We start from the raw sequence: 72089 nt of genomic DNA on the forward strand, positions 1-72089 counted from the left end.
TTGTCACCCGTCGATCAAAGAAAATCGGGGGAAGAACCGGGAGGGTATGGCTTGAATGTGATCGTGGTGGTGAGCACCAGACTACAGCAACACTTAGAAAAGCTGGAAGCAAAAAAACCGGTTGCCCGTTTTACCTGCTGGCTGTCCGAAACCACCCGTATGAAACCTGGGAGATAAAAGACGGAACAATTGAATAAAACCACGAACTTTGTGAGGACCTGTCAGCCTACGCGTTTGTGCGAAGGTTTACTCCAAGCGAAATGAAACTGGTCGAGCAGCTGACAGCTCAAAACATGGAGCCGCGCAAAATATTTCAAACGATAAGGAAACAGGACCCCGACAGGTTTCATGTTCAGAAAGACGTTCAAAACGTTGTAGTGAAGATTAGAGCCGAACAAAGACAAGGATTGACTCCCATGCAGTCACTAGAAAACGTGCTGATAAACAACGACTTTATTTACGAGACACGGGAGGAACCTGGAACAGAGATCGTAACAGAGATCTTCTTTCTTCATCGGGACTCGAGAGTCATGTGGCGTGCATTCCCCCACGTCATGCTGATCGATGCGACGTACAAGACAAACATATACAATATGCCCTTTATCCAGATTGTTGGTATGACGCCTACCAACAAATCGTTTATTATCGCGCATGCCGTTGTTAGTAAAGAACGAGGTGATAACTTTGTGTGGGTGCTTGAGAGGGTTAAGTCAATGTTGGATGAATGTATGGAGCCACGTGTGATTTTAACGGATAGAGACCTAGCCCTTATGGGCGCGTGTGCTAAAGTATTTCCAGACGCCTCCAGGCTTCTTTGCAGGTGGCACATACAACAGAATGTTATGAAGCACTGCAAGGGTGCCTTCACAGACGAAGACTGGAAGAAATTTTTGTCATTCTGGGGAACATTGATTGAGTCTCCATCCATACCCATCTACGAGTACCACTTGCGCAACATGCGAAAGCGACTTGTGGAGTGCAAACGTTCTAGTAAGTTTTTCTAATAACATACGACTCACCTATGCAAATTTTATTAAATTATTTTTACTTTTTAGGAGTCTTCAAGTACGTGTACGATAACTGGCTAAAAGACTATAAGGAGATGTTCGTCTTTGCGTGGACTGATAAGAGGCGCAACTTTGGTAATCGTACCACAAACAGAGTTGAGAGCCAACACGCCAACTTAAAGAGATACGTCCTAGATAGGAGCTCGCTGGACCGTGTAATTGGTTGTGTCCGGGATATAGTTGAGACACAGTTCGGTGAAATAAGGAAGACTTTTCGAGAAAGCATCGAAAAAACAATGAAACACCACAAACACCCAGATGTATCAACACCTACTTGGAAAAGTATCCCATACAGCCCTTGATTTGTTGCATGGAGAGGCAATTAGGAAGCTAGATGTCTTGGAGCGCTTTCATTCATCATGTGGTTACCAAATGTGGCACAGCTGTGGGTTGCCCTGTGCTTGTAGGATAGAAAAGTACATGCGTGAAGGTAATAATTATTAAACGTACCACACTTGTGTGATATATTTCCTTTTTTCATTTTACTTAAACAATGTTGTTTTTAACCGTGCAGAGCGTCCGATTCAACTCGAAGACATAGACGTCTTCTGGCGGAAACTTAACTTCCAAAGTTGTAAATTGATAGACGATGACGTTGACGTGGTCGAAGAGCTAAATATTGTTAGACAACAATTAGAGTCGCACCCCCCAGCTCAGCAAAAAAGCATGATGTCAAAGATTAAAGCGGTGTTGACTCCAACGAAATCTACCAAGAAACCACCGGTTGTCCAACAAAATACTCGTGGCCGACCAACAACAAAGCAGGTACAACAAAGGTTGGACGAGGCCTCTCGTATAGATGAAGAATTGAGGAGAAGCTCCTTCGGTGATGCAAACACGTGCTTTAAAGGTTCATGACAAAGTAAGTACGATAAACCTCGCCACAGCTCGTACGTTCCGTCACAGGCCTCTCAACAGTCGGTTATAAGGTCCCAAAAACCCAAAGCGAGCCTAAGCCGTTTAAAGAGTTCTAAGAAGAAAAAGACACGAGATGATCACGGTTTTCCTTTAATCAATGGGGACGAGTACGTGGGAATCATCGAACGGTTTAAGTCTGCCATTCCGCCAGTGTTCCATCCGTACGTCTCGTACATACGAGATGTGATGCCGAACGGTCATTGTGGGTTTCGGTCTGTGGCTGTGGGCTTAGGTATGGATCAGAGTTCATGGGGGCTCATTCGAAGGGACCTTGTCCAAGAAATGGATCAGAACGTATCGATCTAGTTCCCAATATTTGAAGCATGGGATCAAGGTTATTTTTACACGCATCGTCACGGCCTAATTTGGGATTCTGTGGCCGGTTGTGGGGAGGATCACTGGATGGACTTCCCCTTAGCAGGACTTTTATTGCACAAACGTACGGTATCGGGGTGCACCTATTAACGACAACCATGGGTGCGAGTTCCACTTACTTACCGATACTAAGTCCTCCGGCTAATCAACAACCATTATTCATAACGCTTACACATGTTAACGAGAACCACTTAATACATGTCAAGCTGGAAGGGGATTATCCTATGCCACCAGCACACGGGCTATGGTTGACCCACCAAAGACCCCATACGGAACAATGGGAAGATATGTACTTGCCACGTCTAGAATGGTATACATCGATAATGAATCCTCCGCCAAGATCAAACCCCAGTCTTAATTACATAGATAGTTATACGGAAGAATGATTTTTGTAATTAATAGTATTTTTTGTAATTAATAGTATTTTTTTGTAATTAATAGTATTTTTGTAATTAATAGTATTTTTTGTAATAAATAGTATTTTTTTGTAATTAATAGTATTTTTTGTAATTAATAGTATTTTTTTGTAATTAATAGTATTTTTTGTAATTAATAGTATTTTTTTTGTATTAATTCCTATAATTTTCTACAATTTCTTTAATTTTTATTATAATTTCTATCATTATTCTATAATTAGAATTCTTTAAAACAGGTTAATAAAATTTTTATAAAAAAAAATACAAATATACGACTCGTATAGAGCTAGACGGGTCATATATGATTGACCAAAAGACCATTTAGCCCCTGATATGCCCCCAATCTAGGCTTATTTCAGGGGCTAAAAAGTCTTTCTACTTTCACCAGACGCCTCGTATAGAGCTATACGGGTCGTTTATTTGAGCGGGTTTTTGAAAATTTGAATTTTGAATATTTGAATATCAAAATTTGAATTTTTTAAAAAAGGACGATTCGTATAGACCTGTACATGTAGTCTACTAGGGCGGCAACAATTCTTTTTTTTTAAAGTTGAATTTTGAAAATATTTTATGTTAATTACTAATATACCCCTGAAAGTCCCCAGTATAGCCCTTTAACAGGGGCTTAAAGGTAATTTAACAACCTAGACGACTCGTATAGGTCTGTACGACCCATACAACTGAGGCGGCAACTTTTACACTTTTTCCTTTTTTAATTATTAAAAAATGTTTATTAAATGACCATTTTGCCCCTGTAAAGCCCCCAGTATAGGCATTATTCAGGGGCAAAATGGTAATTAACCACTCCAGAAATATCTTTTTGGTTTGGTTAATTACCATTTTGCCCCTGAATAATGCCTATACTGTGGGCTATACAGGGGCAAAATAATCATTTAATAAAAAGGCTAGACGACTCGTATAGGTCTGTACGAGTCGTCTATGCCTCGTATAAGACTGGGGGGCCTAGACGACCCTGGTTATCACCCCCAAACAAAAAAAAACACACATATACGGAGCACACACTGCTATACGCCTCGTACGTATTTCGACCGTATTTTTGAAGATTTGAAGCATCACTGGTACGTATTTCATCCCGTAGTTTAGTATTTTTGCCTTGTTTTTGTCTTTAGACCGTAGGTTTGCCCTGAAATTTGGTTTTTGTTGGGTTTTGGGGGTTTGAATCAAATGTTGAAGACGAAGCAGGTAGAACAGGACGCCGAGTATAGCCCTATACGAGGGCTATACGAGGCTCTGAAATTTATTTTTTTTAATAATGTTATTATTATTGTTATTTTTGTTCTTTTTATTATTATTATTATTATTAATATTGTTTATTCATTATTATTATTAATTATTATTATTATTATTATTATTATTATTATTATTATTATTATTATTATTATTATTATTATTATTATTATTATTATTGTTGTTGTTATTAATATTATCATTATTATTATTATTATTATTATTATTATTATTATTATTATTATTATTATTATTATTATTATTGTTATTATTATTATTTTTAATATTATTATTATTATTAATATTATTATTATTGTTAATATTATTATTATTATTTATTAATTATTATTTGAGTTAATTACATAGTTAGTCCCTGTGGTTTGCACAAAATAACATACTTAGGTACTAATAGTTTAAAATCACCTTCTAGGGTATTAACTTTTCATTTTGTAACTTTTGGAGGTATTAACTTCTAGGGTATTAACATAGTTAGTCCCTGTGGTTTGCATAAAATAACATACTTAGGTACTAATAGAATGTGATTTTAAACCTAAAAATAATGTTAATACCTCCAAATGTTACAAAATGAAAAGTTAATACCCTAGAATGTGATTTTAAACTATTAGTACCTAAGTATGTTACTTTGTGCAAACCACAAGGACTAACTATGTAATTAACTCTTATTATTTTTATAAATATTATTATTATTTATTAATTATTATTATTATTATTAATAATATTATTATTATTAATGTTATTATTATTAGTGTTATTATTATTATTTATTTATTTATTATTATTGTTATTATTATTGTTGTTAATATTATTATTATTATTAATTTTTATTGTTATTAATATTATCATTATTAATATTCTTATTATTTTTATTATTATTGTTATTATTATTATTATTATTATTATTATTATTATTGTTATTATTATTATTATTATTATTGTTAATATTATTATTATTATTTATTAATTATTATTATTATAAATATTATTATTATTTATTAATTATTATTATTATTATTATTATTAATGTTATTATTATTATTGTTGTTATTATTTATTTATTTATTTATTTATTATTGTTTTTATACGTATTCGGTATTTATTTGCAGATTGATTATAGAGGACGATCTGATTCAGGTCGATGACATTCACGTAGAGACGGTTCAGCAGGGTCCACGATGGAGACGACGGCCGCCTGTGGATTCGTTGCAGGGGCATCCGTATCTAGAGTTTCCCGACGGCACCGATGCCGCCCGTCATTGCCAGAAGCTTAGGAGGATGCACATTGGATCACATGCAGGGATCGACTGGGATGCGATAGATGGGATTGCTGAGACGCCGAGAGTGCGTCGGTTTATACCTGTCGATTCGCCGTGGCATCGTCTTTTTGATTTGGCGCACACGCCGACCTACAGGGAGCTGCTGGTCGAGTTCCTTTCGTCATTCACATTTCACCCTCCTGGGGTCCCAGTGCCGCTTCCGGACCCAGGTGCTCCCCCTCCGCCTGAGGTTTCTTTCAGGCTTGCTGGCGTTATGCGTTCGATGACACTAGCAGAGTTTGCGGTGCATTGTGGTTTATACATGCAGGGGGAGATCGAGACTGAGGTTTACACAGCAGGGCTAGTGGTGGTTGACAAACCCACTCTTGTAGGGTTTTGGCAGGTGATTGCGGGGGAGAATCATTGGGAGCACAACAAGTCGAAAGGGAGGGTGTCGTTTGTTAGGGACCCACTGTACAGGTATGTACGTTTATTATGGCAATTATTGTGATTATATGCATTGTTTATTAATCTCTGCTTCTGTATTTCACTAACACTATCTGCAGGTATCTGCGCCATTTGCTCGCTACTTCTATTTCAGCGCGCGGCTACAGCCGTGAGTGGTGTACGACCACATATCTTTTTTTTCCTTTATTGTTTGTGCTATAGGAGGCCGTGCGCGCTAGCACACGGTCTAGCCCAGTACTACGCCTCCGCCCATCACCGGCAGGAGCGCGGATTTTTGTATGGCGGGGCGTACGTGACCGTCATTGCCCGTTCATTGGGCCTCGTACTACACCAGGACCCACATCTACGTACGCCGGCAATCATGTCGACGCGGATGGGTTTTCAGTCGCTGTGGGGGATGAAGGTAATCAAGAGGTTCCCCGTTGGCCCGCGGTTTAAAAACCGCGATGGGGGCGTATGGACAGAGGAGCCCCTACCAGAGCATTTCGAGGCCGTTTATCCTCCTCCAGATCCTGCTGATGCAGTGCCCGTGGAGGACCCTCCGGAGGATGTAGACGGTGCAGCGGTGCCACAGCCACCGCCACCTCCCGGTGCGCCTCAGTTTCCACATCACGTTATTCCAGGTCATGCCCCAGGAGCTGCGCTACATCCGGATGTACGAGCCGAGCTTGATAGGCTCACCGATTTGGTAGGTTGGCTGGTACGGGCCGAGCAGGATAGATGAGAGAGAGAGGGATTACCCCCGATACCGCTTCCACCGGCTTGAGCACCACATCAGCAGCAGCCGCAGCAGCAGCATCAGGATTCAGATTCGGATTCGGATTTGGATTTGGATGCATAGACCTGTTGTTGTTTTTATTTTGATTATGGATGTACAAACTTATCTTATATATTTTTGTTATGGATGTAGTCATCTTATATATGTCATATTTTATGTTTGTTTTCAGTTATTCGGTTACTTAATGATTATTGTCTTAAATTGAGATAATACGGAAACAAAATATGTTTTGAATATAATACGGAAACAATATATCCCCTGAATATAATACGAAAACAATATTTGAACGAGATGAAATTTTAATGGGAAGAATAATATTTAAAAAAGTAAAATGTTAAAAACATTATAATATTTAATCGATATAATATAGTGTAAAAAACAATAACTTTTTTTAAAATAGGTGATTTTTAAAAAACAATAACTTTTTATAGTGTAAAAAACAAAAAAAAAAAACAAAACTTTTTTTAAAACCAAAAAAATTTTCAACCAAAAAACACATCTTCAAAAACTATCCAAAAAACCATACCAAAACCCACCAAAACAACCCTTATTTCAGCCAAAAATACACCCAAGCTTAAGACGCCTCGTATAGGGGTGTACTATTCGTATAGGGTTTCTTAAACTTTGTGCCTGACACCCTCTGAGACCCCCCTTGAATTCAGTGCTTAGACGCCTTGTATAGCCCTATACGAGACGTCTAGGACACAAAAAGTGTGAAAATAGGCTGGGAGGGTGTCCAAATAGTTTGAGCCTAAAAATATCTATGTTTTACTTATAGAAAAGTTAACATTTTAAGGTATGTCATAGTGTGTATATTCACTGAAAAAGATATATATATCGAATAATGAAAACTCTTGTGGATAATTATAAGAGAACTTAATATAATCATGAATGAGAGTTATGATAAACGTAATCGATCAAGCCCAAAATTCTTAATCTTGGCCAAACTGTTATCCAATTGTCAAGACCAAAATTTATAATCTTGGCCTTCTGTTCTAAATTTTCCAGGTTTGCTAATATTTGTTAGTGCTCTATCAGAAAGCATAAAACACAGCATCAAAAAAAATTTATACTAGTGTAAAACTTTTTGGTTTTTTCCTCAAAATTGGTTGTTTTTTAAATACCAACGGCTTTGATGTTTTTCTCTTGTCTAAGCGTTTGATCTATTAGTTTGGATTTGATATATATATAATATATGTTTGTTAGAATGTGTTATACAAATAAGATTTATTGTAATTATCTTATTACACACCATAAGGGTATACGCAGAGCCGGTCCAATGGGCTATTGAACCTAGTTTCAGGCTTAGGGCCACCAGTTTTCTAATAGATTTTCTTTATATTAGACCTATTTTAGCAGATCAAGCCCAAATCTCTAATCATAAACCTAATAACGCAATGGCTCTTGATTTTTATTATTTTATAGTGATACAGCGATACTTTGATTATTGTGTGTGTGTAACGATATCATCGTTATACTGATTTCATCAATCTCAGCCTCTTGATTTTGATTATTTTATAGTGATACACTGATATTGGCCCTAATTTGGTATTGCAGTTGCACTTGGAAGACAGTGGGACTTGGTTAAACGATTTCATCTTGTGGCTGACTTGGAACTTGGAAGATAGTGGCTTGGAACTAAGTTTTGCCATTTTGCTCAGGTTAGATATCCTCATTATTTATTTGCTGATTTTAACTTGTTATTTAAGAAAGTAGGGCTTGTTTTTTTATTCAGTTTGTTATTTAGGCCTTTAGGTCTTATTTGCTCATTTAATTTGTTGTTTAGAGCTCGTCGTTAATCTCTTAAATAGATTTAGACTTTAGCAATGTCAAATCGAATCGCAGATTTTGAATCTGGTTATGCAAAAAAAGGGGGGGGGGGGTTCCACTTCTTAGTTCGCTTAGGGTCTCCAAAAACGTAGGAACGGCTCTGGGTATACGGAGTGGGTGCGGTTTCATGCGGTAAACTTAGTTTACCAATTGGGAACACCACCGCCAACATAAGTTTACCATTCAAAGGTTTACCAATTCGGTGATGGGTTGCCGAAGCGGTGAAGGGAGGGAAGGAGAGAGAGGGGGTGTGTGTGGTGGGGTCTATGTCATCTCAACCAATGACACATTTTTCCTTTTTTTTTAAATAGTTTACCAATTCATGAAGTGTCTAACCATTGCCAACACTTTTGAGCATAGTTTACCACTTTGACATGGCCCACTCTCATTGATTGATTTTGAAGTTTACCACTTTCAAATGTCTAACCACTCCCTACACCCTAATGCAAAACACATCAACCAATTAGTTGTAACAAGGATTATTTCGGAGTTTGTGCTAAATCTACCCCGTCTCACAAATTTGGATAAGGGGCCCACAATTAACAAAATACAAAATATTTTCTTCTCACATGGGAAGATTGGGGGGGGGGGTATGTTCAGAAGAGAAAATATGTAATTGGTTTTAAAGATTAGATAAATATGTAATAAGCTCCCTTAGTAAGGAGATATATGTAAAAAACTCTTTCATGTTTATTGTGAATCATGATGATGTGGAGTTGATCCAAAGACTTGACAAACTCTTATTTGAATAAGTTGGAAAAGGCAAAACGAGGCAGAAATCACCCACATTTTAAAAGGGCACAACTTGGGCTACGCTTGGAGTTACAAGGCCCATGACCAATAGACGAAATGGTCTTGACGAGCAGGGTCATGTGGCAAACTGCTAAAGGCAGTTTGACCTAACTCTTTCCCTATTAAAAGCTCCGATTTCATCAATCAAGATGTGTCCCCAATTTCATCAATCTTCCATACTTTACATGTTTAGTCTAAAACGCATAAATTAATAAGTAACATAGCATACGCATATATTTATGATTTTAATTTCATTTCTGTTAAGTTAATTTGGAATTTCAAAAATTTGACAAACCTGCCAAATTTAGAAAACCCATATAGTAAAGCATCTCTTGTAATGTTTTTCTCATTCAGTTGCAATCCAATTTCTTTAAGAATACGTGCTTGTGCTCCCGCTCTGCGTCACAAGTGAATCTAGAATGTCCATGGATAGCGCTCTATATTATGAAGAAAATTCTAGTTATAAGTTATAAGTTTTAAGTTTTGAATTTTAAAACTTGGCCAGATACAGTTGCACTGGACATAACAACCACATACGAATATATAGCCGATTACGATATTCATCCTTCAGTGTTTGTGGAATTTTTATCCGAGCTCGCGGATGACCATTGAAACGGACATGGATGAGAATAATGGGCTACATCCATTATTTAAATACAAACTTAAAAATCATTTATACATACATTGTGTGAGTGATAGTTTTACCATCGGATTTATCTGATGATAACTAATAGTTATTTTTTCTGCTTCTTTTTATTTCATGGAATCTATAGGTAATTATGAACGGATAGTGGTACACCCTTGCCTGCCTCCGGTAGGTCGTTAAAAATGCGTAATAAATTAATCGACCTAGTCGGATAAACCTGGTAGGTCGTTAAAAATGAGTAATAAATTAATCGACCTAGTCGGATAAGCATGCACGATGCAGCATGAATCCGGTTTCAGTTGGTAATGGTTTGGATTGTTACGGTATTGTACAATACCAGCACTCAGTGTAGCAACCGAAAGAAAATCTAAAGAAATAAAGAGATATATACCCAAAAGGATGACGACACGTGTTTTACAAAGAAAATAGGTCGAAAACCATATAAACGAATGCCAATATTGTGTCGATGTTGGTAAATGTTCATTCATAATAAAATTTATATCACAACGTCGAGAAAAAAAATAGACACACTTGCGTATTCAGATCTTTAAAACTTTAAAAGAATCCAAAATCAAATCTAAAACGTTGTGGCTAAACTCTTATGGTTCGTGTAGATAGTGCACTTAGTCCCATACAAGTAGTGTCGCCACATCTTAAGTGCAAAAATTACGACTTCAAGCTCTAAGTCATGCGTAGTATGATTCTTTTCATGTATTTTAAGTTGTGGACAGGCATAGGCAATCACTTTATTCCTTTGCATCTGCACACATCCTAAACCTTTGCGAGATGCGTCGCAATAAACTACAAAATCCTCATTTCCCTCCAGCAAGGTAAGAATCGGGGCATTGCATAACTTATGCTTCAACAACTGACTTAGGAATTGACGAATTTCTGTAGGCGACCTCGGTCCTTGCCAATTCTTAAAGTACAAAAGTTTTGTTGTCAAGTTATAAAAAGTGAAACTATACTATTGGTAATATTAAATTTATAAATTAGAAAAATATTTTGTTCCAAACTTTAGAAAAAAGAAACTTTTGTAGTGAATTTAAGAAAAGAAAAGTTTACTAATTATTACACAAATTCCAAAATTATGATGTGACAACCCGCAATTTCAGGTTAATACTTTAACCTAACCATAGTTAGTTTAGACATACATTCATAGCACTACATCTAACTAGGGTTAGTTAAATGAGTCTACATTGGTAATTCGGGGAGTTACTGGAACACACAAGTGAACTCTCGAACGTTGGTGACTAACACGAATAATAATTATAAACGGATAGTTTATACGAAACTTATTCGTTGCATGACAAATACGTGGATTATATGTTTTAATTGCAAACTGCAAGATGTTATGTGCTTTTGTGTAAAAGTTATATAGTTAAGGGTGTTATATGGTTAATATGGAAATTACAATAAAACTACTGCAACCCTAAACTCCCCATAATCTCAATCTCAATCATACGGCAGTTAGTTCTCTAATCATTCTGGGCGACAAAGCTCACACACACAATCATCAAACCTCTGGTCTTCAATCCATCAAGAACAAACACTACATCGAATCTAAGGTAAGTGTTTTATGGTATACGTTGGTATCTTTGTCCTCTTGATTCCATGCAAAACCCTAGATATCCAAACAATTGATCTGTGATTAGTTGATCATGCCTGAATAATGTGTAATTGTTGGTGAATGAATGTGTAATTGTTTATCATATATTAGAGATGCTATTGATATATTAGAACTGCTAATTTGTTGATTTGTTGCGTAGCATTGTTGAGATTAGGGTTTATCGTAGAACTGTAACTGTTACATTGAAAAACTGTGATTTTTGCTTATTTTGTGTTGTTGTGCATTTGTTAATCCGAGGTTAATTGTTAGTCTGGGAATAACTTTGGTCCGACTTTGTGAAGTTACAAAGTCCGTGTTACTGGAACATGTCCGAGTTACACAAGGATCCGAGTTTACTTATATTCCGAGTTTTAGAAGGTATAAAGGATCTGAATTTATGTATGTTCCAAGTTTTTAAGGAATCCGAGTTTATTTTAAACAAGGTTGTCCGAGTTTCTTGATTAAGGAATCCGATTTTGTTTAATAGTTCCGAATTTACACATGGGGTCCGAGTTTGGTACATGGAGTCCGAGTTTCGCACATGGGGTTCGAGTTTTATGTACAATGTTTGTCCGAGTTTAATTGTATATATAATGCTTGTCCGAGTTTATTTATATATATAATGTTTCTCTGAGTGTATTTATATATATATATGATGGTTGTCCAAGTTTCAAATGTTGGTTCCAATTTATATGGATTCAAATGTGGTTATCCGAGTTTCAAATGTTGGTTTCCGAGTTATATGGATTCAAATGTGGGTTCCGAGTTTAAATGTTGGTTTCTGATATATATGTGGGTTCAAAGACATGTCCGAGTTTTACATATATAATTATGAGTTTATTGATTAACAATATGTCTGAGTATATCAACATGAATATGCCCGATTTTCTCAAAACCACACTACATGTCACCAACTAGAAAAGTCCACTGTATGTTACTGAATATTAAACTTGTTAATCTGATCAGATCAAACACTTGGTTGCTTGGACACTTAGGGTATTGCATAACCCTACATGTATACATACTTACACATTATGGTACATTAGGTCGCGTGTAACGGACCTAACACTCTATTAACGCGTAGAAGCACGCTAACACACACCGAGCAAACTAAGGTGAGTTCACCACTCTTCCACAAGCATGCGTCGCGGGGGGGGGGGGGGCAAACCATTATTCCTAGGTGGAATACTTGTTAATAAATGTTGTAGTTTAATTTCGATGTCAGTGGATAAACTCAATCTCTATCATGTAAGTCTCTACTTATTACTGAGCTAGTTGTCGTGGGAGGCAACGGGGTATTAGTTAGTAGCGCTATTAGGTTTGACTAACCTCACACCGTACTCGGGGAGTCGGTCGTGAACTAAGGACCTTAATCATTTTGGATCAATGTTGATAGACGTTGATGAGGGCACAAAAATCATAGTTAGTCATATCGGTACCGAGTTAAATATTCCATGACATGTCTTTAAAGCTAAACATTTACATGATTTACGTTGAACAAAACTGTGAACTCGCCAACTTTATGTTGACACTCTTCTGCATGCTTTGCAGGTCGTTAGTACATCGATGCACAGGAACTTGCAGTCTGAGGAGCTTGAAGTGTTATGGGGCGTGCTACTTGATGAGCACATTTAATATTATGCTTTTTAAAACGATATGGTTTTGATTGTCTGAAACAGTTACTTTTGCTTCCGCTGAATTCATACTTTTGTTTGAAACGTTTATCTTGGAATACACTATTCATGTTGGACATGATGATTGTTTTTAATATTGTTTACTATTAGTTCGACATGATTAGTGGCTAGATCCTGATACGTCACATGTCTCGCGGTAAATCCCGCTTGTGGTAATTTGGGGGTGTGACATATAATCTATCTATACTATATAAAAAAGTAAACCTATGAGGGACACATGTCGTATTACTACGCATTCTCATAATTGTTTTCCCTCCCTTTTTATCTCTAATTTAGTTAATTTCTTTTAGATTTATAAATTATTTATATATTTTCTAACTCATAAGTGATAAGTCATAATTATAGATAAGTTTTATTTTTTATTTTAAGTATTTTTATGTTTAAATATTATTTATATATTTCCTAAGTGATAAATGATATGCCATAATTATAGATAGGTTTTTTTACGTATTCTTTAGGTTTAAATATTATTTATATTTCTAACTATATTCATTTAATTACTTTACAAATTTCATAATATTATTAATATATTTAAGGTTACGTTTTTCTTTTGTATTCCAACTAAAGAAAATTCAATTCATTATTATTATTATTATTATTATTATTATTATTATTATTATTATTATTATTATTAATTATGTGGTTCTACAATCAAGATGTTACACAAATAAAACTACATCAAAGATAACCGGTTTATTGCCTAGTGTTATCATGGCTTATGATAAATGTGTTCCTACAAATAGTTATTAATAAGAATAGAAAATAAAAGAAATAGTTAAGAAATGAAATATTAAAGTATATAAATTAAATTTTTCCTCCTAGATACTGATTTAACCGGGTTTATAACACAGGTTCAAACTCTAGATATATAATAAAACTAATTAAGTTATATCTTCATCAAACAAAAAAAAATATATATTTCAAACTTTATGGTTTTACATTATTTTCAAAAGTTATTTTAATAACTTATTATAAAAAAACACAAATTAACCTTAATAGTTATTACTAAGGGTGTTCACCATTCAATTTAAAATCGTGAAACCGATCAAAATGGTCATCGGTTTGATTTCATGGTCGGGTTTGTTATTAACTTTCAGTTTATGTATTAAGTTTACTAATATATTACTTTCGGATTCAAGTTTAATATTTTAATTAAAAATATCAATAATATCTTATCACAAAAACGTTTTATAATTATTAAGTATATTTATTTTGGAATATTAGATTTTAATAATCTCAACTATTTGTAGTTGGCCGCCAACAGTCCCAACCTCAAAAATAACCACTGGTAGTCCCAACTATTGACATATTGACCCCCAATGGACCCTGACTAACAGAATCCTAACGTCATTAGTCTATAGTCGCCGGAAAACCGTTTTTGTCTAGAAAAAGGTTTCTAAAGATTCGATCTAAGGTTACAAAGAGGTTTGGGACGAAAATGTTGAGTTTTCGGCCACAAAGTTGAGTTTTTCGGCGAAAAAGGAGTTTTCCGACGACTTTAATAATTGGGGCATTTACTAGAAAAATGTTCAGAAAGGTCCATAATAAGGTACAAAGAGTTTCGGGACGAAAATGTTGAATTTTCCTGCCAAAAAATGTTTTTCCTGCAACCGGAGACTAACGGCATTAGGGTTCTGTTAGTCAGGGTCCATTGGAGGCCAATATGTTAAAAGTTAGGTCTGCCAGTGGTTATTTTTAAAGTTGAGACTGTTGGCGGCCAACAACGAATAGTTGGGAGTATTAAAATCCAATATTCCATTTATTTTATTCAACCCGTGATACACAAGGTTCTAACCTAGTAGAGTAGAGTAGAGTAGCGTAGGGTATGGTAGAGTAGAGTAGAATATAGAATAGTATAATATAATAGTTAGGGTAAATTACACTTTTCGTCATTTAGGTTTGTACTCACTACAAGAAATTTGGTTCTTTACCAACACAAAGTATATGTGGGAAAAAGCATATAATGCGTTGTTAGCTTTCTTTACCTACACATAAAATAAGTGTAATGATGTGTAGGCTCATGACTGTGGATATAAGTCATTATCCACACATATGTTATATGTAGGCATATAGCAAGCTATACCTACACATATATGTGTGGCTAAAAGCCATTTATATGTGTGGTTAAAAGTACAACAATTTGTTTAGAAGACATCTGACGTGGAATCCGACGTGGCAGCTGACGTGGCAATTGACATGGCATCCGACGTGGCAGTTGACGTGGCATGAATATATGTGTGGGTAAAAATAATCTTATGTGTAGATAAAAGTAATATTATGTGTAGGTAAATGTTAAAGATGTGTAGGAATTGATCTTAATTTGTGTTGAAAAAAAAAAGTTGATGTGTTAGTAAATATATTTTAAAGTGTAGACATTAACCACACTATATGTAGATAAAAATGTTCAATATGTACAAACAAATACCAAAGCATTATGGAAACATACGTGAACAAATTAAGATTCTTAATTAAACTAATAAACATTAATCTTACAAACAACTAAATAAAAGTACTAGTTGTAGAAATTTAAATACTAAAACAAACAAAACAAAACTAGAAGAGAGGTAAAAACATAATCAAGGTATAACTTATGTCATTATACCATTAATATGCCCGTCCACCGGACGGATACAGAACTAGAAAAGCGAGGTTGTTAGCAATTCCAACTAAATACTTGATTTTATCATCTAAAGGATGACTTCCGCCCTTTAATTGAATCTTCTTAACATCATATTGTCTTCCATCCAACTTATTCTTGCATAAAACGACATCTCCAAGTCCACCATGGCCTGCAAAAGGCATCAAAACAGAGTAATGCTTTTATATGGTATATGGTGTTAAACTCATAAGTATATAAGCAAAATATGTATTTCAGCATATTGCATATATAGCATAATACGCACTCACCAATAGGTTGAAGCTCCTCATAATCATATTTAAATACTGAGAACTTAATGTAGGTGATGTATTTTGTCCTTTGATATCACAGGTAGTTTTCCAAAAATGGAATATCTTTAAGGCTACCTATTTGGTGACATTGAAGGAAGTGGTTCCTTTACGTTACATTAAAATGATGAAAAATCCAACAAACGAACTAAAAAGAACTAACCATACGATTTCCAAAAGGCTTGGCTAAATCTTTTGTCAAAAGCAATGATAAATCCATTACTAAATCTGCCACCCGGTCTGAAACAATATAAGAACTCAAATGAATTATATATAACCATTTCATTTAAGAAAAAAGAAAAAAAAGCTTTAGAGTTGGTAATTTACAACCACTTTTTTTATAAATGGGTCAATACAGGTTTATGCTTTATCATTAGCACCCCAAACGGGTCAGAAATAACTAAAAAGGACATGTGCAGAACAATTAAAAAACTGCCTTAATGCCAAAAATCCTCATAATTTTTTTTTTTCAAAACGAAATTATTATTACTGAAATTATACAATTTTTGTGGTCATAAATGGCACTAATTGTTTATTAATAATCAGAAATTTAGGACGAAAAGTGTTTAATGTCAACCCTACTCATTAGATGATTCAGAAAACACAAAAAAAAAACGTTTACCCTTTACAGCTTGCTAAATTTGTCACCTTTAAAAGTATTGTCCACAATATAACTATCACAGTTATCGTCATCCATAAAGCGACCAGTGTTGCTGAATCCCCATCGACTTCCAGTTGAATCAAAATATGAAGAACCACCTGATCACATGGAAATGAACGTTGCCGAATCTTTATACAAAGAAACTTACGAGATGGTATCAAGATGAAGCAAACAAGTTTCTACAATAAAATAAAAGAAACCCCGCACATGACAGTTGGGAGGGCTATTATATGCAAACTTGTTGTACGACAAATCACTGCAAGAAAATTCGCCTTGTTAATCATCAGTTTATTTAACAACCAAATAAGGGGACTTATCCGAGTTGCAATTTTTACATTCGCAATGCACATATAACATGGAATGCAAAACTATCAAAAGATCCAAGTATTGGTCATTTTACATTCGATAAACTCACATATCATCTCCAAAAGTGAGCATCCAATCAGACACTTTTCCAGATAGCAAGTTTCCAGTAAGATAGCTAAAAGTTCATAATATTTTCCACTAAGATGTGTGTGGGTTAACAATAAATTACAGTGAAATACTTACATGGAGTCGGTGCGGTTTAGTTCAGCGAACCCTATAGGAATGGATCCATTAAGCTTGTTAAAGCGGAAGTCTCTGAGAGAACAATAGAATTAATGATGGTATGAAGTTTTGTGAATTTGTAATTTATAGAACTAAAAAAAATTGAATAGTCTTTTCTTAACACAGCTGTAACAAGAGAAGAAACCAATAACACTCAATTATAAAGAAGTGAATCAACTTACAGGTTCTTGAAACGTGTTGTACTACTAAAGGGTGGAATGGGGGTGTCTCGTCCTCTCAAGTCACTGATTCTCCTGCATTTCTTGACTCAGCCAATACATATATTTGACCAATGTTGCAACCAAAATAAAGAATATATAAAGAAAATTACTAACAAGTCTGTTAGGCTTTCCAATAGAGTAATGTTATAAGGTATTGGCCCCTCCAGTCCACTGGCCTGAATCCTTCTATTATTCAAAAGCTTCAATTAAATATATACAACTATAAAATGAAACAATAAAAAAATGCCTTACAAGGATTCGAGACTTATCCATTGTCCGATGAACTCAAGGATCTTCCCAGAGAAGTTGTTACCACCAATCCGACTGCTCAAGAAAACAGAAAAAAAACAGTCAATTTACAGGATTGATGATCACAATCCACATCTGATAAACCGTAGAAACACTAAATTTAGCAACACACACTACCTTACACGAAATAATTAACCAAATCAAAAGTTAAAACACCAGCTTCCACATATTTAGACATACAAACCCTAGAAACCATGAAAAGCTCACCAATATCCGAGTAGCCAAAGTATTCGAAGGACCACGATTCGCGAGTGCTTCCAGAGCCACTTCAGCCGCTAAATGTTCCGCCTGCTGGAGCATCGTGTAGTAGTTAGGGCTCTCATATGTCTCGGTATTAAGCGTCGTGCAGTAGAGAAAAACGCTCTGTCTTGAAGAATATCCAACCGGAGATCACCAATCGAAACCTATCCGTCTCACTCTAAAATTTCTGTAACAAATGGTCAGAATAGTCATTACACGGACCGATCTAACAACCAATGGAACATGTAAGAGAAGGACTTACCGGAGCTTCATCAGAGAAACCCTAGCCGCCATCGCCGGAGGCGACAGCTAGGGTTTTCTATCATCGTCTTTCTCCTCGATTCAACCATTGAAGGTGTTGCCGTGGTCACTAATGACCACCATCATCACCACCGTATGCAAAGATTACCAGAGTTGTGTTCTCTCTTCCTACCTACTGCAAGAAAGATTGAGGGGGTGAGGAGAACAATAGATATTTTAGTTTGAAAATGCTTTAGGGTTTTCAAATGAAAAGACAGAATGATGTATGGGGAAGTGGGGATGAGCGGGAAGTGAAAAAATTGGAACAACATTTGGCCGCTCAAAACAGAATGATGTATGGGGAAGTGGGGATGAGCGCGAAGTGAAAAAATTGGAACAACATTTGGCCGCTCAAAATTGGTCAGCTGGTACTACCCTTTGAAGTTGAGTGCATAAAGACTTGTACAATGTTCTTTAACGGCTTGTAAATATTGAAAAAGTGGTAAATGGCCATCTCTTCGAATATGCATTATATATATAGTATAGATTACGGAGGGATATATGTAATATATATAGGTTAGGACAATGTTTTAAAATCCGGTTTTTTTAATCATACCGGATTAGCACAAAAATGGTTTAACCGGTTGAACCGGGTTGTGTCGGGCGGTTCAATCGGGTTGACTAGTTAATTGTATTATTTAATAAATTACAACATTAACTTAAAAAATAATCCAAAATTTGATTAAAATGGAAATCTGGAACGAACGATGGGGTGATGGAAGTCTGGAACAAGTCACGAATGATGTAGTGATGAAGCAAGTTTTGAAATTTTGATCGATGGAGATAAAATACTAAATGTTGTTAGGTTAAAGCTAAAAGTAAACATGGAGATGGGACGATAAAAAGTAAAATCCTAACCCAAAAACAGACTTGAGACGGTACCTGTATAACGGTTCAAACCGGTATACCGGACTTTACCGGCGGTACAAAGTCTATGCCGTTTCTTCTACTTACCGGGGCGTTTCGGACCGGATTTACATCCGAAAACGGTAATACCAGTATAACCGGTCGATATTTACCAGTTTTTAAAACATTGGGCTAGGGAGGGAAAATATGTAATTGATTTTAAGGATTGGGTAAATATATAATAAGTGACTTTAATAAGGCGATATATGTAAATGGCCCTATTTTTTATGTGTCCAATATCTACACATATTGTACATTTCTAAATATGTGTAGGTATTTTTTGCCACGTCATCTTAAAAAAGATTTAATTATTTATTTTATACGTATTCAATATCTACACATATTGTACATTTTTAAATATGTGTAGATATTTGTTTTGTCACATCATCTAAAAATATATATTTACTTACTTTATAGGTATGTAATATCTACATATATTGTACATTTTTACTCATGTGTAGGTATTTAATTTGCCACGTCATTTTCAAAAATAAAAAAAGTATATATTAACTTAGTTTATCTACATATTTTTTTTTAAATTCTTATGTGTTGGTAAACATAATCATTTACCTACATACATATTAGTTTTGTTACATATGTGTAGATAATTTAGCTTCACATGACGAAAATTAGCTACATGTGTAGGCAATTTTGGGGGGGAAATTTTCCTACCAACACCAAGTGTGGCTAAAATGTATTACCAACACATATTAAGTGTTAATTATTATGAAAATATATTATCAACTATTACACACACATATACAAACATGTGTAGGAAAATACCCACACATTTACATGTGTAGGTAAATTATGTGTGGGTAAACACCCCAATTTCTTGTAGTGACTAGATTGCAATGGATAACCTTTAACTTCAATAATTACAGTTACAATCCTTTAATTGCAAAACCTGTTACGCTCTATGTCCTTTAGCACTAACCAGATTAAAATTTTCAGTTAACTTTATTTACTCAAGGTATTCTGGTTAATTCATCTTTTATTTAAATGTTTAATAAACAAAATTGCATATACACACTTTATCTTCCCCAATTTCCTAACCCTAAAACCCTAACAACCACATCTCCCCCCCCCCCCCCTCTCCTCTTTAGTTTTCTCTTCCTTCGAATCCCTCTCTCTCTCTCTAGAATCTGCCAGGGCATTATACTTTGACTATTGACCCGTATAAAGATGGATTATCAGACACCAAAGAAAAAGGTACGGTATTGAAGAAATAACCAAGAGGTTAGATCCACGCAGTTTTGGATCCAGTCTGGGATCGAGTAATGTTAGATCCGAGCAGTTTTGGATCAGAGTCTGGGATCGAGCCAGTCAAGAAGCTACTCTCGAGCAGTTTTTTATTCTTATTGTGAGTCTCGTAGATTTGATTAGGGTTTCTTGATTTCTAAATTAATTTGATTTTCTTGTTTATTAGGGTTTGGAGTTGTAAGTCGCAACATCTTTGATTGAATTTGTACCTGATACAATGAGTTTTGTGGTTGATTTTACTATTCATTTTATTAAAAAGAAGAGAAAAATGCTCGGATAGTCCCTGTGGTTTCGTCTTTTTTCACCTTTAGTTCCTAACTTTTTAAAAATTACCTCAATAGTCCCCAACTTTTCATTTTTTGTTCCCGGATAGTCCCTGGGTCTAACTTCAGTTTATTTTCTCTGTTAAGTGGGTGTGAAATGACCAATTTACCCTTTCCTTAAGAAGAGCAAACCACAGGGACTAGATCAGAAACATTATCAACTTTCACCATTAAAACCCTTCTTCCTCTTCTATGTGTTTTCTCCGGCGAACAACACCCACTTCACCTCACCCTATTTCACCTCCGATTACCCCATCATTAATCACCGCCGGCGACCACCTCTCCATTGTCAAACCTCCGATCGATCACCACCATGGTAACTCCGATGAGCGGCGGGAGCGGGGCGGCAAAACTACTTCAAATTAAAACCTCTGTTTCTTTTACATATAAAACTCTTATTAAAAACCAACCTATGTGGATTGCAACGATCAGTCGATCATGGAGCTGAGTTTGTGGAAGCATATGTTGACAGTACACTCTCACTAGTGGTTAAAGTCAATCATTTTGAATGTGGAGGAGTAGCAGTGGTAGTGTCATTATCCCACAAGATCGCAGATGCTTTTACATATAACAACAATAATAATAACAATCCCCTGTTTCTTTTACATATAAAACTCTTATTAAAACCTCTGTTTTTTTTTTTCAGTTTCAGGTCAAGAACTACTTCAAATCTCAACACCCCATCAAGATTCACACACACTAGGAGTGTTTGTGAACCAGGAGAACCTAAACGACGTCGCAATCTAGTGTGGATTTGGGTGTTTTCGGAGCAAGAAGAATGTTACCTGATGGTGATTACTCTGTTCCGTCCGATGCGGCTGCCGTCCCACTCCCGCCACTCATCGGAGTTACCATGGTGGTGATCGATCGGAGGTTTGACAGTGGAGAGGTGGTCGTCAGCGGTGATTAATGATGGGGTAATCGGAGGTGAAATAGGGTGAGGTGAAGTGGGTCTTGTTCGCCGGAGAAAACACAGAGAAGAGGAAGAAGGGTTTTAATGGTGAAAGATGATAATGTTTCTGATCTAGTCCCTGTGGTTTGCCTTTTTGAGGAAAGGGTAAATTGGTCATTTTACACCCACTTAACAGAGAAAACAAACTGAAGTCAGACCCAGGGACTATCCGGGAACAAAAAATGAAAAGTTGGGGACTATTGAGGTAATTTTAGAAAGTTAGGGACTAAAGGTGAAAAAAGGCGAAATCACAGGGACTATTCGAGCATTTTTCTCTAAAAAGAATCCAATAACTTATCTAACACTGTGTTCCCGGGTCTCATTTAACAGAGGGAGGAGAAGGAAAATGAATAAAGAGAGAAAAGGAAGGAAAAGATGTGATTTTTTTCGTGTTTCCGTGTTTAATGAAAAGTAAAGCAAAAGAGAAGAAATCAATCGTTTTATGTGTTCCCGAGTTAGGAGGAAAAAGAAAATAAATGAACAATTTTACCATTATACCTTTTAAACATAAAACATTTTAATTAGATATGAGGGTAATTTAGTAATTAATAAGATTTTCTCTCCTAATCTCTCCGATTTGGAGGATAAATATATGTACAAATTTTCTTCCCTTTCCCTCCTTTTCCCTCCCCTTCTATTCTTAAAAAATCTCAATAACATGGTTTTTTCATATTTTCATCTCTTTTCTTTCCCCTCTATTAAATGAGACTCAGAACACAGTGTAAAGCACGAACTTCTATAAAGCAATATCATTTAGTTTCACTGTTATAGAAGGAAATTCTAGGCATCATACTATCTTCTCTTTACAACTTTATTACTATTAAATTACACTGCTTCAATTTGCTCGAATCTGTCTTGTGGGTTTCATTTTATATGATGTAACTATTAGAGCATTCATATCCATTCCACTAAATTGTGTGAGTGGGGTTTTTATAATATGAAGAGTGTAAAAAGTGGTTATGAGTAGAGGAGAGAGAAAATGTTACTGTTCATCTGTATATTTGAAAAAACACTGTTCACCCCCTATAATTTTTTAATATATTTTGAAAGTGGTTGTGAGTGAAAGAGAGAGAAAAGATAATGATAAAGGTATAAAAATATATTATTTAACTAAAAAGGAGAGAGAAAATGTAGTGTATTTTAATGTAATTTAGGGTGAAAAAAATGATGGAATGGATGTGAATGCTCTTAGGCCCGAGGTTGTAGCATGGCGCCACCCGGCCACCTCACCATTTTTAGCGCTCCGGGGCGCCAATCTCCATACTGCCGCTGCTAAAGGGGGGGGGGGGGTAGGGCTGTAAACGAACCGAACGAACACGAACAAGGAACAAGGCCTTGTTCGTGTACGTTCGTTAAGGGAATAAATGTGTTCACGAACGGTTCGTGAACACTTACCGAACGAGAGTTTATGTTCGTGTTCGTTCATTAAGGAAATGAGCGTGTTCACGAACACAAATGAACACAAATAATTTGGTGAACGCGATGAAGGATAATGGTGGATGGCCCAGAGAGTAGCACTGGAACTTGAATCCTTTATTGTGGAATGGAGGTCGATCGTATACGTCGATGTAAATAATGAGAAAGGAAAAGGAAATGGTGCATAAACAAGGTGAAATAAGGTTTCCTAGTTTAATTGTTAGGGTATTAAAATAAATAAAAGTTTAATAAAATAAAAAGTATAGATAAAATATATGAAACTACAAAAATCTTTAATTAAAACACAAACATACGAACATAAACGAAAACAAATGAACGAGTGTTCACGAACACGTTCACGAACACCTTACTGAACGTTCACGAACACAATTGAACGAACGAGACATATGTTCATGTTCGTTCATTTAACTAATCGAACGAAATTTCTTGTTTATGTTCGTTCGTTTATTAAACGAACGAACATAAACGAACTTCCCGCCGAACGGTTCACGAACTGTTCGCTGAACGTTCGGTTCGTTTACAACCCTAGGGGGGCATGGTTCTTCCGCCACCACGTTAACGAGCAACATTGAGGAGATCGAGGGAAGGTTGGTCAAAATAACCGATATTTTGTAGGTTTCTTGGCTGATTTGCAGGTTTTTTTGGAGGTTTCTTGGCTTGAGTTGCAGGTTCCGTGGTTGTTTTTTGAGAGAAGGTAGGTGGTGAGGTGTGAAAGATATGAGGGAGAAGACACTTGTCTTTCTTTTGCAGGTTTTAATGGGTTTTTAAAAAGGGATTTTTAAAAGGTTTTGACTTTTTTTAATGGGCTTTTCTTTTGGTGTAATTTTTAAAGGCTTTTTAAAAATGTTTTGTGGAATATTATAAGACTCTTGTATATTATTTAGTGGCATATAAATTAAAAACATATAAAATATAAATGCAAAAATAATTAGGAATGATGATGGGGACTTTATACGACACCCTGCAAGTTAAAGGAAAGGGCTTTAAAGCCCCCTGTGTGACGTGACATTGACGTGGCGCTGAGGTGGCGTGATAAAGCCCCTAGGGGCTTTATACCACACCCTCCAACCTTAATTCAATCACAGATGGTACGTTCTCAGTTAGTGGTGGTGGGTGGTTGATGGTGATGGTAGATGGAGAGAGGGTAGGAATTTTTTTAATTTCTTTTCTTTTATTGTATTAGGATGGGAAAGACAATAACACCGTCATACACAAGTCACATGTTATACATAACTGAAAATTTTAATTGAGTTAGTGTTAAAGGATTTACGGTGTAATGTTTTTATCAAAAAAAAGGACTATGATTGTAATTATTGAAGTTAAAGGGTATCCATTGCAATCCGGTAGAAACATAAACGACGAAAAGTGTAATTTACCCTAATAATTATGGTTGCAATTCCATTAGTGTAACCTGAAAACCAATCCATTCACTTTGTAAAGGATGACGTTGTATATATTTTTTTACAGAAACAATTTTGCAGTGTAGACATGGCATGGAATAGCTTGTTTATGTGGTGTTCTTTTTAGTTGGATTGGCGAGTCAAAAGTGAAAAACCCATGTGACACATGATGATCTTGTAAGTTGTCAGTGGCCATTGGTTGAATTAGTGGGTATGCTATGCAACGTTTAACTTTGTCAAAGTTTCGATCCTTAAACGCTTATGATTCTTATCTTGTAAGTTGTCTCTAGCAAAACCCGTGTAGTTGGACTGAGAATCTATACATGAATGCTCTTGTGACCGAAGCCTTGCCACAGTGAGGGACATTATGTTCTCCTTGTGATTGAACTTCATGTGAATGTTTTGAGATGTAGGAAAAGTAACAGTGAATGCAAACAGATAGAGGGAAGGAGTGGTAGCTGAATGCTTGGTCCGGTAGTCTCCTCATGTTTAGGCCAACCCTTTGTAGTTTCTTTATCTCTGAGGGTTGCCTCTCTCAGAACTAGTGACACATGGACCAGATTTGTTCTGATGTCCAAAGCTTCAACGCAGCAGGTCGCCCTTAGATACTATTCTTACTCTTCTCCTTTGCTAGCTTGTCCGGACTTGTTCCAAGATCACGGACTTAAGACTAAATAAATGCTGCCATGTGACGCCACATAGAGCCCCTTTTTTTCACCCCAAAAGGTGTGTGACGCCACATAGACCCCCTTAATTGGAAATTTAGACACCTGAATTGAAGCGCCGTTTTCATCGTTTGGAGCACTGTTTCGAGGTAAGTTTTACATTAGTGGACTCGTATCGTCGTTCTGATCAAAAGCCGTAAAAAAACTATTTGTAATTTGGAAAAAAACGTAACTCCGTTAAGTTTTTTAACGGGGGACTGGTGTAGGAAAAATAGGTGAAAGGTGGGACTGGTGGAGGGAATATTTAAAGGTAAGACTATCAATGGTCAATGACTTCTAGTTGCGATTATTACAGGTCAATTCCCCTATTTAATATTAAAAAAACAAAAAAACAGAACCTTAAACTTGCTCACGACATGATTCGCACTCTCCCCACCGCCCCTACCCCTCAAACGGGCCACACTGTGGCGGTATACCACACACTATGATAACACATAGCCAAGAGAGGGGGTTACCCCATCATAAGTTGTGAGTTTGGAAATTTAAAAAAAAAAAATCCAAATTATTGAAGAAGAAAAAATGTAGTAACCAAAAAGTGTGTAAAATCACAATTAAAGAAAAGTTGGGTTGCCAGATTTAAAAATTGCATTCTTGTAACAAAGTAGACAAAAAGGCCCATCAGCTTTTCTTGTTTAAAAGAGTCAAAACCAATCACAGTCAAACACTCGTACACAAAACACAAACACATACACTCGATCCATCCCCCCTTCACACCAACCATGTCTTCCCTATCCCTCCTCTCCCGTCCGCCCTTCTCCTCCACCCTCCTCCGCCACCACCACCACCGCAACCCCACCACCACCACCCCTCGCTTCCTCACCATCAAAGCCTTCTCTGCCCAAACCCCAATCCAACCCCTCACCCAAGACGATTTAAAAAAACTCGCAGCCGACAAGGCCGTAGAATACGTCAAATCCGGCATGGTCCTCGGTCTTGGCACCGGCTCCACCGCCGCCTTTGTCGTCGCCAAAATCGGTGAGCTTTACGCCTCAGGCGAACTCAAAGACATTGTAGGCGTACCCACTTCAAAAAGAACCCAAGAACAAGCCGCATCCCTCGGCATCCCCTTATCCGTCCTCGACGATCACCCGAAGCTCGACCTCGCTATCGATGGAGCCGACGAAGTTGACCCGGATTTGAATTTGGTCAAGGGCAGAGGTGGCGCTCTGCTCCGGGAGAAGATGGTGGAGGCTGCGTCCGATAAGTTCGTTGTGGTTGTCGATGATTCGAAGCTTGTTTCGGGCTTGGGTGGAAGCGGATTGGCAATGCCGGTTGAGGTTGTGCAGTTTTGTTGGAAGTATAATTTGATCAGGCTGCAAGAGTTGTTTAAGCAAGAAGGGTGTGATGCTAAGTTGAGGTTGGATGATAATGGGAAGCCTTATGTTACTGATAATATGAATTATATTGTGGATTTGTATTTCAAGACTCCGATTAAGGACGCTTGGGCTGCGGGTAAAGAGATTTCCGCGTTTGAAGGAGTGGTGGAACATGGGTTGTTTTTGGATATGACCACCGCATGTATCATTGCCGGAAAAGATGGAGTTAGTGTCAAGAGCAAGTAAGAGATTTGTATGTTTAAAACTTCAAATAACCCATGATGTAACTTGATATCATGATTCATGAAACAATGTATGATGATTACAGATTGAAATGTTTGTTTGTTTGATTCGGTTTTAGTTTTCGGAAACAGCTTCTTTGTTTTCGATCAGTTTGATGAAGTTTGCAACGATTGTTTTTCCTTCGGTTGTTATAATGCTCTCCGGATGGAACTGCACACCCTGTATAAGATTATACAATATTAAGATTTTGTTATAATGATAATTAATCATAATAAGAAGAATAATGAATGGTACCTGCAAATGGGGATACAGTTTGTGACGAGCGGCCATGATGAGTCCATCCTCGGTCCATGCTGTGATTTCAAGTGCGTCGCTAGGAAAGCTTTCTTTTTCAATCACAAGGCTGTGATATCTACCGACAGTGAAGGGGCTGCGAATAATATGCAAAAAAGTAAGATTTAGAAGGTTGCGACTTGCGACCATACTTCCAACCCATATACTTGTAAACGGGTCGATTCAATTTATGGTATATTTGTAACTGTTCAACTTGTTTTGACCTGTTACCCAACCTATGTATTTTCGTACCTCTTAACGAAAACAATAGTGTTGAGGCAAGAAAAGCCTTAACGGCCATTTGTTGCTTTGTATTTCAACAAGGTTAGGTGGAGTTAAGTCCCGTTCTTCGGACTTAAAAACAAGCAAACAAATTTTGAATATAATCAAAAGATTGGTCCGGTTGAAGTTTAGAACATACTTCGATATGCCAGCAAACAAAGAGGGGAACTTGCCCTCATTGTAGTAAACCAGTGAACTTTTTCCATGCATAACACCATAAGGCGACCGCACAATTTTTCCTACAAAAGACCTTAACTTGTTAGCATTGAAAAATAAAATAAATTTGTATATAGAAATAGTAAAACTCACAAAGAATCATGAAATGAAAAATCATAAAAGACCACGAATCATTTTTTATGCAGAAAACAAGGAAGGGGGGGGGGGGGTGGAAGAAGAAAGAAGCTGACGGAGATAAAAACTGTAAACGTTCAATATGAATTCACATACTTCGGTGACACAATACAACACGTTCTCTCAGTGGTGTCAAACGTGTCGGTTTGGCGGGTCAACAAGCATAACCCGAACATGACCCATATTTTTATTTGTATCAAAGACATCAACCTAACCTAGAAATACAATCGCGTGTCACCCCATATATCTATCTACAAGTCAAATGGGTTGTAAACTGATTAAACAGGTCATATACAGGTTTGTGGGTAGCAGTGGCGAAGCTTGAGATTTCCGACCGGGGGTCGAAAACGTATATACCTAAAAAAAATTATAAAACCGGGAGGTCGAAAACTTATATATTTAAAAAATTCTATACGAAAACTACATACCAGACACTACTGAGTGAAAAGTCCCCCCCCCCCCCCCCGGTTAGCATCTTAACATGATATTCCCAATACACAAAGCAAACTTTGTTAAACCTTAATCGTTAGCTATTTCTGATCGGCGATGGAACTAAAATTAGCACTAAATGCTCGGAATACAAGTACTAAACGACTAGAAACAAAATCAAAAATATAAGCAAAACAAATCACCTCCGAAAGCTTCACCAATGCACTGTAATCCCATGCATACACCAAATAAAGGTACATCAGGTCCAAGTTCCAGTACTGTTTGTAACGATATCCCCGAATCTTGCGGTGCACCTATGGAAACAGAAATGTACAATGCATAGTAGATTGATATAACAAAGGTAATATATTAGGGGCACAATTGTAAATACATGATCTTACCAGGTCCAGGTGATATGAGAATTCCCCTTGGATTTTTTCTGAAAAACAACAATACCCAATTATAGAAGATAAACAATGAAAAACATCACAAACTGATAAATAGTAAATAAAAGGAAAAATTACAAGTTTTGTCCTTTATCTTTATACCACTTTTCAGGCGGTGTCCTTTTTAACGAATGTTGATAAGCGGTGTCCCGTACTAGGTATTTTGTTGCAAGTTTAGTCCTTTACACCCAACCCAGTTAAAAAAACCCTGTTAATTGTTGGGTGTAAAGGACTAAACTTGCAACAAAATACCTAGGTAACGGACTAAACTTGCAACAAAATACCTAGTAAAGGACACCGCATGTCAACAATTAACAGGGTTTTTTAACTGGGTTGGGTGTAAAGGACTAAACTTGCAACAAAATACCTAGTAAAGGACACCGCCTGTCAACATTAGTTAAAAAGGACACCGCCTGAAAAGTGGTATAAAGATGAAGGACAAAACTTGTAATTTTTCCTAAATAAAATCCATTAAGGTATGAGAATAATTACTTTTTCAGTTCATCAACGGTAAGCTCATCGTTCCGGTAAACCTCAAAGTTGCAGCCCAGCTCTCCCATATACTACAGATTGTTAAGTGGCATTAGTATAAAACAATATAAACTAATAGTTTGTGAAAAGAAGTGATATGTGATGATATAAGTAAAGACTAACGAGAAGAGAACCTGACAAAGGTTATACGTGAAGCTGTCATAATTGTCAATGACAATTACGGGATTGGAATTTTTGGCCGAGACACCACGTGAGTTTGAAGATTTGTTCTCGGAAACGGCTTGGGGTGTTCTTGGAAAAACTTTTATTTCCTTTGATTGCATACCACGTAAGTTAACATCATTTACGGGACGGAACTGTGGGGCCAGGTTGAGATATTGGGTTTTCTGAGGCACCAATGAGGATCTTAGTTGAACTGAAGAGTTCTGAGATAATGTAAAAGCCACCATTTTTAATATAATCCTGCAAAGAAAATAGACTTTCGATTTTTAGAACACATCTTTTACCGTATCAAATATTTTCTTAAATCGGAGCAATGTCTTGAAATGGTTCTGCAGCAGCTAGTGAGAGAATTTTTAAAGGACTAAGGTGTTGTTTGTTTTTTCAGAGGTAAAACATCTGCAGCCTGCGGACCACAGGAAGAGATTGATCCATGTCTGCACCAAAAAGAGGTCACACAGACCTTTTTTAATGAAGGTCTTCGAGAAAACAAACACACTGCAGACTCAAACGTCTGCGCGTGGTCTGCGTGGGGCAGACATAAGAGGTTCTGAAGAGCTTTTCACAAAAAACAAACACCCCCTAAAAGTCTATGCAAGTCATTTTCATATTATTCAAGATCATAATTATTTGAATATTTGAAACGCTGCATTGACCACAAGCTATTTCTTGAATACTATAGGTCATATGTGCTATAAAGCCTAAACGTATCAACCATATTGCTCACTTAAAGCCCTATGGTAATTCGTAGGATAAACTAAGAAACATTTCTCATGCATAGGTATTTCCATTGTTAATCTTTTAACCAGACCATTACAGAACAGAAAATCAAGCTGTATTATGCTCTACCGATGACATAGGCATGGGCGAAGCTTAAGTAGGGCGGGAGGGGGCGGCCGTCCCCCCCCCCCCCCCCCCCCCCCCCCCGAATTTCTCGCTCAGTAGTGGGAGTATGTAGTTTTCGTATAGAAAGTTTTGGGTATATACGTTTTCGACCCCCCGGTTTTATAGAAATACCCAAAAATTTCTATACGAAAACTACATATATAACACTGCTAAGCGAAAAGTTCGAGTGTCAGGCGCCCCCGGCCCCTTCCAAGCTGCGCCATTGCATACATAAAAACATATATAATCCGTCATAAGTAGTATGAAAACCTAGTTCTCTACTTCCAATCAATACGAAGAAATTCATAAAGATATATACCGTCAACAATCTGGTAAAACTGCCGATCAAGTGAGCAGGCTTAAACATGCTAAAACTTTAAAGATAAATATAAAACATAAGCAATTTGATCAATAAACAACGATTAAATAATCAATTAGGAATTTAGGGTAACCTAGCGTTGCAATGGCAGCTCGAATCTCTCTTCTTCAACTGAAATCGGGAACTTGGAAGTTGAAAATGTGCATAGATTTTGACATTTTGTTGGGGTTTTATACTGTTTTCACTTTTCAGAATCCGTTTTGAATGTTAAAAAACACTATAAACACTTTTTTTTTATTTCTCATCTCAAATTACAGTTTCCCTTGTTTTGTATAAAAATACAGGGGGTGTTTGGGATTCCTTCCCAAAATGACTTATTGACTTATATAGAGCTAAAAGTCCTTTTGAGAATGAGAAGCTTAGCCAAACATTATTATTGAGAAGTCAGGAAGATGAGAAAAGCTTAGCCAAACACAAGCACGAAAAAGACTTTTCAAGGTTTTTTTTGTCTTCAAGAAGTAGAAAAGGAGAAGTCACAAATTGTGACTTCTTGAGAAGGAGAAGTCAAAAAGCTTAGCCAAACATGCCCATAGTTTTTTTAAGAGTGAATTACAAGTTTTGTTGTTTATCTTTATATCAAATTTCAGTGGTTGTCCTTTGTCTTTAAAATTGACGAATTTTGCACTTAATGTTTCAAAATCTTACATGCTTTACCCTTTGCCCCTAACCCATTCAATTTTAATTGTTAAGTTGAGGGTAACTTGGTTTTTTTATTTATTAATTTAATAAAACCATTTTAATGATTAAAACTATACATACATATATAATACATCTCACTAGACACACACAATCTTTATAGGGCAAACCCCCACCCTCACCACCACCACTACCTACCGCCACCAACACGAGCACCACCACCACGCCCCGTCACCTACTAAACACCATCACGACGACACCCCCATCAAACGGGCCATGGCTTGTGACTGAGATTTCCACTTGAAATCTCAAAAAATCAAAGTGTTCTTCAAGTTCATCCACATTAAGATAGCTGTGTAAACCTTCTTTTCTCTGTAATATGTTGTTGGATTTGGTAACCAAAGCTTCTTACTGTAGCAGCAATGATGGTAACTAGAGCTGTTTGATAACCTTGTAAAAGAAAACTAAACTTGTCATGGTCTTTGGATTCTTGAGTCGGATCCAGACCCGCCCCCACAAAGAATCATTTTTTTTACTTCCTCACCATCTCCATCCCCCCCCACCCCCATTCCCATTCTTCGGCTTCACCTTCTGCTTGACCGCCGCATCATCATCGCCCCCGCATCACCTTCATCCAACACCACCCTAATCTCATCCGTAATCGCCTCTGGAGTTCGTTTTTCAAGTGAGTTTTGAAATACTCTTAATGCTTTCATGTATAGAGGAAAAGCTTTTGCGTAATTTCCAGAATAGTCTTCTTTTACGTCTTGCTTTACATACTCGATTGCTTGTTCTTTAGAATTGTTGTACATGGTTGAAATTCGGGTAGTTGTGCAGTGAAACGTTGAGTCAATTTGGTGAATTGGTTGAATTTAGGATTTTGATTTTGGGGGAAAAGGGGATGTGACGGTGATCAAGTGATGTAAGTGTAACATCTCGTGTTACCGAATGTCAAAGTCAAAGTCAAGATTGACTTCTTTTACTGTAGTTAGTTTATTCTATGTTGGTGTTCTGTTAGTTGTATTATGTGAAGTAAGTGTTATTAATCAAAGTAATCGAATGTTTATCGACGCGAAACGACTTGCGACTGTGAATAATAGGAAGTAACAATGCGATAAAGTCAATCAATCAATAGTCAAGCTAATCGAATCATCATCGAACTTGAAACTCGAATTACGCGAATTCTGGTATTAGTATACGTGTGTGTGTGCCTTATGTGTTATTTGTGCATGTTTACTTTATGTGATGTGTGGTAATCAATCGAAACTCGGAACTCAATTGAACTCAATCGAAATCGAATTATGATAAATGGTGGCGAAAAGATAGTGTGAAATATAGATGCTTGTATGTAGATATAGTGGTTGGGATTAAAAGTAATTGAATAGGAAACTCTATCGTATTCGTATCGTCTTCAATCGAAATCGAAATACCAGAAATCGTCACACCGAACGCTCGAAACAGGCTGTTGATCGATCAGGCTCCTAGCCGATCCAACAGCCCAGCCGATCGGACGGACTGTCCGATCAAGCAGGTTGTCCGATCGGGATGCCTGGCCGATCGGCCAGCCCTTTCCTCTTTGGGAAGCCTATAAATAGCCCTGTCATTGTCATTCTTTCCACTTTTGGAAACTCTCGGACCGACCAGCTCGTGTTTTTCACTATTTCTCAGATCCTCTCAATCCCGGTAAGATTTCATCCTAAATCTTGTACTTTCTTGATCAATGCACGCTCCTACACCTTTATATCTTTCAAATCGTGATTTCTAACCGTGAAATCATCAAGATCTAAGTGTTCTTGGATGATGTCATCATGGTGTTCTGAACTTCATGTTTTGGCCTCAATCCACCAAGAATCACTTGGATCTAGCCGATTTCCACATAAACAAACAACGATCTATCCTAGATCTAAACATTTACACGGTGGAAGAGATTGAAAGATGGATTTTCCAACTTTCTTTCAACTCTTTTACACTCAATGCCTTCAAACCGGTAGAAACGGAGCTTGAACCCACTCACTAATCACTCTAGTAATTGTGCGGTTCGAGATTCGGGATTTTATCTACAAGGTTCACCGATTTCGGGTTAAACTTTAAACTCTGTTCCGAACCATTCACCGACCGGACTTAGGTGATTCCTGTCCGAGCAGGGGAAACAAGTAAGAACGAAGGTTCCATGGTTCAGCTCGTTGTCAAAATACCTTGATATAACGTCAAACAATCAGCACAACCAAGTGTTAGACGAACAGGCCGACCAGGTCAGGATGCTGGCCGATCGAACAGACTGTCCGAACGAACAGCCCAACCGATCGGACCTGTCAACCGATCGAGCAGGTCAGCCAATCGGCTAGCACATGGCCCCACACTTTAACAATTTCATGAAGTCTAGTGTTGAACGAAGTGTTGTTCGATCGAACTACGGTTTGATTTGAATCACTCTTCGGATCATGAGATACTACGCTTCAACACTTAATCGATTTTCAACTCGTTCGACGTATTGGAGTGCCACCCGTTCGAACATGCCGTCCGATCAGGTGACATCCTGCTGAGGACTTATTACTGAGGTACCTAACCGATCAGTTAAGCCGGCCGATCGAACGGCCCATTCGATCGATCAACCTGAAAGGTAAGGACACTTCAATGTTCTCAAATACTACAACGAAAACTTCAAAAGGACAAGCCATCATACACAAACACATCCTACTCAAAGGAAGAAACAATCCACTCGAACAGCCCAACCGATCAAGCCCACCGGCCGACCGAACAGGCTGCCCGAACGGACTGTCAAACCGAATGAACAACTCGTCCGATGGAACCTACCGTTTGATCGACCAGGCTGTTCGACCCATCAACACTTGTATTCATTTTACGCGTTACTCATCGTTATGATATCGAACTATTCAGGCTAACCCTACTCTCAAGCGCTCCCTTCAATCCATCAATCCTTGTGAGTATACTCGAATCCCTTTTTGCTTTTAGCACTTTTGGGTGTTACATACGTTACTTATACGAAATCACATCAGACACACTACTCAATCATTTCAAACGCTAACCGTTACCGCATGTATTATGTGACTAAATGAATGCTTGTTGTTATGTTTACACGTGGAATGTTGTCTACCTGCCTTAACGGCGATAGTACTATAGTTTGGACTCAACACCCGTTCACACGGGGGTTGTTAAGGACAATTACTTGCATGGATTACGGTGGTAATCATGTATTGCGAACTGCCTCGGGCAGTCAACCCGCAGTCATTGGTATCGATAGATCCATGTCGATAATTAACATGCTTCGTTTTCCTCTGTGTACGTGCTGGTTATACGTAAACTATTTCGAACTCTATTATGCTATTATCAAACTTGTATGCTCACCTTTACATTTTATGTATTGACTTTATTTTAACGTATGTCGCATGCAATTAGGATGCTTAACTGCTAGGAAGGCGAGCTTAGAATAAGCGTCTAGAGCATAGTTGTCTGTAGATCTTGCAGATCGAGTCTCTAGAGGCATTTGAACAATTTTTATATTTAAATCTGAGTTGTTGGAATGGAATATTTGACTAGATGTTATCTGTAATAATTTGTTTTACTATTTGGGATACGGTATGGGACGTATTATTTAAACTAAATAGTAAAGATAGTTGTTCTGGAAACTTCTGGACAATCTGTTTGGCTCAGTGCCATGCCCCGATGATTCAGCCATCGGTTGGGGTGTGACAGATTGGTATCAGAGCCATAACTATAGGGAATTAGGCTAGACACGACCTAGTCCGGGTCGCTGTCTTTGAGACCTAGACTATAGTTAGGAACCAACAGACCAAACTTATGTGCTATACCCAGCTATTTCTCACTATCACTGCACTCGAATTTTCAAATAGAGTCAAGCGATTTAGTCGGGATTAGGTATGAAAACCGCAAACTCTCGACTAAATTGCTTGGTCAATGCCGATTTTATCAATTTATCAATGATTTCCTCATTATTTTCAATAACGAACGAGGAGAATTATACCAAATCAGGAGTGAAATCCATATTTTGATGAATAATCTCCTCAATTTCACTAAAACAAGGAAGAAATTGCTAAGCCAGGGGTGAAACCCAAACCTTGGCAACTTAATCCAACTTTTACTCATCTCATCAAAGCCTTGACGGACTCCAACGACCTGAACTCATGAGTATGACCTAGGGAATACGCGCTGAATGCCCATGAATCGAGGCGAAAGCACGATCCCGAAAGTCGAAATGTGACGACAAGTCTATTGTGAATAGTCGAATCGCTTTGGGTAGTCAACATCTAATAGCCGCAGACAATCTATTTCTCGATTTTATGTGTTCCGATTCTGAGCCCGCAATTGCTTACTCTGATCATTCGTCGATTTTATATGTTTTATGTGTATATATCTGTTTATGTGTTTAAATTTTTGGAGAATTATTCGATTTTTGCTATCACTTCGATCGATACGCACGACTCGCATTGCTCTTCTATCTCAATACGCGAACAAGTCGCTACAAATCTAAACAACATTATGCTATGATATACGCTTATGTTATACTCGACATGCTATACGACTATACTATGCTACTCGATATGCTATACGCGACCGCTATACTTGAATACTCGCGAACGTTGAGGCAGTCAGGATACTGTATGTGCTTATGTGCGCTTTTAGGAGAACTATGTGTTTATATCTACCTCTTTGATCAAATAGGAATGTGCTTATATGTTTATGTGTCTCTGTGCTCTACGTGCTTATGTGCTTCTGTGACTACGTGAATCTATGACTATGTGCTTTTGTGTTTATGTGATACATGTTTCGACGTGTTCCTGAGCTTTAGTAAGTAGTAGACGTGTGAGGTGAGATTCGATTTTGATGTGTCTGAGACCTACGACGATGTCTGTTGCAGACCATGTCGTCATCCGGACACCGAACCCCACTTACCCGACAAGAGAAGAGAGACAGACGTCTTGCTGCTATCATAGCCAAGCAAGTGGCAAAAGCTGTGAGCGATGTCTATGAAAACGTCAGCAAATCTTCTGAGGAGTTGCGAACTAAAGCTTCTAAAGATGCTAACAAGACTGTTTTCATCTTCAAACAGTTCAAGGCATGCGGACCAAAAGAATTCACCGGAGAAGATGGCCCAACGGCTATGTTTCAATGGTTAGATTCTATCGAAGTCACTCTGCGTCAAAGCGGCTGTCCTGCAAATCTCCGTACCCTAAATGCGACTGGCGTTTTCCAGTCCCGAGCTCTAGACTGGTGGACGGCCGAACGAAACAAACGCGGGAATGATGCAGCTTATGATCTGACTTGGGAAGAGCTGAAAGCCATCATGATGGACGAATTCTGCCCTCCCCATGAACGCCAAAAGTTGGAGGACGAGTTTTGGAACATCAAGCAGAAGGACGGAGACAACGCTGCTTTGACTGCTCGCTTTAAACAGCTTAGCATAATCTGTCCCGATCAAGTCAAGACGTCAGACATGGCCATCAAGAAGTACATTCGAGCTCTACCCGATTGTGTTGCCGATTTTGTTCACGCCGCGAAAACCTCATCGATCGAGGAAACTTACTTGCTTGCCGCCGGGATCAATGATAAGCGAGTAAAAGCTGGTTTCTGGGATAAGCCCTCCAAATCTTTGCATCAAGCTACCACTGCACCAACCGCCGATACCACCACTGCTCAACCATCCAAGTCACACGCCGCAAGAAGAAGCACAACAACAGCAGCTTCAGAAACAAGAACTGTGCTGTCACTACCACTGCTGCTCCTCTGCAAGCCATACCAACTCAGCAGCAGTCTCATCCTCGATCACCACCAGTTACTCAAGCGCTGCCCGCAAAGCGTGCTTACACAGGTCCCCACCCGCTCTGCCCGACATGCTCATATCATCTTCCGGTAGGACTCGCCTGTCGATTCTGTGCTCATTGCAACCATTACGGTCATTTCACTGCGAATTGTCGTTATGGTCCTCGTCAAGCCCCAATTCAAGCCACTGCTCATCAAGCTCTACTCCCAGCCCCACAAGGCCAACATGCAGCTCAAGCGCCCGCGGTCAATGCTCGAGTCTGCTTTGCACGTGGTGACCCTAGCCACTTTGCAAACATGTGCCCGAACAGGGTTGTGAAACAAGAGACCCAACAGCAGCAGCAGCAACAGCCTCAGCAGCAGCAACAAGCAGCCTGCGCCAGAACCTTCAACATCAATGCTCGTCAAGCCCAGGCTGACAACAACGTGGTTAATGGTACGTTCCTTGTGAATGGTATTTATGCATCATGTTTGTTTGATACTGGAGCCGATAACTGCTTTGTGTCATTTGAATTCGAGAAGCTCCTTAGTCGTAAGCGCTCTTATCTACACTCGTCATTCGAAGTTGAAGTCGCTACTGGAAGAACTGGCGCTGTTAACTCTGTTCTTCGTGATTGTACTCTCGAGCTCAACAATCACATCTTCCCAATCGACCTTATTCCGATGCAGCTCGGAAGTTTTGACATCATAGTAGGCATGGACTTTCTTCGCGAAAACCATGCTGAAGTTGTGTGCTTCGACAAGAGGATTCGATTCTCGCTCGCAAATGGTGATTTATTATGTGTGTACGGTGAAACTGCTTCGAAAGGTCTCAAGCTCATGTCGTGTGTCCAAGCTAGCAAGTATCTCCGCAAGGAATACAGAGCTTTCTTGGCCAACATTGTAGTAGCGGAGAAGGAAAAGAAAAGGAAGACAGAAATCAGAGACGTTCCAGTGGTCCGTGAATTTCCTCAAGTGTTCCCTGATGATCTTCCCGGTTACCGCCCAATCATGATATCGACTTCCGCGTCAACCTCATTCCTGGAGCTAACCCTGTTGCCAAAGCCCCTTATCGACTCGCTCCATCCGAAATACGAGAACTTTCGAACCAACTCCAGGAACTGCTTGAAAAAGGCTTTATTCGCCCGAGCACCTCTCCGTGGGGCGCGTCAGTCCTTTTCGTCAAAAAGAAGGATGGTTCGTTCAGGATGTGCATTGACTATCGGGAGTTGAATAAGTTAACCATCAAGAACCGATACCCTCTACCTCGCATCGACGATTTGTTTGATCAGCTACAAGGTGCTACGTGTTTCTCAAAGATCGATCTACGCTCAGGTTATCATCAATTGCGCATTCAAGAAGAAGATATACCCAAAACCGCTTTTCGCACTCGTTACGGCCACTATGAGTTCGTTGTTATGCCTTTTGGTTTAACCAACGCACCCGCGGTTTTCATGGATCTGATGAATCGCGTGTGTAAGCCCTATCTTGACCGTTTCGTCATCGTGTTCATCGACGATGTCTTGATTTATTCCAAATCGAAAGCCGAACACGCGCAACATCTACGTTTGGTTCTCGAGTTACTCCAGGGGAATCAACTCTATGCCAAGTTCTCCAAGTGCGAATTCTGGTTAGAAGAGGTTCAGTTTCTTGGTCACATCGTGAATAGTCAAGGTATACATGTCGACCCTGCGAAGATTGAAGCAGTTAAGAGTTGGATTACACCAAAGAATCCGTGTGAAGTCCGTTCTTTTCTCGGATTAGCGGGTTATTATCAACGATTTATCGAAGGATTCTCTAAGATCGTTGTGCCGCTTACCGTTCTTATGCATAAAGACAGGTCTTTTGTTTGGGGAACCGAACAAGAGTTTGCTTTCCAAACCCTCAAGCATAAGCTTTACAATGCTCATATTCTCTCATTGCCCTATGGGAACGACGACTTCATTGTCTACTGTGATGCTTCCAACCTTGGTCTTGGTTGTCACACCCCAACCGATGGCGGAATCATCGGGGCGCGGCACTGAGCGAAACAGATTGTTCAGAAGTTTCCATAACAACTATTTATATAATTCAGTTAAAGATACGTCCCATACCGTATCCCGAATAAACAAACATGTCATTACAGATAATCATCCAAACAAGAAATTCCGTTCCGACAACTCAGATTCAAATATTATTACAGCAATTGTTTATCTGCTTCTAGACCCCTATTCTGTTGACTTTCTGGCTGTAATGCCAGAGGACAAGATCTACAGACAACTATGCCTCAGATGCTTGTTCTTGGCAGACAACTATTTGTTGGGGGCTTCTAGAAACTTATTCTAGCCTCGCTTTCCTAGCAAATAAGCATCCTAATTACCTGTCACATACGTTAAAATAAAGTCAATACATAAAATGTAAAGGTGAGCATACAAGTTTGATAATAGCATATAGAGTTCGAATAGTTTACGCATAACCAGCACGTACACAGAGGAAAACGAAGCATGTTAATTATCGACATGGACCTATCGATACCAATGACTGCGGGTTGACCGTCCGAGACGGTTCGCAATACATGATTACCACCGTAATCCATGCAAGTAATTGTCCTTAACAACCCCCGTGTGAACGGGTGCTGAGTCCAAACTATAGTACTACGTCGTTAAGGCAGGTAGACAGCATTCCACGTGTAAACACAATCAACAAGCATTCATTAAGTCACGTAATACATGCATATTGGTTAGCGTTTAATAGTTTGAGTAGTGTGATGATGTGTGTAAAATGCAACATATAAAACACATCAATTAAGGCATAAAACTAACCCTTTTTAAGTACTAATGTTGGAAAAAGAGTGTTTTTGTCTTCCTTTTGTATTTTCAGGATGAAATGAGCTCAAAATCACAAAAGAAGCAAAAAGACCACTAATTCTACCATAAATACAAGAAAAGGAACAAAAGTAAACTGCCCGGACCCTCAACGGCACCTCCCAAGACAAAGAGAAGAGAACAGAAGTCTGAACACGCCCCCGTGTCCAGTGAACACGGGGGCGTGCCCAGGAAGCAGCAGAAAAGACAAACCAGTAGAAGCTTCCATTGCTCACCACGGGGCCGTGCCCAGCGGACACGGGGGCGTGTTGAAAGTACAGCAGGCGCATTAATTGTAATTCGCAATTACAATTAATGAAGAGAGAGAATGTCAGACGGGCACGGGGCCGTGTCCAGCGGACACGGGGCCGTGTCCAGCGTTCTGTTCAGCCTATAAATAGAGGAGCTTGGTTTCATTCTCTCTCATCCCTTGGCACACCACCTCTCTCACACTTCATCCACCACCCATCATCACCATAACACCATCATCCACCACCATCATCCATTGTCCATCATAGAGTGTGTGAGTCGTCTCGGGATCCAAGATTGATCGTAAGAGTTCTTGACAATCAAGGCCATGTTTGCCTAAGTCTCTTACATCACTTGGTGAAGACAAGTGTTTAGTATAATACTTTTTATTTTTAATCTTTTGCACTTTTTATTTGGTTTTGTATTAATGACTTTAATAACTAGTTACTTATGTTGAAGGTGATCTTTCCTTATCGTTTGTCCGTGGTGTCTTGGCATTATTTTATTGTCTATATAAAATAAAAGATTTTCACCATTCATATCTCCACGGTCTATATGGAGGTATGTTGGCTACCTGGTCGGGGGTTAAGGGAACGGTTTGGTAAAGGTCTTGCCCTTGTTCAGCGTTTAGAGGTCCTGCTTGGGACCTGGGTCAAATTTAGTAGGATCTCCTTCAATGCCCATAGGTATTGGATGGCGGGGATCCAAACTCTTTGACCCCCTCATAAGCTAACTACTATTAATACTATAACCCGGCTATTTAGGACTGTATCCCTGCTGACTCAGACTACTTAGCCGAGGGTAACGTCACCGCCAAAAGCGGGGCCTACCATAATTTGCATTAATAACTTAATTCATTATCTTTCAATAATCCGACCCTTTAGGATTGTATCCCTGCTGACTCAAACTACTGGGTTGAGGGTAACGTCGCCTTCAAAAGAGGGGCCTACTACAATAACTAAGATAATCTCTTAAACAAGTGCAAAAGTGCGAAAATAATCAAAGGTTATACTAATACACGTGTCGGATCCAAGTGATTCATCTTGTCTATCTGTTTTTATTTATTTTATTTTTCAGCATTTAGTTAGTTTTTATTTTTCTTAGTTTAAAATATTTTTCTAACTTTTTGATTTGATTAGACGTTGAGGATAAACCGGTATTAAAAGCTCTTGTGTCCTTGGACGACCTCGGTATCTTACCAACACTATACTACGTCCACGATGGGTGCACTTGCCCATATGTGTGCTTAGTGTTAGTAAATATCGTGTTTTATAAATTTAAAACTTGGCTAAAAGTGTAAAAAGGGCTTAAATAAACATCTAAAAACATATATACACTAACACGCATCAAGTTTTTGGCGCCGTTGCCGGGGACACAAGGATTTTAAGAAAGCTTAAAATCGACGGCCTAATCAGTTTTTCAAAACCTTTTCAAAACGCGCGCATTTTTTTCTGCATTTTAGTTTAGTTTTGCATTTACAGTAGCTTGAACACGGGGCCGTGCTCGCTGAACACGCCCCCGTGCTGCATATTTTTAGAGTAGATACCCAGATACAGAGTCTGACCACGGGGCCGTGTTCACTCAACACGCCCCCGTGCTCAACGTGACCAGTTAATTTAATTAAAACGCCCAGATACAGTCCCTGAACACGGGGCCGTGTTCACCCAACACGGGGCCGTGTCCAGCTTCTGTTTCCGTCTTATTTTTGTTTTCTGGTCCCGAGACTCAGTTGTAGTCTGTTGAGTGATTCCTATGGATCAATACTCAAGAGATTACAACTACACCTATGATGAGGATGATTATAGAGGTAATTATTGCACTAATTGTCGTAATGCACGCTTGGTTCAATATAATAACTCATATCAACCATCCAATTCATACAACCATTATGAGGAGCCCAGGTACGAGCCACCAACTTCATACACATCCTATGAAGACCAAAGGTATGAACCTCCTTCCTCATACTCATATTTTGATGAACCAAGGTATGAGCCTTCATACTCATACTTTGAAGATTCAACATATGAGCCACCACCTTCATACACTTATTATGAGGAACCATGGCGTGAACAACCCACCTCATATGAGTACTATGAAGAACAAAGTTTCGACCCTTATCCATCATATACTTATAATGAAGAACAATGGTGTGAACCATCTACTTCATATGAGTACTATGAGGAACCAAGGATCGAACAACCGGATTCAAGCTTAGAGGATCCAAATTCTTTCAATCTCACCGAAGTAACTAATAGGATATTAGAACACATTAAAACTATCGAACGTTGCATGAAAGAATCTCGCGCAAGGGAAGAGGAATCCCGTGCAAGAGAAGGGCTAAAAAATGATAAAAACGTAGAGATAGTTGAAAGTGTGAAAATGGAAGAACAAGAAAGTGAAAAACAGACACATGAGTTAAACAACGAAAATGGTGAGTCCGATAATGTTAAAATTCAAGAAGAGTCTAATTTAGAGGAAATTATTCTCTTATCACCTACTTTCGAAAACCATTGTTTAATAACCCCTCATGCCAAGTTTTTAAAAGAGTTAAACACTAGTGCTAAAATCAAAGAAATAGTAAGTGTTAAGTTAACTAATGATCAAACCTCGCTAATAAAGGAAGATCCTTTTGAAATTAACATCACACCGGTTCCATGTTTCTTTCAAAATTCGTTTATTAGTAATGTCACTATTGATAAAGATCTTTGTGTTAACATAATGCCCAACTACATTTTTGAAAAGTTAAGTATTAGTGATTTTACTCCACTTCAAATACCCATTTTTCTATCCGACCGAAAAGTAATGAAATCAATCGGTGTAGTCGAAGATATTTTGGTTCAAACAAATCAAATGGTAATCCCAACCGACTTCGTCATCTTAGATGATGCCCCCTAGTCTTGGGAAAACCTTTTGTACAAACTCACAAAGCTTTGAAAAACCGGAAATTCAACAATCTAACTCTTCAATTAGGGGCATTCAAAAGGAGCATAGATCTTGAGCGCTCGATGAAATATCCTTTTGGCAACAATGACCCCCTAATTGAAGATGAAGCTGAACCACCTGATACAAACCACGAGGAAGACCACTTTGTCGACGAAGAGGTAGCCATAGAACAAACTTTTAAAGTTCTTGATCTAGATGAGCCACGAAATAAGGTGTCTCCTAAAGACCCAACCATCGAGCTCAAAGAACTCCCTAAGGGTTTGGAATATGCTTTTCTAGGCAAAGATGGTAGTTTACCTGTAATTATTTCGTCTAAATTAACTAGCATAGAAAAAGAAAAATTAGTTAACCTACTTAAAAAACACAAAAATGCGATCGCTTGGAAGCTTGTAGATATTAAGGGAATAAGTCCTTCCATGTGCACGCACAAAATTTTAATGAATGATGACTACAAAACGGTGATTCAACCACAACGAAGAGTGAACCCCAATGTTCAAGAAGTGGTTAAAAATGAAGTCATCAAACTACTCGACGCCGGACTAATCTACCCTATCTCCGATAGCCCGTGGGTAAGTCCCGTCCAAGTAGTCCCAAAGAAAGGAGGTATGACGGTAATAACTAACGAGAAAAATGAATTAATACCCACAAGAACCGTCACAGGATGGAGAGTCTGTATAGACTATAGGAGATTAAATGAAGCAACGAGGAAAGACCACTTTCCTTTGCCCTTCATTGATCAAATGTTAGAAAGATTATCCGGTCATAAATTTTATTGTTTCTTAGATGGTTTTTCAGGTTACTTCCAAATACCGATAGCACCAGAAGACCAAGAGAAAACAACTTTCACATGCCCCTACGGAACTTTTGCATATCGACGCATGCCATTCGGTCTATGTAATGCGCCTGCAACATTCCAACGTTGTATGGTCGCCATTTTCCATGATATGATTGAAAAAACCATGGAAATCTTCATGGATGACTTTTCCATCTTTGGAGACTCATATGATCAATGCCTCGATAATCTTGAACAAATGCTATCCCGATGTGAGGAAACTAACCTCGCCCTTAACTGGGAAAAATGCCATTTCATGGTAACAGAGGGAATAGTACTCGGACATAAAATCTCAAGCGAAGGAATGGAAGTTGATCGAGCAAAAATTGAGACTATATCTCGATTACCTCCTCCATCCTCCGTGCGAGCAATCAGAAGTTTCCTAGGGCATGCCGGATTCTATAGAAGGTTTATCAAAGACTTTTCGAAAATTTCAAGACCTCTAACAAAATTGCTTGAAAAAGATGCACCCTTCATCTTTGACAAGGAATGCAATCAAGCATTTCTAACCCTCAAGGAAATGCTAGTCAATGCACCTATCATGATAGCACCAGATTGGAAATTTCCTTTCGAAATCATGTGCGATGCAAGCGACTTTGCTGTTGGAGCAGTATTGGGACAAAGAAAAGAAAAACATTTCCACCCAATTTATTATGCTAGTAAAACTCTAAATGATGCACAAGAAAATTATACAACTACAGAAAAAGAGTTACTAGCGGTGGTGTTTGCTTTTGATAAATTTCGTTCTTATCTTGTTCTTTCTAAAACAATAGTTTATACAGACCATGCAGCCATCAGGTACCTCTTCAAGAAGCAAGACGCAAAACCCCGTTTGATAAGATGGATTCTACTCCTCCAAGAATTCGACATTGAAATCAAGGACAAAAGAGGAGCAGAAAACACTGCTGCAGATCACCTCTCACGCTTAGAAGACCCAGCTTTGGAGACAACCAGGGACGAGCAAATCAACGAAAGATTTCCCACGGAGTCCCTGGAAATGATGGAAAGCAGACAAGAACCATGGTATGCCGACTACGCTAATTTCTTAGCCAGCGGTATAGTCACCAAAGGATGGCCACATCATCAAAGGAAAAAATTCTTTGCTGATGTAAAGCATTACTTTTGGGAAGACCCCTATCTTTTCAAAATGTGTGCCGATCAACTCATCCGAAGGTGTGTCCGTGGTAATGAAGCACGAAGAATACTCCGTCATTGTCATGAAAGTCCATACGGAGGACATCATGGTGCCGCAAGTACCGCAAGAAAGGTATTTGATTCGGGATTCTACTGGCCAACCATTTACAAGGATGCACAAAACCTTGTAAAGACATGTGATGCTTGCCAAAGATCAGGTAATATTTCTTCCAAAAACGAAATGCCTCAAAATGGCATACTCGTTTGTGAAATCTTTGATGTGTGGGGACTCGATTTCATGGGACCTTTCCCACCTTCAAAAGGAAACAAATATATACTTGTGGCAGTCGATTACCTGTCTAAATGGGCAGAGGCCGAAGCTCTTCCAACAAATGATGGAAGAGTAGTGGTAAAATTCCTAAAAAAATTATTCTCTCGTTTCGGGACACCAAAAGCATTAATAAGTGATAGAGGTACCCATTTTTGCAATCATCAACTCGAAAAAATATTAACACGGTATGGGGTCTATCACCGGGTCTCAACAGCATATCATCCTCAAACAAATGGGCAAGCCGAAGTGACGAATCGAGGTTTAAAACGAATACTTGAGAAAACCGTAGGGATAAATAAAAAAGAATGGGCTGACAAACTAGACGACGCTTTATGGGCTTTTCGAACCGCTTATAAAACCACTATAGGCACAACCCCATATAAACTAGTCTATGGAAAAAGTTGTCACTTGCCAGTAGAAATCGCTCACAAAGCCTACTGGGCAATAAAAAACGTAAACTTAGACTTAGAAGTTGCCGGTAAGAATCGATTTTGTCAAATAAACGAATTAGAAGAACTTAGGAATTATGCATATTCTAACTCCGAAATTTATAAAGAAAGAATGAAAAATTTGCATGATAAATATATTAAATCTAATGAATTTCGGGTTGGAGACAAAGTTCTATTGTTCAATTCGCGACTTCGATTGTTTCCTGGTAAGTTAAAATCTAGGTGGTCGGGACCTTTTTCAGTCACCCATGTTTTTCCACACGGTGCAGTAGAAATTAAAACTCGAAATGGGATACCATTTAAAGTCAATGGCCAACGGCTGAAACTCTACAGAGGATCCATTGAGGATGAAGAAGAGGAAATCGCACTTCAAACGGTCAACGAATAAACTCATACCCGACATGTTACAGGTAAGTATACATTCGAAACCAGTAAAATCATCTAACCACTATTCGGAGATAAGGGGCATGCACACGAGCACGTTAAAAAAAAAAAAAAAAAAAATTTCAAAAATTTCACCCGGCACGGGGCCGTGTCCACTGGACACGGGGCCGTGTCGAGGCGACTGTCGGGATAAAACCCTCTTTTTCTATCAGTTACACCATTCCACACGCCCCGTTTCGCCGAAAACTCTCTGGTTTAGAGCGATTTTCTGCCGATTTCGAACGTTACCACCAAGCCTAACAACGTCAAGGTATGATTCTATCCTTCTTAGTAGTTAGATTAGTTACTTGCATGTAGTTAAAACATCAAAAATTGGGGGAAATCTAGGGTTCTTCATGTTCATCCGGATCGAACTCAAAATTTTTGATAAAAATTGTTAGTAGTAGTTTAGAATAGAGTAGTAGGGAGTAAATAGACATGTATTGTTGATAGATTTGTCCGATTTCCAACTAAAAACACAAACCCTTGTTCTTGAACCGAAAAACACAAAATTGAAAGGGTAAAAGGTTTGATTTTGGAAAAATGACACTTAGGGTTTCATTTTCGGGGGAAACCGCTGCTATTAGGCTAAAAATTTTCAGGTTTTCGAAACCGGGACGAAAAAATGAAAATTAGGTGTTACAGACGCCTGAACACGGGGCCGTGTTCGCTGAACACGGGGCCGTGTCCAGCCCACTGTTTGCAGTTTTCAACCCGAATTTCCATGTTTCGCACTAACTTTCGCTGTATTCTTTTCAGATGTCCAAATTCACACGGTTCAATGCCAGCGAACTTGACGCCAGGGCTCGCTACGAGGTCCTACAAACAAGGCCCGAAGAGTATCCAAGGCGGGCATGTACCGATCTTCTGACAATGGTAAACCAACTGGACCGCTTCAACAACATAGTGACGGGTCCACTGCACGTTGCATTGACTACCCGACTTCGGTCGGTCCATCAATGCACATTGGAGTTCTATAGCACGTTCATCTTCAGCTCGAGACGCGACCCGTTTGATCACGAGGCGGTCGAGTTTCGATGTGGGGGTACGACCTATAGAACCTCCATGGCGCAGTTCGGATCAATCATTGGGCTGTACAAAGACGAAGAAGCGGGGAATGAAGAGAATACCGGGGGATTGCGAGACTTGGACGCAACAGAACGCCAAGCCGCATGGGCTCAAATCGGTGAGGGGATCTACAACTCCAGCAGCACAAAGAGTACCAAACTGAGAGACCCGTTATATCGCTACATCCACAGGCTCCTCACGTACTCGCTGAACCAACGTCACGACAGTAGTGGCGTTGTTGGGGTTAGAGATTTGGTTGTCCTTCACTGCATCCACAACCGGAAGCCTCTCGATGTTCCTTACCTCCTACTGCGGAACATGCACTTGAACCGCCTTGCCTCTGCTCCTACACCAATCTTCTTCGGGGGATGGGTGTACCGTCTTTTCAAGCACTTCGCAAACATCCCGAAGTCCTTCGAAAGGAGTCCATGGTCGGGACGGGTTGATTACCATATCTGCCGGGCCATGAACTTGCTCTATGAAGCGGAGGACGGGACGGTGAGCTTTCAGAGGACGCAAGGCTACGCATGGAACCCGCAAGAGGCTCTAGTTCTTCATGCACCACCTCCACAGTACCAATACCCTCCCCAAGGCGAACAGGGTCAATCCTCCTCTCAAGGAGGCGGTTTTCCTAATTTCCAAAGTTTACATGATCTTTTGCAGGAAAACCTCATGTGCACCCGGAACACCTACAACCTCGCCAACAACACACACCTCCGGGTAGGAGCTATCGAACGCAGTGTCAACGATATACAAGATGATATCGGTAGCATCCGGGAGTACATGGCGAGGCAGGGAGGCGGAGGTGAAGACAGTGATGAAGATATGGAGTAGGAGGCTGGGAGGAGCAAAGGGCTAGCTGGTGATGAGCCCACAGGTTTGATTACCCTTCTTATCCATCGAACAATTCATGGCCTGCGTGCCATTTGTCAAGACAATTTACTTTCCTTAACTACTTTTTTTATCTTTATTTTGTTTTTACTTTATGTTTGGATAATATTTGATTATGGTAAGATTAGGATGGTTTGTGTTTGTTTGGATGGTATTGAATGCTTGAACAGGTGCAATGCAAGGGTTGGAATGCTAAACATTAGCACTCGCAGCCCTAAGAGGAAGAAACCGGGAGAAAACCCTATTTTTTCTGGCTAACAGACTGTCCACACGGGGACGTGTCCAGCCGACACGCCCCCGTGTCCATCTCCCAGTTCTGCTGTTTGGCTACTGACCTGCAGATTTTTGTCGGACACGTGGCCGTGTTCACCCAACACGCCCCCGTGTTCACCCTCTGTAAGTTTTTCGTTACTGGCAGTTCGCCACGGGGCCGTGTCCAATGGACATGGGGCCGTGTCCAGAGTGCCAGTAACACAAATCTTTGTTTTTAAACACACTTTTACATATTCTAATCAACCAAAAACTTTATTTTTGGACACATTGAGGACAATGTGTAATTTAAGTGTGGGGGGGATGCTAAAACCTTGGAATTTTGCAAAATCCTAAAACAAGCCTTACACAAAACTCTATTGGAACCGCTAAACACCCCAAATTTTTTCAAAAACTTTTTCATTTTTTTTTTATTTACTTGTCTTAGTTTAAGTTGGGAATAACAAGTTATAAAGGGGTTATATTTTTACAAACTTACAACCGATAGCGTCGTGATAAAAAGAACTAACATAAGAAAATTATGAAACGGTATAACAAGTCTAGCTTAAATTCGATTATATATGCTTGGTCACATTAAAAACCCATTCCCACAAAAAGTGAGTTTTGAGCCTTTATTGAGCATAAAAATACACATATTTAGATTAAATGCTCATTTTTCGTTTCTTGTGTGAATAGCCGCTCGGTCTTTACAAATCTAGAACTTGCCACGACGATACATTCCCGGTCCTTACCAACTTAAACCCAAGTAAGTAAATGATGGAGGCATTAGGACTAACTATTTTCTTTCAAAACCATTTTTTTTTTAATTTTTTTTTTACCTACCCAAAACCCCCCTAGAAAACCCCTTTGAGCCTAAACTTTTCATTTCATTACCTCCAAAACAATTTTTTTTACCCACCAAAAACCTTTTTCATTTTTTTTCACCTTTATTTTAGTAACAAACTCGGTTTTTCATAAACATACCCTTTACGTGACAAAAAAAAAAAATGAATGAAGTCAAAAACAAACATAAGCTACAAAAAGCTTGTTTGGAGAAATACTTCAAAAATAAATGTCACCAAAAATAAGGTATTTCACGAAAACCGACACTTGTTACGATTTTCGCCCTTTTTACTAACCACTAACCAACCACCCACCTTTAAACCCAAGCCTTCACCCCAAAAGACCTCTTGATATTTACAAAGGTAAAAAGTTAAAAAGGAGGAGGATTGATCGCTTGGCAAGCATATGGAGAATGTAAATCCGTGCCGCTCTCGAGCGATTCACTTAAATATACACCTTCGGCCGAGTGATTGAGTGATCTCCCGTGAGGTATGTGAACTTGTATATAAATGGAATTTTAATAAGGCATGCTATGCCCAAATAAGTAGTTTATCTTATGAAAAGTTCAAAATAAGCCATGACGAATAAGATTGTAAATAAAATAAAAATAGAACCTATACAAACCTTGGATTCCCGACACTCTAGGACAAGTTAAAAAACTTCTCTTCTACCTATTCCATTTGGGAGTGTAAGCCACATTAAAAGAGTTTTGCTTGAGGACAAGCAAAAGTTCAAGTGTGAGGGTATTTGATGTGTGTAAAATGCAACATATAAAACACATCAATTAAGGCATAAAACTAACCCTTTTTAAGTACTAATGTTGGAAAAAGAGTGTTTTTGTCTTCCTTTTGTATTTTCAGGATGAAATGAGCTCAAAATCACAAAAGAAGCAAAAAGACCACTAATTCTACCATAAATACAAGAAAAGGAACAAAAGTAAACTGCCCGGACCCTCAACGGCACCTCCCAAGACAAAGAGAAGAGAACAGAAGTCTGAACACGCCCCCGTGTCCAGTGAACACGGGGGCGTGCCCAGGAAGCAGCAGAAAAGACAAACCAGTAGAAGCTTCCATTGCTCACCACGGGGCCGTGCCCAGCGGACACGGGGGCGTGTTGAAAGTACAGCAGGCGCATTAATTGTAATTCGCAATTACAATTAATGAAGAGAGAGAATGTCAGACGGGCACGGGGCCGTGTCCAGCGGACACGGGGCCGTGTCCAGCGTTCTGTTCAGCCTATAAATAGAGGAGCTTGGTTTCATTCTCTCTCATCCCTTGGCACACCACCTCTCTCACACTTCATCCACCACCCATCATCACCATAACACCATCATCCACCACCATCATCCATTGTCCATCATAGAGTGTGTGAGTCGTCTCGGGATCCAAGATTGATCGTAAGAGTTCTTGACAATCAAGGCCATGTTTGCCTAAGTCTCTTACATCACTTGGTGAAGACAAGTGTTTAGTATAATACTTTTTATTTTTAATCTTTTGCACTTTTTATTTGGTTTTGTATTAATGACTTTAATAACTAGTTACTTATGTTGAAGGTGATCTTTCCTTATCGTTTGTCCGTGGTGTCTTGGCATTATTTTACTGTCTATATAAAATAAAAGATTTTCACCATTCATATCTCCACGGTCTATATGGAGGTATGTTGGCTACCTGGTCGGGGGTTAAGGGAACGGTTTGGTAAAGGTCTTGCCCTTGTTCAGCGTTTAGAGGTCCTGCTTGGGACCTGGGTCAAATTTAGTAGGATCTCCTTCAATGCCCATAGGTATTGGATGGCGGGGATCCAAACTCTTTGACCCCCTCATAAGCTAACTACTATTAATACTATAACCCGGCTATTTAGGACTGTATCCCTGCTGACTCAGACTACTTAGCCGAGGGTAACGTCACCGCCAAAAGCGGGGCCTACCATAATTTGCATTAATAACTTAATTCATTATCTTTCAATAATCCGACCCTTTAGGATTGTATCCTTGCTGACTCAAACTACTGGGTTGAGGGTAACGTCGCCTTCAAAAGAGGGGCCTACTACAATAACTAAGATAATCTCTTAAACAAGTGCAAAAGTGCGAAAATAATCAAAGGTTATACTAATACACGTGTCGGATCCAAGTGATTCATCTTGTCTATCTGTTTTTATTTATTTTATTTTTCAGCATTTAGTTAGTTTTTATTTTTCTTAGTTTAAAATATTTTTCTAACTTTTTGATTTGATTAGACGTTGAGGATAAACCGGTATTAAAAGCTCTTGTGTCCTTGGACGACCTCGGTATCTTACCAACACTATACTACGTCCACGATGGGTGCACTTGCCCATATGTGTGCTTAGTGTTAGTAAATATCGTGTTTTATAAATTTAAAACTTGGCTAAAAGTGTAAAAAGGGCTTAAATAAACATCTAAAAACATATATACACTAACACGCATCATGTGATCATTTGTGTTTTGATATAAGCAACGTATGTAACACCCAAAAGTGCTAAAAGCAAAAAGGGATCGAGTATACTCACAGTGATTGATTATGGATTGAAGGGAGCGCTGAGAGTAGGGTTAGCCTGAATAGTTTGATAGCACAATAATGAGTAACGTGGAAATGCAAACAAATGTGGATGGATCGAATAGGCTGGTCAATCGAATAGGCTGGTCGATCGAACGGCAGGTTCGATCGAACGGTCTGTTCGATCGGCTGGTATATCCGATTGGACAGTCCTGTTCGATCGGCCGGTAGGCTCGATCGGCTGGGCCATTCGAGTGGATTGTTTCTTCCTCTGGTGTGTTTGTGTTTGAGGATTTGAACTTTTGAAGTTTTCATTGTAGTATATGAGAACACAAAAATGTCCTTACCTTTCAGGTCGATCGATCGAACGGTCCGTTCGATCGGCCGGCTTAATCGATCAGCTGAGAACCTTAGAGTGATGCTCAACAAGATGTCGCTCGATCGAACAGACTGTTCGATCTGCTGGCATTCCCTACTACGAACGAGTTGTGAAAACGATTAAGTGTTGAAGCATAGTATCTCATGATCCGAAGAGTAATGTTTACCAATCGAGTAGCGTCTTCGATCGAACATCACTTCGTCAATAGTATACTTCATAAAAATTGAAAGGTGTGGAACCATGTGCTAGCCGATCGGCTGGCCCGGTCGATCGGCTGACATGTCCGATCGGCTGGGCTGTTTGAACAGCCTAGCCGTTCGGCCAGCATTTCTGACCTGGTCGGCCTTTCGTCTAACACTTGGCTGTTTGACCACTTGTTGTCATTTCGAGGTAGTTTGATAACGAGTTGAACTATGATATCCTCCATTCCTACTCGTTTCTTCGACTCGGACAGGAATCACCCAAGTCCGGCCGGTGAGCGGTTCGGAACATCGGTTTAGAGTTTAACCCATCGTCGGTGAACCTTGTATATAGAATCCGAATCTTGAACCTCTTAGCTGTTAGAATGATTAGTTAGCCGGTTCAAGCTCCGTTTCTACCGGTTTTAAGGTTTCGAGTGTAAAGGTTGAAGAATGTTGGAAATTATTCATAAAGATGTTAAGATTTGTAAGAATCTTAGTTTGTTTATGTGGAAACCGGTCAGATCTAAGCTATTCACGGTTGAATGAGGCCAAAGTTTGGTGTTCTTCAAGAACACCATGATGACATCACCCAAGAACACTTAGATCTTGATGATTTCACGGTTAGAAATCGAGTTTTGAAAGATAGAAAGGTGTAGAATCATGCAATGATCAAAAACGTACAAGAGTTAGAGTGAAAACTTACCGGAGTTGAGGGAAATCTGAGAAAAGGTGAAGAAGAAGGCTGGTTCGGTCAGAGCTTTCCAAAAATGGAAAGTGTGACAATGACAGCCCTATTTATAGGCTCCAAAAGAGGAAAGTGGCAGCCGATCGGCCAGGAGCTCCGATCAAATGGGCTGCTCGATCGGCTAGGAAGATGCTAGCCGATCGGCTGGCCTGTTCGATCAGGATGCCTCCTGTTCGATCCGCGACCCACTTTGAGTATTTCGCGACGATTTTTGATGTTTCGATTTCGATGGACGATGATACGAATACGATAGAGTTCCTAGTCAAATTACTTTCAGTCCCAATCACTATATCTACATACAAGCATCTACATTTCACGTTTTGATGTCGGTTTCGATTGAGTTCGATTGCTTTTCGAGTTTCGATTCGATTTTCGATTGATTCGCTTGAATACCACACCAAACATATAAATAAACACGCACAAGTAACACGTAAGGCACACACACACGTAATACAATACCAGGGTTCACATAATTCGAGTCTCGAGTTTGATTGAATCAATTAGCTTGATTATTGATTGATTAACTTTATCGCATTGTTACTTCCTACTATTCACAGTCGTAAATCGGTCGTATTGATTAAACATTCGATCTTTTCATTAGACAACACTTACTCCACATAAGACAAAAAGTAAAAAGAAACCTTAACAGTCAAAGAAGTCAAAGTTGACTTGGACTTTGACTTTGACATTCGAAAACACGGGGTGTTACAGCCTCCCCTTGTTTAGGGAATTTCGTCCCGAAATTAGGCTCAAAGGCTACACAACACCGTGATTTACCAATTTGATGCTTCAGATCTATTTATTTAAACAACTGCGGGTACTTGGCCTTCATGTCGCTTTCGAGTTCCCAAGTGAACTCCACGCCTCGCTTGCCTTCCCATCGGACCTTCACGATCGGGATGCGAGAGCGCCTGAGTTGCTTGGTTTGGCGATCCATGATTTCGACAGGCTTTTCCACGAAGTGTAACGTTTCGTTGACCTGAAGATCGTCGAGTGGTACGATTAGATCATGATCAGCAAGGCATTTTCGAAGGTTAGAGACGTGGAAAGTTGGGTGGACGTTACTGAGTTCCTCCGGTAGTTCGAGTCTGTAGGCGACTTTTCCGATTCTTTCCAGAATCCTAAAAGGTCCAACATATCGAGGCGCTAGTTTCCCTTTCTTGCCGAATCGGACTACACCCTTCCAAGGTGATACCTTTAGGAGTACGTAGTCACCAACTTCAAATTCAAGGGGCTTGCGTCTTTTATCAGCATAACTTTTCTGTCTGTTCCGAGCTTTCACCAAGTTGTCTCGAATCTGGTGTATTTTGTCAGTCGTTTCTTGTAGAATCTCGGGACCGGTTAGTTGCGAGTGACCGATCTCGTGCCACACAATAGGCGATCGACATCTTCTACCATACAAAGCCTCGAAAGGTGCCATTTGGATGCTGGCATGATAGCTGTTATTGTATGAGAATTCCACCAATGGCAGGTGTTTGTTCCAACTACCACCAAAATCTATGACACACGTGCGGAGCATGTCTTCAAGAGTACGGATCGTTCTTTCAGTCTGTCCGTCGGTTTGAGGATGGAATGCAGTACTCAGATTAAGCGACGTACCAAGGGCCGCTTGAAACGTTTCCCACAATCGTGAAGTGAACCGAGCGTCACGATCTGAAATGATGTCACGAGGCGTACCGTGATTACGAATGATCTCGTCGGTGTAGATTTGGGCTAGTCGTTCCACCTTGTAGTCTTCCCGTATCGGCAAAAAGCGGGCTGATTTCGTTAGACGATCGACTATGACTCAAATACTGTCGTGACCTGATGGCGTGGGCGGTAGTTTTGTTATGAAATCCAGAGCTATACTCTCCCACTTCCATATAGGTATCGACGGTTGTTCGAGTAAGCCAGAAGGTCTTTGATGTTCAGCCTTGACTCTTGCACATGTTAAGCAACTTCCAACATAGAGGGTGATATCCCGTTTCATGCCCGGCCACCAGTACTTATAGCGAAGGTCCTGGTACATCTTATCTGCACCGGGATGAATAGAATACCGGGATTTGTGGGCTTCATTCATGATAATCTTTCGCAAATCGGTCCGCTTAGGGATCCAAATTCGGTCCAGATAATAGAATATCCCATCGGGTTTGCTTACTAACTGAGCTCCATCGTGATAGATCCTTTCTTTCTTCAATGTACGCTCGTTAAAGCAAGCATGTTGAGCTTCGCGGATAAGGGTTTCGAGGTTGTGCTGGGCTTGGATGTTTCGGGTACTGAGCACGTAACTCTTTCTGCTGAGCGCGTCGGCAACCACATTCGCCTTGCCTGGGTGATAACGAATCTCACAGTCGTAATCGTTGAGAAGTTCTACCCATCGGCGTTGACGCATATTAAGCTCTCTCTGATTAAAGATGTGTTGTAAACTCCTGTGATCAGTGTAGATTGTACACCTGGTGCCATACAGGTAGTGTCGCCAAATCTTCAATGCAAAGACAACCGCGCCTAGCTCGAGGTCATGGGTTGTATAGTTCTTCTCATGGATCTTGAGCTGACGAGATGCATAGGCTATAACCTTGTCTCGCTGCATGAGGACACAGCCGAGACCAAGGTTAGAAGCATCACAGTAGACAGTGAAGTTGTTGCTTCCGTCGGGCAACGTAAGAATCGGAGCGTTGCACAGCATATGCTTGAGGGTTTGAAAGGCAGTCTCTTGTGCGTTTCCCCACACAAAAGGCCTTTCCTTATGAGTAAGAGCGGTAAGTGGCACAGCGATCTTGGAGAATCCTTCAATGAATCGTCGATAATAGCCCGCTAGTCTGAGAAAAGAACGAACTTCTGACGGGTTCTTAGGCGTAATCCAGCTTTTGACGGCTTCAATCTTCGCGGGATCGACATGGATACCCTGGCTATTCACAATGTGACCCAGAAACTGAACCTCCTCCAACCAGAATTCGCACTTGGAGAATTTGGCGTAGAGTCGATTCCCCTGGAGTAACTCGAGAACCAAACGTAGATGTTGCGCGTGTTTGGCTTTCGTTTTGGAATAAATCAAGACATCGTCGATGAACACGATGACGAAACGATCAAGATAAGGCTTACACACGCGATTCATCAGGTCCATAAAGACCGCGGGTGCGTTGGTTAGACCAAAGGGCATAACAACAAATTCGTAATGGCCATAACGGGTTCGAAAAGCAGTTTTAGGAATGTCTTCCTCTTGAATCCATAGCTGATGATATCCTGAGCGCAGATCGATCTTAGAGAAGCATGCTGCACCTTGTAGCTGATCAAACAAATCGTCGATTCGAGGCAAGGGGTATCGGTTCTTGATGGTTAGCTTATTCAATTCCCGATAGTCGATGCACATCCGGAACGATCCATCCTTCTTTTTGACGAAAAGGACTGGCGCGCCCCAAGGAGAGGTGCTTGGGCGAATAAAGCCTTTTTCGAGTAATTCCTGGAGTTGGTTCGAGAGATCCCTCATTTCGGATGGTGCGAGTCGGTAAGGGGCTTTGGCAACGGGGTTAGCTCCAGGAATGAGGTCGATGCGGAAGTCGATATCACGACTTGGTGGTAGTCCGGGAAGATCGTCAGGGAACACCTGAGGAAATTCACGAACCACTAGAACGTCTTTGACTTCAACTTTCTTTTTCTTTTCCTTCTCCGCTACTACAATGTTGGCCAAGAAGGCTCGGTATTCCTTGCGGAGATACTTGTTGGCTTGAATACAAGACATGAGCTTGAGACCTTTCGACGTTGTTTCACCGTACACACACAATAGATCACCATTCGCGAGCGAGAATCGAATCATCTTTTCGAAGCACACAACTTCAGCATGGTTTTCGCGAAGAAAGTCCATGCCTATTATGACGTCAAAGCTTCTGAGTTGCATTGGAATGAGGTCAATTGGGAAGATGTGATAGTTGAGTTCGAGAGTACAATCACGGAGTACTGAGTTAACGGCAATAGTTCTTCCCGTAGCGACTTCGACTTCGAATGACGAGGACAGGTAAGAGCGCTTACGACTAAGGAGCTTCTCGAATTCAAACGACACAAAGCAGTTATCGGCTCCAGTATCAAACAAACATGATGCATAAATACCATTCACAAGGAATGTACCATTAACCACGTTATTATCCGCCTGAGCCTGACGGGCATTGATGTTGAAGGTTCGTGCATGGGCTGCTTGCTGCTGTTGCTGAGGCTGCTGTTGTGGTTGTTGCTGCTGGGGCTCTTGCTTAACCACCCTGTTCGGGCACCTGTTTGCAAAGTGGTTAAGGTCACAACATGCAAAGCAGACTCGAGCATTGGCTGCTGGTGCTTGAGCTGCTTGTTGGCCTTGAGGGGCGGGAAGTAGAGCTTGGTTGACAGTAGCTTGAACTGGAGCTTGACGGGGACTATAGCGACAATTTGCAGTGAAATGACCATAAAGGTTACAGTGAGCGCAAAAACGACAGGCTAGACCCACCGGGTGATGATACGAACACGTCGGGCAGAGTGGGTGAGGGCCTGTGTATGCACGCTTCGCTGGCGGTGCATTGATCACTGGAGCTGAGCGATGCTGTTGCTGCTATTGAGCTGGTACAGCTTGTAGAGGAGTGGCAGTTGTCGCGGCAGCACAGCTCTTGTTGCTGGAGCTGTTGTTGTTGTGCTTCTTCTTTCTTCTCGATGACTTGGAGGATTGAGCAGATGAGTCGGTGGGTGCTGCAGTGGCTTGGTGCAGAGACTTGGTTTGCTTATCCCAGAAACCAGACTTCACTCGCTTGTCATTGATCTCAGCGGCGAGTAGGTAGGTTTCTTCGATCGTTGCTGGCTTGGAGGCGTGAGCAAAATCTGCTACACAGTCCGGCAGAGCTCGGATATATTTCTTGATGGACATTTCTGGGGTCTTGACTTGATCGGGACAGATGATACTAAGCTGCTTGAAGCGAGCAGTGAGAGCAGCGTTGTCTCCGTCTTTCTGCTTGATGACCCAAAATTCATCCTCCAGCTTTTGGCGTTCATGAGGAGGGCAGAATTCATCGATCATAATTGCCTTCAGTTCCTCCCATGTCAGCTCGTAATCTGCATCATTCCCACGCTTGTTTCATTCAGCAGTCCACCAGTCTAGAGCACGGGACTGGAAGATGCCAGTAGCATTGAGAGTGCGGAGATTTTCGGGGCACCCGCTTTGTCGCAGGGTGACTTCGACTGAATCGAACCAATGAAACATGGCAGTAGGGCCATCCTCACCGGTGAACTCCTTCGGTCTGCATGCTTTAAACTGCTTGAAGCTAAAGGCAGCCTTGCCTGAATCATTAGGGTTCTCAGCTCGGGATTCTTCAGACGTTTTGCTGGCATTTTCATACACCTCACTTACGGCTTTCGCCACTTGCTTGGAGATGATAGCAGCGAGACGTCGGTCTCTCTTTTCTTGGCGAGTCAGACGGTGTCGGGATCCAGACGATGACATGGTCTGCATTAGACATCGTCACAAGACTCAACACAACAAAATCGAATCTCACCTCACACGTCTACTACTATCTAAAACTTAGAATCACGTCGAATTACGTAGCATATAAACACAGATTCACAGATATACCTAATCATGGGGCACAGAATCACATAGAGCACATAGGTCACAGAAGCACATAAGCACGTAGGGCACAAAACACAGAAGCACATAAGTACCTAGGCATTTAATCACAGAAGCAGGTAATGTCACGTAATTCCCATATAAGCACATTTAGCATTCTGACTGCCTCAAGATCCTATCATTCAAAGCTCGCGTGTCGTTCTTATAATATATCGAATAGCATCGTATTAGCCTAACCTGGTTCGTACAGCATAACATAGCATAATATTGTCTGGATTGCAGCAACTGAGGATCGAATGAGGATAGAATAACAGTACGAGTCGTGTGTGTTGATTGAAATGGCAGTAAAATCGAATAATATCCAACATATAACACGTAAACAGGTAAAGCACACAGGAACACGTAAAATCAACGAGTCATCCGAGTATGCGACTGTGGTTCTCAGAATCGAAACACATGAAATCGAGAGGTAGATTGTCTGCGGCTACTAGACATCGACTACCCAAGGCAACTCGACTATTCACAGTAGACTTGTCATCATTTTCGACTCTAGAGGTCGTGTTTCTGCCTCGATTCTTGGGCATACCACACGCGTTCCCTAGGTCATACTTGTGAGTTCAGGTCGTTGGAGTCCGTCGAAGCCTTGGTGAGATAAATAAAGTCCAGAACAAACTGCCAAGGTCAGGGTTTCACCCCTGACTTATCGACCTCTGTCCTGAGCTTTTAATAAAATAAAGGAGATTATTCATCAAAATATGGATTTCACTCCTGATTTGGTATAATCTCCCTTGTTTGTTGGTGAGGATAAGGCACCAATTAAAGTTCAGGCAATTTGGTCAGGAGTTGCGGCTTTCACACCTATTCCCAACCAATCGCTTAGCTTTAATTGGAAATTCGGGTGCAGTGATAGTGAAGAATTGCAGAATAAGGCACATAAACTGGGTCTGTTGGTTCCTAACTATAGCCTTGGTCTCTAAGACAGCGACCCGGACTAGGCCGTGTCTAACCTAATTCCCTATAGTTATGGCTCTGATACCAATCTGTCACACCCCAACCGATGGCGGAATCATCGGGGCGCGGCACTGAGCGAAACAGAGTGTTCAGAAGTTTCCATAACAACTATTTATATAATTCAGTTAAAGATACGTCCCATACCGTATCCCGAATAAACAAACATGTCATTACAGATAATCATCCAAACAAGAAATTTCGTTCCGACAACTCAGATTCAAATATTATTACAGCAATTGTTTATCTGCTTCTAGACCCCTATTCTGTTGACTTTCTGGCTGTAATGCCAGAGGACAAGATCTACAGACAACTATGCCTCAGATGCTTGTTCTTGGCAGACAACTATTTGTTGGGGGCTTCTAGAAACTTATTCTAGCCTCGCTTTCCTAGCAAATAAGCATCCTAATTACCTGTCACATACGTTAAAATAAAGTCAATACATAAAATGTAAAGGTGAGCATACAAGTTTGATAATAGCATATAGAGTTCGAATAGTTTACGCATAACCAGCACGTACACAGAGGAAAACGAAGCATGTTAATTATCGACATGGACCTATCGATACCATTGACTGCGGGTTGACCGTCCGAGACGGTTCATAATACATGATTACCACCGTAATCCATGCAAGTAATTGTCCTTAACAACCCCCGTGTGAACGGGTGCTGAGTCCAAACTATAGTACTACGTCGTTAAGGCAGGTAGACAGCATTCCACGTGTAAACACAATCAACAAGCATTCATTAAGTCACGTAATACATGCATATTGGTTAGCGTTTAATAGTTTGAGTAGTGTGATCATTTGTGTTTTGACATAAGCAACGTATGTAACACCCAAAAGTGCTAAAAGCAAAAAGGGATCGAGTATACTCACAGTGATTGATTATGGATTGAAGGGAGCGCTGAGAGTAGGGTTAGCCTGAATAGTTTGATAGCACAATAATGAGTAACGTGAAAATGCAAACAAATGTGGATGGATCGAATAGGTTGGTCGATCGAATGGCAGGTTCGATCGAACGGTCTGTTCGATCGGCTGGTATCTCCGATTGGACAGTCCTGTTCGATCGGCCGGTAGGCTCGATCGGCTGGGCCATTCGAGTGGATTGTTTCTTCCTCTGGTGTGTTTGTGTTTGAGGATTTGAACTTTTGAAGTTTTCGTTGTAGTATATGAGAACACAAAAATGTCCTTACCTTTCAGGTCGATCAATCGAACGGTCCGTTCGATCGGTCGGCTTAATCGATCGGCTGAGAACCTTAGAGTGATGCTCAACAAGATGTCGCTCGATCGAACAGACTGTTCGATCGGCTGGCATTCCCTACTACGAACGAGTTGTGAAAACGATTAAGTGTTGACGCATAGTATCTCATGATCCGAAGAGTAATGTTTACCAATCGAGTAGCGTCTTCGATCGAACATCACTTCGTCAATAGTATACTTCATAAAAATTGAAAGGTGTGGAACCATGTGCTAGCCGATCGGTTGGCCCGGTCGATCGGCTGGCATGTCCGATCGGCTGGGCTGTTTGAACAGCCTAGCCGTTTGGCCAGCATTTCTGACCTGGTCGGCCTTTCGTCTAACACTTGGCTGTTTGACCACTTGTTGTCATTTCGATGTAGTTTGATAACGAGTTGAACTATGATATCCTCCGTTCCTACTCGTTTCTTCGACTCGGACAGGAATCACCCAAGTCCGGCCGGTGAGCGGTTCGGAACATCGGTTTAGAGTTTAACCCATCGTCGGTGAACCTTGTATATAGAATCCGAATCTTGAACCTCTTAGCTGTTAGAATGATTAGTTAGCCGGTTCAAGCTCCGTTTCTACCGGTTTTAAGGTTTCGAGTATAAAGGTTGAAGAATGTTGGAAATTATTCATAAAGATGTTAAGATTTGTAAGAATCTTAGTTTGTTTATGTGGAAACCGGTCAGATCTAAGCTATTCACGGTTGAATGAGGCCAAAGTTTGGTGTTCTTCAAGAACACCATGATGACATCACCCAAGAACACTTAGATCTTGATGATTTCACGGTTAGAAATCGAGTTTTGAAAGATAGAAAGGTGTAGAATCATGCAATGATCAAAAACGTACAAGAGTTAGAGTGAAAACTTACCGGAGTTGAGGGAAATCTGAGAAAAGGTGAAGAAGAAGGCTGGTTCGGTCAGAGCTTTCCAAAAATGGAAAGTGTGACAATGACAGCCCTATTTATAGGCTCCCAAAGAGGAAAGTGGCAGCCGATTGGCCAGGAGCTCAAATCGAATGGGCTGCTCGATCGGCTAGGAAGATGCTAGCCGATCGGCTGGCCTGTTCGATCAGGATGCCTCGTGTTCGATCCGCGACCCACTTTGAGTATTTCGCGACGATTTTTTATGTTTCGATTTCGATGGACGATGATACAAATACGATAGAGTTCCTAGTCAAATTACTTTCAGTCCCAATCACTATATCTACATACAAGCATCTACATTTCACGTTTCGATGTCGGTTTCGATTGAGTTCGATTTCTTTTCGAGTTTCGATTCGATTTTCGATTGATTCACTTGAATACCACACCAAACATATAAATAAACACGCACAAGTAACACGTAAGGCACACACACACGTAATACAATACCAGGGTTCACATAATTCGAGTCTCGAGTTTGATTGAATCGATTAGCTTGATTATTGATTGATTAACTTTATCGCATTGTTACTTCCTACTATTCACAGTCGTAAATTGGTCGTATTGATTAAACATTCGATCTTTTCATTAGACAACACTTACTCCACATAAGACAAAAAGTAAAAAGAAACCTTAACAGTCAAAGAAGTCAAAGTTGACTTGGACTTTGACTTTGACTTTGACATTCGAAAACACGGGGTGTTCCATTGGTTGCGTCCTCATGCAGCATGACAAGGTTATAGCTTACGCATCTCGTCAGCTCAAAATCCACGTGAAGAACTATACAACCCATGATCTCGAGCTAGGCGCAGTTGTTTTTGCATTAAAGATATGGCGACACTATCTGTATGGTACCAAGTGTACGATCTTCACTGATCACAGGAGTTTACAACACATCTTTAATCAGAGGGAACTTAATATACGTCCACGCTGATGGGTAGAACTCCTCATTGATTACGACTGCGAGATTCTTTATCACCCAGGCAAGGCAAATGTCGTTGCCGACGCGCTCAGCCGACAGACTTATTTGCTCAGTATTCGCAATACTCAAGCCCAGCATGACCTCGAAACCCTCATCTGCGAAGCCCAACATGCTTGCTTTAATGAACGCACCTTGAAAAAGGAGAGAATCTTTCATGATGGAGCTCAACTTGTAAGCAAATCGAATGGGATCTTCTATTTTCTGGACTGAATTTGGATCCCTAAGCGGACCGAATTACGAAAGATTTTAATGGATGAAGCCCACAAATCTCGGTATTCTATTCATCCCGGTGCCGACAAAATGTACCAGGACCTTCGCTACAAGTACTGGTGGCCGGGCATGAAACGGGATATCGCTCTCTATGTTGGAAGTTGCCTGACTTGTGCGAGAGTCAAGGCTGAACATCAACGACCTTCTGGCTTACTCGAACAACCGCCAATTCCGATATGGAAGTGGGAGAGTATAGCTATGGTTTTCATAACCAAACTTCCGCCCACGCCATCAGGTCACGACAGCATTTGAGTTATAGTTGATCGTTTGACCAAATCAGCCCACTTTTTGCCAATACGGGAAGACTACAAGGTAGAACGACTAGCCCGAATCTACACTGACGAGATCATTTGTAATCATGGTACGCCTCGTGACATCATCTCTGACCGTGATGCTCGGTTTACCTCGTGATTGTGGGAAACATTTCAAGCAGCTCTTGGTACAACGCTTAACTTAAGTACCGTATTCCATCCTCAAACCGACGGACAGACTGAGAGAACGATCCGTACTCTTGAGGACATGCTCTGTGCGTGTGTCATAGACTTCGGTGGTAGTTGGAACAAATACCTACCGTTAGTTGAATTCTCGTATAACAACAGTTATCATGCCAGCATACAAATGGCACCATTCGAGGCCCTATATGGAAGAAGATGTCGATCGCCTATTGTATGGCACGAGATCGGTCACTCGCAATTAACCGGTCCTGAGCTATTACAAGAAACGACTGACAAAATCCTTCAGATTCGAGACAACTTGTCAAAATCCCGGGATAGAAAGAAAAGTTACGCCGATAGAAGACGCAAGCCCCTTGAATTTGACGTTGGCGACTACGTACTCCTAAAGGTATCACCTTGGAAGGGTGTGGTCAGATTCGGCAAGAAAGGGAAATTAGTGCCTCGATATGTTGGTCCTATTAAGATTCTGGAAAGGATCGGAAAAGTCGCCTACAGACTCGAACTACCGGAGGAACTTAGTAACGTCCACCCGACTTTCCATGTGTCGAACCTCCGAAAGTGTCTAGCTAACCATCATCTGATTGTACCTCTCGATGACCTTCAAGTCAACGAAACGCTACACTTCGTGGAAAAGCCTGTCGAAATCATGGACCGCCAAACCAAGCAACTCAGGCGCTCGTGCATACCTATCGTGAAAGTCCGATGGGCAAGCGAGGCGCAGAGTTCACTTGGGAACACGAAAGCGACATGAAGGCAAAGTATCCGCAGTTGTTCAGGTGAGAGCCTAGAGAGAGAAAGTAGCAAAAGGTGATCCACGGTGCTGTGCAGCTTTCAGCCTAATTTCGGGATGAAATTCCCTAAACAAGGGGAGGCTGTAACACCCCGTGTTACCGAATGTCAAAGTCAAAGTCAAAATTGACTTCTTTGACTATAGTTAGTTTATTCTATGTTGGTGTTCTGTTAGTTGTATTATGTGAAGTAAGTGTTATTAATCAAAGTAATCGAATGTTTATCGACGCGAAACGACTTGCGATTGTGAATAATAGGAAGTAACAATGCGATAAAGTCAATCAATCAATAGTCAAGCTAATCGAATCATCATTGAACTCGAAACTCGAATTACGCGAATTCTGGTATTAGTATACGTGTGTGTGCCTTATGTGTTATTTGTGCATGTTTATTTATGTGATGTGTGGTAATTAATCGAAACTCGAATCGAAACTCGAAACTCAATTGAACTCAATCGAAATCGAATTATGATAAATGGTGGCGAAAAGATAGTGTGAAATATAGATGCTTGTATGTAGATATAGTGGTTGGGATTAAAAGTAATTGAATAGGAAACTCTATCGTATTCGTATCGTCTTCAATCGAAATCGAAATACCAGAAATCGTCACACCGAACGCTCGAAACAGGCTGTTGATCGATCAGGCTCCTAGCCGATCCAACAGCGCAACCGATCGGACGGACTGTCCGATCGAGCAGGTTGTCCGATCGGGATGCCTGGCCAATCGGCTAGCCCTTTCCTCTTTGGGAAGCCTATAAATAGCCCTGTCATTGTCATTCTTTCCACTTTTGGAAACTCTCTGACCGACCAGCTCGTGTTCTTCACTATTTTTCAGATTCCTCTCAATCCCGGTAAGATTTCATCCTAAATCTTGTACTTTCTTGATCAATGCATGCTCCTACACCTTTTCTATCTTTCAAATCTTGATTTCTAACCGTGAAATCATCAAGATCTAAGTGTTCTAGGATGATGTCATCATGGTGTTCTTGAAGAACTTCATGTTTTGGCCTCAATCCACCAAGAATCACTTGGATCTAGCCGATTTCCACATAAACAAACAAAGATCTATCCTAGATCTAAACATTTACACGGTGGAAAAGATTGAAAGATGGATTTTTCAACTTTCTTTCAACTCTTTTACACTCAATGCCTTCAAACTGGTAGAAACGGAGCTTGAACCCACTCACTAACCACTCTAGTAGTTGTGTGGTTCGAGATTCGGGATTCTATCTACAAGGTTCACCGATTTCGGGTTAAACTTTAAACTCCGTTCCGAACCATTCACCGGTCGGACTTGGGTGATTCCTGTCCGAGCAGGGGAAACAAGTAAGAACGAAGGTTCCATGGTTCAGCTCGTTGTCAAAATACCTCGATATAACGTCAAACAATCAGCACAGCCAAGTGTTAGACGAACAGGCCGACCAGGTCAGGATGCTGACCGATCAAACAGACTGTTCGAACGAACAGCCCAACCGATCGGACCTGTCAACCGATCGACCAGGTCAGCCGATCGGCTAGCACATGGCCCCAAACTTTAACAATTTCATGAAGTCTAGTGTTGAACGAAGTGCTGTTCGATCGAACTACGGTTTGATTTGAATTACTCTTCGGATCATGAGATACTATGCTTCAACACTTAATCGATTTTCAACTCGTTCGACGTATTGGAGTGCCACCCGATCGAACATGTCGTCCGATCAGGTGACATCCTGCTGAGGACTTATTACTGAGGTACCTAACCGATCAGTTAAGCCGGCCGATCGAACGGCCCATTCGATCGATCAACCTGAAAGGTAAGGACACTTCAATGTTCTCAAATACTACAACGAAAACTTCAAAAGGACAAGCCATCATACACAAACACATCCTACTCAAAGGAAGAAACAATCCACTCGAACAGCCCAACCGATCGAGCCCACTGGCCGACCGAACAGGCTGCCCGAACGGACTGTCAAACCGAACGAACAACCCGTCCGATCGAACCTACCATTCGATCGACCAGTCTGTTCGACCCATCAACACTTGTATTCGTTTTACGCGTTACTCATCGTTATGATATCGAACTATTCAGGCTAACCCTACTCTCAAGCGCCCCCTTCAATCCATCAATCGCTGTGAGTATACTCGAATCCCTTTCTGCTTTTAGCACTTTTGGGTGTTACATACGTTACTTATACGAAATCACATCAGACACACTACTCAATCATTTCAAACGCTAACCGTTACCGTATGTATTACGTGACTAAATGAATGCTTGTTGTTATGTTTACACGTGGAATGCTGTCTACCTGCCTAAACGACGATAGTACTATAGTTTGGACTCAGCACCCGTTCACACGGGGGTTGTTGAGGACAATTACTTGTATGGATTACGGTGGTAATCATGTATTGCGAACTTCCTCGGGCAGTCAACCCGCAGTCATTGGTATCGATAGATCTATGTCGATAATTAACATGCTTCGTTTTCCTCTGTGTACGTGCTGGTTATGTGTAAACTATTTCGAACTCTATTATGCTATTATCAAACTTGTATGCTCACCTTTACATTTTATGTATTGACTTTATTTTAACGTATGTGGCAGGCAATTAGGATGCTTAACTGCTAGGAAGGCGAGCTTAGAATAAGCGTCAAGAGCATAGTTGTCTGTAGATCGAGTCTCTAGAGGCATTTGAACAATTTTTATATTTAAATATGAGTTGTCGGAATGGAATATTTGACTAGATGTTATCTGTAATAATTTATTTTACTATTTGGGATACGGTATGGGACGTATTATTTAACTAAATAGTAAAGATAGTTGTTGTGGAAACTTATGGACAATCTGTTTCGCTCAGTGCCATGCCCCGATGATTCCGCCATCGGTTGGGGGTGTGACAGTAAGGGTGTAGAAGAAATGTTGTTCAAAGGATTGTACTAACGTGATTATTAATAGTTTTAATTGTTAAAAGGGATTATCGTAATTATTAGGTTTTCAGGGTGTTTATTTAATAATTAATAGTTTTAATAATTATTAAAATGGTTTTACTAAATAAATGGGGTAAAAATACCAATTTGCCCTTCATTTAATGGGTAAAACTAACTGGGTTAGGCATAAAGGACATAACGTGTAAAATTTTCAAACATTAAGTACAAAACTCGTCAATTTTAAAGGCAAAGAACACCGCCTGAAATTTGGTATAAAGATAAAGGACAAGACTTGTAATTCACTCTTTTTTTAATTATAATCTTTTATTTGTTATCATACATGAGTTTGATAAAATCCAAGGCAATATAATATCATACATACATAACACATAAATACAGTGGTTTAACTAAAAACTGCGAAAGTTTATGTTACGTCACTTCCATATAGACATGGGGAATTCCCTATTTGTGACCTAGTGGCAGGGACTAGTTCTAAATGACATAATTAATTACGTTAAAATTTGTGGTTAAAACAAGTTTTTAACTTTAAAGGGTTAAAACAAGTTTTTAACTTTAAAGGGTTAAAACCGCCAAAATATAAAAATTACGAGTTAAGGGGGTTGTTTTTGTAATTTATGGAAACTATATATTTAAAACGGGTTAGTTAACTAGGTTAGTAAACCTAGTTAAGTTAGTATATATTTTAATTAACTAGGTTAGTTTATTGGTTAGTTTATAAAGGGAACATCCTAACTGAGCTAAGTTGTAAGTTATATCCAGTTAACAATGTTTAGAAACATGAGGGACTAAACTGTCATTTGTTGATAGTGTTTCTTAAATGAAAAAAAAAGAACAAAATTGTGCTGGGGACAAGACTCAAACCCAAGTCCAGCGACCCAACACTTAAATATAACAACATTGACCAACTGGGCTGCACACAATTGCTAATCTAATAAACTTGGTTTGCATCTTAACATGAACTCTGGAACAAGGAAAAGGATAAAAACACAATAAAACCGAGTGACCAAGGATTCTTCGTTTTCAGCACAGAACTCGCATGGTCCAGTGTACTTCTTACACTCAGTTTCATTTCTTTCATCATCTTTTGCACTCTCATCTTTTCGCTTATGTTCTTCAAACCGAGCCATCATAGCTTGATCTTCTATGTTGACCACATTTGCTTCTTCCATCACTCTCTCCTCTTCGACAATTTCTTCAACAACTTCTACTCTCTCTTTTATTCTTTGCTCCCTACTAATTCTGATGCTGCTGTAGTACATATCTGCAATAGCATTATAAAGTTTATTAGATAAAGAACACGATACATCAGAATTTTTAGGAGTTTTATCAAAACAAATTTCTTCTTCTTTTTCTATCATTTCTTCAACCATTGTTTGGGTTCTTCAATAATTTCAGCAAGCATTGCTCTTCCATCACTTTTAGAAAATACATCATTCCAACTGAAACCCTCGCCTTCTTGAGTGACGACTAATGCTCTGCTTTTTTATTTTGAAGATCCTGCTTCGATTTGTAACCTTTTGTAGGATCGTGTACAGACCCGAAACGAGTCGATCGGAGGCGTTCTACACAATATGAAAGGCGGAAACAGACATATTGTGTTATTCAGCAAGATATTCACTTATAACTGTCTTGTTTATTGATCAGATAACAATTTACACCACGGAGACACTTCGACAGAGCTTCACCGTCGGAAAACACCACACTAATTCCGTTCCAAATGATACGAACCTACTCCTATATATAGTGTGACACCTCGGGTTTTCCCGGACAACCTTTCGATGTAGCATGTGTGTACGTAATCTATTAAAATAAAAATTTGAACTATTGTGTTACATGTTATGTGTATTTATGTATATGTGTATATAGATATATATGTGTGTGTTATATATTAGAGCCGAAACCTCAACCCGACTCGAGACCCGGAGTGGTCTCGAGTGAACAGTGAATTTGGGCCGGTTTGGGCCTTGCAACCCCCCTAAGCCCACCCTCATATGACCGGTTATACCCACACACCCTCCTAACTTTTCCCTCATTTTCACCAACACTCTCCTACTCTCCTCTCATCTCTCTCACTAAAAACCCTAAGAATTCTAGCAACCAAGCTCACCATTTCCTCTCCTTCTCTCTCTCGGATCCACCAACCGGAATCACCAACCGGAAAGAATCTTTGCTTCTTCAAACCCACAACTTCAACCGGTTAGTACAAAAATGTGTTACTATGATTCTTGTGTATGGATGATGATTGTTTGCCATGATTTGTGTGAATCAAAATGTGTGAAATGGATAACCGGCTAATATGCTTTTATTTCGGAATGTTTAGATAAAATGGATACTCATGATTTTTGGTTGATTAAATATAGAGGTCTCGGATTGAAATGTTTGCATGTTATATATGATGACGGTTGTAGATGCGGGTTCATGTTGAATAGTTTTGGTTATCCGGATGATGTTACGAGTAGGTTGGAGGGTTTTTATACATGATCTTGGGGTTGGTTTGTTGATAAATGGAGTTTGATTGTTCATAAGAAATTTCTTGAATGTTGTTTAAATATGATGAACAGCTTGAATGCCACTTAAATATTTTGAATATGCTTTGTTTGATCCGATTTAGACACAAAATAGACAAACAGACATGTTTAGTGGGTATAGTACACTGTTTCATGAAAACACAATCCTATTGGTCAGTACATATTGCAGTTTCTAGATGATTGCTGTGCACGTAATCACGGTTGCGAGTCGCAACCTTTGGTTGCGACTCGAGACCACATCAAGCTTTGTCGAGACCTCCCAGTTCGAAAAGTCAAGAGGAGCATGAACAACACCTACGCCTTATTCTGGAACTCCTTCGCAACGAGCAGCTGTACGCCAAATTCTCTAAATGTGACTTCTGGCTTCGAGAAGTCCATTTCCTCGGCCATGTAGTTAATAAGAACGGAATTCATGTTGACCCAGCTAAGATCGAATCAATAAAGAACTGGCCTACGCCTAAGACTCCCACTGAAGTTCGCCAATTCTTGGGTTTGGCAGGCTACTACCGCAGATTCATTCAGGGATTCTCAAAGATTGCACAACCCCTCACTATGCTCACTCAGAAAGGCATCACCTACAAGTGGAATGAAGCACAGGAATCTGCTTTTCAAAGGCTAAAGGATAACCTTTGTAGCGCTCCTATTCTCTCGTTGCCTGAAGGCACTGACGACTTTGTGGTTTACTGCGATGCGTCTATCCATGGGCTCGGTTGCGTGTTAATGCAGCGCGAGAAAGTTATTGCCTACGCCTCTCGACAACTCAAGACGCATGAAAGAAACTACACTACGCATGATTTGGAACTAGGAGCAGTGATCTTTGCTCTTAAGATATGGAGACATTACCTGTACGGTACCAAGTGCACTATTTACACCGATCACAGGAGTCTCGAGCATATCTTTAGGCAAAAGGAATTGAATATGCGACAGCGTCGATGGGTCGAACTCTTGAATGACTACGAATGCGCCATCAAATACCATCCGGGCAAGGCCAATGTCGTGGCAGACGCCCTCAGCCGAAAGGACACTATACCAAAGCGCGTGCGAGCATTGCAACTTACCATCCAGTCTAACCTCCCTACCCAGATCCGACATGCTCAAGTCGAAGCATTGAAACCGGAAAACATCAGGGCTGAGTCTCTGCGAGGGTCGAGGCAGCGACTAGAACAGAAGGAAGATGGCGCTTACTATGTAACAGGGCGCATTTGGGTCCCTCTCTATGGAGATTTACGTGAACTCGTGATGGACGAAGCCCACAAGTCCCGCTACTCAGTACATCATGGTTCGGACAAGATGTACCACGACTTGAAGACTACATATTGGTGGCCTGGTATGAAGGCCCACATAGCAACATACGTCAGCAAATGTTTGACTTGCGCAAGAGTCAAGACAGAATACCAGAAGCCAGCAGGCCTACTCCAACAACCAGAAATCCCGAAATGGAAATGGGAGCAAATTTCCATGGATTTTGTTACAGGGCTACCTAGGTCTCAACGCGGAAATGACACTATTTGGGTAATAGTAGATCGATTGACCAAGTCCGCACACTTTTTGGCCATTAAGGAAACAGACAAGTTTTCTACCTTGGCGGAGATTTACTTAAAGGAAGTAGTTTCGAGGCACGGGGTGCCAACCTCAATTATTTCCGACCGAGACGCTCGTTTTACTTCGGAATTGTGGCAAGCTATGCACAAATCCTTTGGCTCACGTTTGGACATGAGCACCGCTTATCACCCGCAAACGGATGGACAATCCGAACGCACCATCCAGACTCTAGAAGACATGCTTAGAGCGTGTGTGATCGATTTTGGCAAGAATTGGGAGAAGCATCTACCGCTGGTAGAGTTCTCTTATAACAACAGCTACCACACTAGTATTCAGGCAGCACCTTTTGAGGCATTGTACGGTCGTAAATGCCGGTCACCTCTCTGCTGGGCGGAAATCGGTGATAGTCAAATCACGGGCCCAGAGATGGTGGTAGATACAACGGAAAAGATTGCCCAGATCAGTCAACGCATGGCGGCAGCTCGTGACCGTCAAAAGAGTTACGCTGATAAGCGTAGGAAACCATTGGAATTCCAGGTCGGTGACCGGGTTCTACTTAAAGTCTCACCCTGGAAGGGTGTGGTTCGCTTTGGTAAACGGGGCAAGCTTAATCCGCGATATATCG

General features: G+C 40.0%; 3 protein-coding genes across 4 annotated transcripts; 1 reads left to right on the plus strand and 2 right to left on the minus strand.

Moving 5' to 3' along the window:
- Positions 1-15562: 15562 nt before the first annotated feature.
- On the minus strand, positions 15563-18111 carry LOC110872907. Its single transcript, XM_022121812.2, has 10 exons — positions 18048-18111; positions 17784-17855; positions 17646-17717; positions 17493-17564; positions 17272-17343; positions 17138-17203; positions 16930-16978; positions 16684-16820; positions 16225-16301; positions 15563-15904 (listed from the first exon to the last, which is right to left on the minus strand). The coding sequence occupies exons 6-10, from the start codon at positions 17158-17160 to the stop codon at positions 15720-15722; spliced, it is 471 nt and encodes a 156-aa protein (XP_021977504.1). The 5' UTR covers positions 17161-17203; positions 17272-17343; positions 17493-17564; positions 17646-17717; positions 17784-17855; positions 18048-18111; the 3' UTR covers positions 15563-15719.
- Positions 18112-26013: 7902 nt separating this feature from the next.
- Positions 26014-27124, plus strand: LOC110872908 (probable ribose-5-phosphate isomerase 3, chloroplastic). Its single transcript, XM_022121813.2, has one exon. It carries the CDS (start codon positions 26106-26108, stop codon positions 26946-26948), a length of 843 nt encoding a protein of 280 aa, XP_021977505.1. The 5' UTR covers positions 26014-26105; the 3' UTR covers positions 26949-27124.
- On the minus strand, positions 26961-30987 carry LOC110872909 (anthranilate synthase beta subunit 1, chloroplastic). 2 transcript variants are annotated; one of them, XM_022121815.2, is made up of 9 exons: positions 30835-30987; positions 30702-30756; positions 29452-29740; positions 29279-29349; positions 28742-28779; positions 28544-28654; positions 27700-27799; positions 27240-27375; positions 26961-27164 (listed from the first exon to the last, which is right to left on the minus strand). In XM_022121815.2, the coding sequence occupies exons 3-9, from the start codon at positions 29725-29727 to the stop codon at positions 27060-27062; spliced, it is 837 nt and encodes a 278-aa protein (XP_021977507.1). In that variant the 5' UTR covers positions 29728-29740; positions 30702-30756; positions 30835-30987; the 3' UTR covers positions 26961-27059. The 2 variants fall into 2 exon arrangements, with proteins under 2 accessions (XP_021977507.1, XP_021977506.1); XM_022121814.2 differs by lacking the exon at positions 30702-30756 and having other exon boundaries at positions 30835-30986.
- Between the last annotated feature and the right edge of the window lie 41102 nt (positions 30988-72089).

The sequence above is a fragment of the Helianthus annuus genome, chromosome 8 (assembly GCF_002127325.2).
Source record: "Helianthus annuus cultivar XRQ/B chromosome 8, HanXRQr2.0-SUNRISE, whole genome shotgun sequence".
Classification (NCBI taxonomy): domain Eukaryota; kingdom Viridiplantae; phylum Streptophyta; class Magnoliopsida; order Asterales; family Asteraceae; genus Helianthus; species Helianthus annuus.

Excerpts from the sequence above, each read along its gene's own strand:
- LOC110872908 (XM_022121813.2), top strand. The coding sequence starts at position 26,106 with ATGTCTTCCCTATCCCTCCTCTCCCGTCCGCCCTTCTCCTCCACCCTC.
- LOC110872907 (XM_022121812.2), bottom strand. The coding sequence starts at position 17,160 with ATGCTCACTTTTGGAGATGATAT. Across the intron at positions 16,979-17,137 it reads CTCACTTTTGGAGATGATAT|TGATTTGTCGTACAACAAGT; the intron begins GTGAGTTTATCG and ends ATTTTCTTGCAG. Across the intron at positions 16,302-16,683 it reads AATTTAGCAAGCTGTAAAGG|ACCGGGTGGCAGATTTAGTA; the intron begins GTAAACGTTTTT and ends ATATTGTTTCAG.
- LOC110872909 (XM_022121815.2), bottom strand. The coding sequence starts at position 29,727 with ATGGTGGCTTTTACATTATCTCAGAACTCTTCAGTTCAACTAAGATCC. Across the intron at positions 28,655-28,741 it reads TCTCATATCACCTGGACCTG|GTGCACCGCAAGATTCGGGG; the intron begins GTAAGATCATGT and ends CTGTTTCCATAG. Across the intron at positions 27,800-28,543 it reads CATTGGTGAAGCTTTCGGAG|GAAAAATTGTGCGGTCGCCT; the intron begins GTGATTTGTTTT and ends GGTCTTTTGTAG.